Source organism: Gallinula chloropus, assembly GCF_964237585.1.
Source record: "Gallinula chloropus genome assembly, chromosome: 1".
Lineage (NCBI taxonomy): Eukaryota > Metazoa > Chordata > Aves > Gruiformes > Rallidae > Gallinula > Gallinula chloropus.
Genome location: NC_140085.1, coordinates 209963894 through 210035982, shown reverse-complemented (window position 1 = coordinate 210035982; position 72089 = coordinate 209963894). Strand labels below are relative to the sequence as shown.

Sequence of the window (72089 nt, the reverse complement as noted above, 5' to 3'; positions counted from 1 at the left end):
AGGAGCCAAATGGCTTTAAACCAGTAATTTAAATTCTTCATATTGTGCTTTTTATATGAGAACCAATTACTGGTTTAGCACATAAAGGCCTGTGGTTATTTCTTATACTAATTTAGGTTTTTTTCATTTAGCTGTGGTTGAGGTTTGAACCATAGCTTGCCAGTATATGAAGTAATTTTAAAAGGAAGTGAAACAACTTTGCCTCAGTTTCCCTTAAGATTAAAGCTTTGGATTGCAACTACAGAGCTTCTTGTTGTATACAAGATAGTCATTTAATGCACTTTATTTAAAGAAAGGCACAAATTATTTTGTTTATAAAATGTTAAATTGCACTATGCTGTAAGAATTGGTTACTAAATATAAACTGTACAGTTTTGTAGTCAACATTGTAAGTGTTTAGTCATAAATGATTGAAACAATTACATGTTTCAGTTAAATGTTAATTTTATATGTGGTATATGTCACCATAAATAAATCTTTCTTTCTAAAAAAAAAAAAAAAAAGTTGTCAGCTTCATTTCATTGAATTTCACATTCTATTTCAAATAACAAGACATTATTCTTTTTAAATATCTAAAATTAAGTATTTTCCAGTGTGAAGAGATGGCAGATAACCCTCACTGAACTTGGGGGATTAAATTCAGATGTGCAGACTTCAGCTGACCTTCTGTAGATCCCCTGCACCCATTTACACTGCAGAAGGAAACACCAGGCACTACAGCTGGTACAAAACATCTGAAAGCAGAGCTAACAGGAATTCCTGAGTGCAGAGCTGTAGGTGAGAGCCAGGCTGCCCTTCCAACTCTACCCTTCTTCCCAAACTAATCTTCCTCTCTGACATTTCTCTCCTGACCACTGCATACACTGGGGTCTGGGGGGCAAAACTCAACACGGGTGTGTAACAGTGTCTGCAGTGGGTCTCCTTAAATGGATGTTGATACTTAATCATGGAAGGGTCCAACTCCCCTGCCAAAGCAGCTCCCCAGCTCATGTTGCACAGACAGGCCTCCAGACCGGTCTTGAATGTTTGAGTTAGTGATCCTTAACTGGCTGAGGTAAGAGCTGAAAGAAACTATGTGAACCTGGAATATTTTTTTAGAAGTTTGATCCTGATCCTCCAATTAAGCACCTGCAAACCCAGAGACATGATCAGAGTTCTGTTCTTCCAGTTTGCTACAGACAGGCTAAATGAAAATGGTGGACTGGCTCACTTTCATTTATTTATTTTTTTAAAGTATATTTTAATTCTCCTGAATGGTTTTCTTGAATACCCACCTTATTTCCCAGGCATGTAAACTGATGGAATGAGCAACATCTCTGAGGGTAAAATTGGCTATTGTGTGCCACAGCCAGTGAAAATATGGCTTCTGAAAGAACTTGACCCCACTGGCTGACAGATGCCCAGGTAAGTAATGGAGAATGAGGTTCCTTCCTTTCTACTGTGCAGGAGTACAGTCCTGTAGCTCAGGTACATCCTGGAGAAGGTCTCAGTGAAGTTTATTTCTGCCAGACACAGCTGTTCTCTCCAGCTCCACATCAGACATTCAGGCACTGGCTACTTTGTCTAGAGAGGAGGACATTGGTATGGTGGTGCAGGGGCAGAGTCCCAGTGTGAAATCACATGGCCTGGGCTGCTTGGCAATCTCCTTGGGCTTAATTGCTGCAGCCTAATGTAGGACAGTAAATTAAACCAGCTGCTGCAGTCAGGAGGACCAGGAACAAGCAGGGAACAGCAGAGATGGATGGTTCCAGCAGCTTGGTGTCACTGTGTTAGTGCCCTTTCCACACCTGCTATCAGCCTTAGGGCTTACTATCAGTCTCAGGTGGATATAGGAGTAAGAGGGCAAAGCAGCTGACTATAAATAGAATAGTAAAAACCTGCCAAAACTTAATGGTACTTGGCCAGAATTGGAAAGGAATTCCTATTGAAGTGGTGGAAGTATGGGTGGTGCTACAGAACTGGTTGGTGTCCTTGTTGCATTCTTGTACAGTGCAGATAACGGTCCAGCAGTGTCACAGGCTCAGGAAGCAGCACTGTTAATGAACCAGTGGTTTGGATTAATTGGGAACTGCAGGCATTGGCAACACTTAGACCACCCAGCAGCAACTACTTGGTGCCCTCTGCCAGATGTATAGCGCTGTATACACTGTGACTGGATATCAGATACGTCAGCTAAGGCTGGAACTAAGCAGAGGGGAACAGCAGAACTCTGAATAATGGATATGCAACAGAAAACCAGGTGTTATATTCTTAGGAACAGACTTATTTATAGCAGGATATCAAAGAGTGCCTACAGCCTCAGCACTGTCCTGTGGCAGGAATCTTGGACGTGAGTGCAAAGCCTGAGGCCCGTGCAGTTAGTGGATATTTGGCCTTTGTCACTGAACACTGAATAGGAAATACCTGCTATGATGGCATGGTTTAACTGACTGACAGCTAAAGCAGCCACACAGCTCACTACACACCCACTCCCCTGAGGGGGACAGGGGAGAGAATCAAAAAGACAAAGGTAAAACTCCTGGGTTGAGATGAAGAGACTTATTGAGACAGAAGAGCAAGGGAATAATAATGATAAAATAATATGCAAAACAAGTGATGCACAGGACACTTCTCACTGCCAGGAACCAATGCTCAGATCATTCCTGTGTTGTGTGCCTTCCAGACAGCTTTCCCAATTACACACTAAGCATGATGTCATGTGGTATGGAGTATCTTGTTGGCCAGTTGGGGTCAGCTGTCCTGCCTGTGTCCCCTCCCTGCTTCTTTGGCACCCCCATCCTTCTCCTTGGCAGGTCAGTATGAGAAGCTGAGAAGTCCGTGACTGCTTGGCGAGAGCAAAACCACCACTGTATTATCAACATTATTCTCATCCTAAATCCAAACCTCAGCACTACACCAGCTGCTAGGAAGAAAATTCACTGTATTCCAGCTAAAACCAGGACATATGACAAAGTTCCATTTGCAGGTACTCAGGCCTTCTTAAAAACCCTCCATATCACAGAATCGCAGGGGTTGGAAGGGACCTCAAGAGATCATCAGTCCAACCCCCCTGCCAAAGCAGGTTTCTCAGGACAGATCACACAGGTAGACATCCAAACAGGCCTTGAATATCTCCAGAGATAGAACTTTTAACATCATTTTAAAATTCTATAGGGTCATATGGTTCTAAATACTTTTTTTCCCCTCTAGAATTGCTTTTAAAGCTAGCAGTTCAAACATTGCATTTTTTTAAGGGGAGGGGTTTTTTTGGGGGGGTAGGTCATCCTCGTAACAGAAAGGCTCCTCAAGGTTGTTACTCTGCATTCCTCTGACTTGGATGCAAGCTGAACAAGCCCAGTGCTTACAGCATGTTGCAAGCAACTACTACATGCAAATTGGCTCTTACTGGAGCATCTTCTGGTTGAGGATTTTATTGGGATTTTGTTCTTTCATACCTGCCAGCGTGTTTCATCCCCTCATCCTGTGCTAATTGTGGGGATGGTGGCCTTTCAATGCAGGCATTCTTTATCTGACAGCAAAAGGCATTTTAATGTACCAAGACACTGTGGGTCTAGCAGAGCTGATTCCGTTTTTTATCATGATATATGGGGTTTAAATGATGCTTGACAGAGAGCCTATATAAATACATTTTTAAGATGCATCGAGTTTGCCATCATCATCATTTTGAGCTGTCAAGCTGAAAAGCATCCTTTTATGAATTCCAGAACAAGGATCCCCACTCCAAATCTTTCAGCTCATAAGGGGAATGCCGAGGATGCAGGAGAGAGCCTTCACAACTCCACTCTCAGGCACTGGATGGGTCTAATTGGGAGCAAGAAGATTCCAAAATCTCTAGCCTAAGGATTCCCCTTGCTCCCCTGGATATTCTTACTTTTTCACCTTAACAAGAGGGGTGACAAGAGGGGGCTGGAGCAGGAAGCCTTCATGTTTCCCCCTCTCTTACAAGCCATCCATCGCTGCAGCCTCTGGTTCTCACTGAGTTTTTTCCAAGACTGGCCCTTTCTCAGTGGTGCCACTGGTGCTGCAGCACAAGGACATCCATGGACATACCAAACCACGGGTCTCCAATAGCACCATGCAGGAGAAAGAAGGCTATTTGCTAGTTTAGCCCACCAGAAAAGTCTTTCCTTCCTGACATCTGAGCAGATCAGACAGACCCACAGCTTTTGAGAGAATCAAAGGCAAGCTTCCACTTTACTCCCACTGACCAAGAGGCAGGGGACTATCAAAGGTCCCTGCACAGCCTGCAGACTCCTCTTGGGCTCTGTTACCGGCAGAGATGATGGAGTTCACTACCTGGCAAGGTGGCATGTGCTACACTGAGGCAGAGCCAGGCAGCAGCTCATCTCTCCTGTGGTGCTTTGGCTCCTTCTGCAGCCTAGTTTCTTGTTGAAATGGACTCCAGGATTGACTGTCAGTGCTGGACTCTCAATCCCTTCAGACAGCTTTCTGTGAGAACTAATAAAACAGATCTGGGGGTTGTTGTTGGTTTTTTTAATTAAACAGCCTGTTTTAGGGCCTCTGGAGTCCTGTGTGCTGAGGTTGGTTTTGGCTTGGGTTTCCTTCCCACCCTTTTAGGAAGAAATTACAGAAAAATGCCATGGCTTCTTAACACTTGGTGCGTTTTATGCATCATGCTGTCTCTGGACAGCGTTTGTTTCCTTCTACCCAGCCACATGTTGTACACAGCCTTCACAGAAACTCAGGCAGCCATGCCAAGAGCTTCTGTGGTGGTTTGGCCCTGGCTGGAGGCCAGATGCCCACCAAAGCTGCTCTGTCACTCCCCTTTTCAGCTGGACAGGGGAGAAAATAGATATTGAGAGGCTTAGGAGTGGAGATAAGGACAGGGAGAGATCATTCCACAATCAGCCTCACAGGCAAAACAGACTCAACCCAGAATACAGGAAAGAAAACTCTCTAATTGATGACACTGCCCTGCACCCCCAGTGACACCAGAGGTGGGTAATGAGAAGTGTGACCAGCTCTTAAGGCTCCTCCCCTCACCCCTCCCTTCTTAGCAGACTGAGCTTTAGTCAGGATTTCGCTCCCTTCTTCCCCCCAGGTGTCACAGGGGGCGACAGGGATGGGGGGGGTTGGTCAGTTCCTCATGAGTTGTTTTCCTTCTTACCTGGGTGGAGCAGCAGGGGGGTGCATTCCTCCCACCCTTCCCCTGCTCCAGCGTGTGGTCCCACCTATATGAGACAGTCCTTCATGAACTATTCCAACATGAGTCCTTTCCCATGGGGCTTCAGCTCTTCCCCAGCTGCCCCAGCGTGGGTCTCTGCTATGGGGTGCAGCCATAAAGCAGAGAATGTCTCTCAGTCTCTCAGGCCCAGACTGCTCCAGCCTGGTCCCCCACAGAGTCACAACCTCCCCCAGAAAACCTGCTCCAGTGTGGGCCTCTCTCTCTCTCTCCCCACAGGTCCATCCAGGAGCTTGCTCCAACAAAGTTCACAGCGTCTTCCATATGTGTCCACCAGCTCCAGCGTGGGGTCTCAGCTTCCCATCATCTCCCATGGGCTGTGGGGGGGACACTCACTCCACCATGGTCTCCTCCACAGGCTCCAGGGGAACCTTTCCAGTGCCTGAAGCACCTCCTCTCAGCCTCACCTTCACTGACCTCGGTGCCTGCACAGTTTCTTACATCTTCTCACTCCCTTCTCTTGGCACAAAGTGTCTGCTTGTGTTTTCTTTACTCTGAAATAGGTTATCACAGAGGTGCAATGACTGTCACTGATGGGCTCGGCCTTGGTCAGGAGCAGGTCCAGCCTTAAGCCCGGCTGGTGTTTGTTCTGTCAGGCCTAGGGGAAGCTTCTGGATGCTTCTTGCAGCAGCCACCCCTGCAGCCCCCTCCTCCACCATAACCCAGGCACGCAAAACCACAACAGTTACTCCTGATCTTACACTGGCTTCAGCAGCTGCAAGTCAGCTCTAGGACTCCTCTCACAAGGGGCCTGCTTCCCCAGGAGCAGCACCCACCCTCCTCAGATGGTGATGGCAACCATCCCTGCACCCCACAGAGCGCTTCCTAAAATGGGCCATCTCTGCTAGCAGAAGGTGAGGCCAAGGGAGTGTTGTTGGGTTGTTGGCCGCTGCTACAGTGGTCAGCAGGTCACACATTGCTGGGGCCTGGTAAGAGGGGGGCACAAGGGGCAGGCAGCAGCAGGCAGGCTGATTTTCCTTCCCTTGTGACATCAAGTTGCAGGAACAGAGATTTACCTGTCTGGGATCCATTTGCTGCTCAGACATGGTGTGTCTCCTAGTGGGAACAGTCCCCAGGCTAGATGGGTATGGGGGATAAGCCAGGCTTGTCCCGTGGGCCTGCAGATGGGCTGTGCTGCTGCTAGGGGCAGCGGCCTTTCAGCTTCCAGCTCATAATTCAATGTCAGTCTCACGTTTATGCTTATGGGGGGTTGGTTGACTGCAGGCTGAATATGAGCCAGCAGTGTGCCCGGCCAGGCAAGAAGGCCAATGGCATCTTGGCTTGTATCAAAAACAGTGTGGCCAGTAGGTCTAGGGAGGTAATTGTGCCCCTGTACTGGGCATTGGTGAGGCTACACCTCAAGTACTGTGTCCAGTTCTGGGCTCCTCACCACAAAAAGGACATTGAGGTCCTGGAGCGAGTGCAGAGAAGGGCAACCAGGCTGGGGAAGGGGCTGGAGGGCAAGTCATATGAGGAATGGCTGAGGGAGCTGGGGATGTTTAGCCTAGAGAAGAAGAGGCTGAGGGGAGACCTTCTCACCACCTAGAGAGGTGGGCGATGGTCTCTTCAGCCAGGGGACAGGAGATAGGACAAGGGGAAATGGCATGAAGCTGTGCCAGGGCAGGGACAGATTGGACATTAGAAACAAATGTTTTCCTGCAAGAGTTGTCAGGGCCTGGAACAGGCTGCCCAGGGAGGGGGTTGAGTCACCTTCCCTGGATGTGTTCAGAAAAAGGGTGGATGAGGTACTTAGGGATCTGGTTTAGCTTAGGATGGGAATGGTTGGACTTGACGATCTTCAAAGGTCTCTTCCAACCTTGTGATCCTGTGATTCTGTGGTTTTGTCTTAACAGGGAATGTTGTGTTCGCCTTCAGAGATGAGATTTGTTGGAGCCTGGTAGTTTCCCCTATTCTCTTTCTGTGGTTTTTTCCTAGTCCTGTTTGATTCTATTAGAGGCTGTTTTAATGAGCACTCATTAAGCGCACGCGTCTCTCCCCAGAGATCTGAGCCGCGGAATCTCCATCATTTCCGCTGCTTCACAAAGTGATGCGGCGCTTTTGTTTCCACCCGGTTAAAAGCCGAACAAAACGCTGCTCTGGGTCCCTGTCGCTCACCTCGCCTTCAGCCAGCATTTGCACTAAGACTGTTGCTTTTTCCTCTGCTCAGAAGTTGTATTTTCCACCTTTGAAAAGACAGCTTACTGGTATGACATGGGACTTCCCCGAGCACAGGGCTTTCCCATGTGCCGAAGCATCAGCGGATCCCATATGTAACATCACACGCAGCTGCGGTGCAGCCGTAGGTGGTTTCCCCTGTGAATAGCCTGCATGATGATATTATATCACTGTGGAGAGCACTTCCTTTTGGAAATCTGTTCTCAGACAAAAAGCCAGCAGGGCTCTGACCCTCATGGTGGAAAACAGCAAAAATCCCAAACAGCAGCTGAGCACCCGTACAGGTGCCGGTGTGTATGCAAAGGTAGGGCCTTATAGCCACTAATTCAGGCCATTTATGGTGAAGTAGCAGCATTGTTTTTGAAGACATAGAAGCCTTGGCAAATACCTGTGAAGCACTCCACAGCAGATGGCAATGTGAGCAGAAAGAGGTCAGCGATACCAAGCGTGCGGCAAATAACAAATATCTGCTGCTCTTCCTCCTTGCTTCCCTAAGCACTTGGGTGAGACTGTGGCAGGTAAGACTGGTGCTCTCTGTCACTCTGCATTTGCAGGGTTAATGCCTACAAGAAATTGCTGCAGGGAATTTAACAGCTACTTAAGCTTTGAACAATTTCCACTCCGGCAGAAAACTGAGTTCCACTAATATGTCACCCCGTGTCACCAGCTGGTATCCTCTGGAAGAGCACACCACCACCTAGCAGTTGAAATGCTTAACGTAAAAATACCACCTTGTCAAGCTTACAGTGGGACACAGGCTGGTGTCAGCCTTCTGATGAGGCAGGAGCAAACAGCAATGTAAAAGAGAGACAACAATTTGAAAGGCGGACAGCAATAGGGTCGGGAAGGGACAGACACTTGAGGGATTCTGTGGAGCTTTGGGCACTGTGCACCACCTCCCCTTCTGCACTGTAGACATGCCGCTGGTCTGAACCAAGGGGAGACACAGCAATGAGGAGCTCCTAGTCAGTGGGTCAGGTTAAAGGCTGTAAGAAGCCTGAGGTTTACATGACCCATTCCAAGGGACAGAAAGCCTCATCTCCAGTAGGGTTTTACTAGCTGCTTGCTAACACAGATGAAGACTGGCTTCTTTTTTTTTCTGGTGAACACAGAGCCCAAGAGGTATTTTGCAACCATCGTCCATTGGTTCCACTGCAGCAACTAGAACCAGAACTAAAACCAAAATCCTGCCCAGGAGAGATTATCAGTTTGTTGCTGATAGTAAAACCAAGCAAATGTCCAAGCAGGAGAGCAGGACTGGCACAGCATCATGGCTAGGAGAGGGTGTTTCAGAACTAACTGGGGCAGGGATCTGGAGCGTGTTCTACATGAGAGTTTGTCCTCTTCCCTGCTTTGAGCCAGGGATTGGACTAGGGATCTGTCAAGGTCCCTTCCAACCTGAATTATCCTATTGTCCTCATGGAGAATGACACACACCTGTGGGCGTCCAACCATCTTATCCATCAGTCCATGATCACCTTCTGGTCCATTGCATGCTTGGTAAGGCCTACAAAGGACTTGTTTCAAAAGCTTCCAGGCACTGAGCATGTAGCTCCCCATGTCAGCATGTCCAGAGAAAGGCAACGAAGCTGGTGAAGGGTCTGCAGCACAAATCTTAAGAGGAGCAACTGGGGGAACTGGGGTTATTTAGTGGAGAAGAGAAGGCTGAGAGGAGACCTTCTTGCTCTCTACAACAACCTGAAAGGAGATTGTAATCAGGTGGGTGTTGGTCTCTTCTCCCAAGTAATAAGTGATGGGACAAGAGGAAATGGCCTCAAGTTGCACCTGGGGAGATTTAGGTTGGATATTAGGAAAAGTTTCTTCACCAAAAAATGATCAGGCACTGGAACAGGCTGCCCACAGAACTGGTGGAGTCATCATCCCTGAGGGTGTTCAAGAAATGTGTAGACATGGCACTTTGGGACAAGGTTTAGTTGACATGGTGGTGTTGGGTTGATAGTTGGACTTGATGATCTTAGAAGTCTTTTCAAGCCTTAAAAATTTAAAAAAAAAGTTGTTGCCCTTTGAGAAGATGGGCATAAAAATTGGGCTTTCCTGGTTACTGGGAAACTCCCTTGGAAATAAAACTAATTAAAATTACCCCAAGGTCTCCCTTGGTCCATGATTTGCTCATGGCATAGCAGAGGCAGAAATAGCATTTAGAAGTAGTTCACCCTCGTGTGCCAGACCAGCAGAAAGAGCAGAGTTATGGCATGAAGCACCATTAGCTTCTGGATTCAGAGCAGGAAAAGTCTCCCAACACCTTAAAGGCACATCCTTTGTGAAATCACTTCACTCAGCTCCAGCCCAGGCTGTAGGCATCTCTCAAGTCCCCACGTCCAGATCATCTAAGGCAGGACTTTGTGTCTGCAGGGTACCTGACATACCCTGATCCTCACCTTAGAAGCAGAGATAACTGGGCTTAATGCAAATAAAAATGTAGACCAAACACAAGTATCGGTTCACCACGGCTGATTTCTCTGCTTTGAATAGTTTGGGGGTGTCAGTTTGGTTGGTAGTGGCTGACCCAGAATTGCTCCAGCGTTTGGATCTGTTACTCACGCTGCCTGACTGGAAAGGAACTGAGAACACACAGCTTAAAGATGTCCTGTGCTCCCTCAGGCTGAGGCACATGCAGAAGGTGGCACAATTTCTGGATGGAGTGAGCATTCTGTCTCCAGGACAACCAACATGACATACTCAGAAACACTGAAGTCACAGAGTAAAAAAGAAGGGGAGGAAGAAGCCCTGTGGCTGCCAGCATTACCTGTCAGGGGGGTAATGTCTAAACTCCTGTTTATGAAATGAACATGTTCTATGGCAGCTGGTGTTTTGCTGAATTAATACAGAATCATGGAATCACCTGGGTTGGAAGAGACCCTTTAGATCATCGAGTCAAAGCACAGCCTAACCCTGACTAGTCCACTTCTAGACCATGTCCTTAAGGACTTCATCTACATGCCTTTTAAATACCTCCAGGGATGGTGACTCCACCACCTCCCTGGGCAGCCTGTTCCAATGCCTGACAGCCCTTTCAGTAAAGAAATTCTTTCTGATGTCTCACCTAAATCTCCCCTGGTGCAATTTTAAGCCATTTCCTCATCCTCTCACTTGTCACCAACAAGTGAGAGAAGATACCAACCCCAACATCTCTGCAACCACCTTGCAGGTAGCTGTAGAGAGCGATGAGGTCTCCCCTCAGCCCCTTTTCTCAAGACCAAAAAGTCCCAGTTCCCTCTTGGTTTTCTTCTCCCTTTTTGTCCTGGTTTTCTCTTATTTGCCCATTCTGGCAGCTCTCCTTGTTTCTCCTTCCTCCTTGCCTCCTGCCAGCAGAGTTCAAGAATTGGCAGGGGATGCTTTTTGGCCTCCTTGTCATTACATTTAATTAGAAGACACCCTCGTTTTTGCTTTGCTTTGCTTTGCTTTCTCCTGGCTGGCAGGGTGATTTGCATTTCATGGGCAATTCTTGGGCCTTGTTGAACGTCACCTACCTGAAGCGAGCAGGGCCAAGGCTCACGCTCGGTGTCTTGGCAGCGGTAGCTGTGGCACGGCCAGAGCCAGCAGCTGGAGGGGTGCCTGGGAAGTCTGGGGGGTAGTTAAAAACCAACAAAAAGGGGAAAGCTGAACACGCAGCAGCCAAAGCTCAGCGCAGGCTCAGAGAGCATCACGAAGCAAAGCCCTGGGCCCCTCTCTGACACAGAGCAATGGGGAACGTGCAGCAGTCGTGCCGTCTACACCCTTTGTTCCGCGTGTGCCTGGAACACCACGCGACGGAGCAGGCGGTTCTCGAGCCCCCACCTCGTGGGTTCCCACACTCTTCGTCACTGGACTTCGCCAGCGCTGCTGCCCAGAGGGAGAACTCACACTGGATCCAGTGCTGAGGATTTGCATCACTGACATCATAACAAAGCGGCTTTCAGAGACCAGATGGCGATGCCACATCCCTTACCAGCTACCGTTAGGTGCCCAAAGGAAGGTGATTTTAAAGACTTCCATAATGTATGAAGTAAATCAGATTTTTCAGCAATATTGATATCCACACTGGATGCTGGATGCTACAAGATCTTTCCTATAAAAATACAGATGATGTCATACCATTTGAGATTGCTTCTGACTTTGCTTTTGTCCGTTGTTATTTCTAAGCCATGCTTCCACGGCTGAAACCTCCAGCCTTCAGTACTGACAAGTGAAGCATCATTTGGGGGGAGGTGACATTTTACTAAACAAACTGATGTGTCTGGGAAAAAAAAAAGAAGACTGCCCAGAAAGATGGTGGATGCTCCATCCCTGGAGGTGTTCAAGGCCAGGTTGGATGGGGCCATGGGCAACTGTGTGTAGATCCAGTCCTGGAGGTTGGTGTCCCTGCGTGTGGCAGGGGGGTTGGAGCTCTGTGATCCTTGGGGTCCCTTCCAACCCATGCCATTCTATGATTCTGTGATTCCATGATTCTGACACACAGAGGCATTTTTCAGGTCCAGTCCTAAACTGACCCTGAGTTATTAAAATCCCTAATGGGCCAGGAATGACTGGTATGCTGCTATAGATGTGTCAAATAAGTCTTTTGTGGTAGGGGACCCCCTTCCCCAAGTCCTGCATGGGGAAACTTCTCACCAGAGACCGGAGAAGAGGAGGCTGAGGGGAGACCTTCTCACCACCTACAACTACCTGAAGGGAGGTTGTAGAGAGGTGGGTGTCGGTCTCTTCAGCCAGGTGACAGGAGATGGGACAAGGGGAAATGGCATGAAGCTGTGCCAGGGCAGGGACAGATTAAATGTTAGGAAAAAATTCTTCCCTGAAAGAGTTGTCAGGGCCTGGAACAGGCTGCCCAGGGAAGTGGTTCAGTCACCATCCCTGGATGTGTTTAAAAGATGGGTAGATGAGGTGCTCAGGGATCTGGTTTAGCCTAGGATGGGAATGGTTGGACTTGATGATCTTAAAGGTCTCTTCCAACCTTGTCATTCTGTGATCCTGTGATCCTCACCAGAAGTGAATGAAAAGCACAGCAAAGCACAGACACACAAAATCCTCCAAAGCACCCATTCTTGGGAAGGGAATTTAGGAACAGGATGATGAAAAGAAGCTCGTCTGCTGTAGGGGGAGGGGTTTGCCACCTTTTCATAGAAGGATTTTTTTTCCTGGGGTTTGGTTTTGGGGGGGGGGGGGGTTGAGTCTAGTTCACTTCAAGAAACTGCAGCCATCACCTGGCAAAGCTGAAATGCAAATACAAATTAAAATGTCAGCCCTGGAATTTGTTTTGGCTAGAGATCTGCAGAGATAGGGAGATGGGATAATTGTGCAGTTTGCAGGCTCCGGGTGCTTCAACAGAATTATACGTGGATAAAATTGCCTCGAAAGAAAGAATTCCTCAAAATAACCAATTAAATGGGCTGCATCTTTAAAAAAAAACCACAATAGCAGTATCAGATTCTGCTCTCTGTTCTGTAAAGCATTGATCTGCTTAAGGGGATTTGCAATACCTAAAGCTTTCTTCTGTATTTTATTTGCCCAGATTGTGCACAACCAAGGAGAGCCAACAATTTCCCTGTGACAACGTTGAGAAATAAGGAATGCAGAGTAGATGCAGGGTGTAAATGCTGCAGTAGAGACACAGCGTTATGGAAGAAGCAGCCTGCTTCTAGGTGTATCTGCTCCTAGGAGTATCTTCTGTGTGCACAGAAACTGCATCGCAGAAGGTTATTGACCAACCTGGCCCAACACTTCAGCTTCTAGTCTCCAAGAAATTCTGAGAAAATGTTAGTCTAGAGAAGTCATAATTTTGAGTAATTCACTTGGAAACCATTACCTTTTCTCAGAAAAAGGGTAATTTTTTCAAGCTATTAAAACAGCCTGCCTGAAGAGCCTTCCAGAATTTCACCACATGCCCAGCATGACCATCCCAAGGGTGAGTGCAGCAGGACTCAACCTTCTCCGCATGAATCATAGAATCACAGAATCACAGGGGTTGGAAGGGACCTGGAGAGATCATCGGGTCCAACCCCCCTGCCAAAGCAGCTCCCCAGCTCATATTGCACAGACAGGCGTCCAGACGGGGCTGGAATATCTCCAGAGATGGAGACTCCACCACCTCCCTGGGCAGCCTGTCCCAGGGCTCTGTCATCCTCACTGGGGAAAAGTTCTTCCCCATGTTGGTGTGGAACTTCCTGTGCTCCAACTTGCAGCCATTGCCCCTTGTCCTGTGTCCACAGAGCTAAAGAACAACGCACTGAAACCTCTGGCCATCTGAAGGTTGAGTAAAACATGGAGAAACGGGCTTTGCCTCTCATTCCCAGGGGCAGAAGGGCTCGGGGGTTCCACAAGTCACAGCGACGATTTGTCTAGGAGGCACAGGCACCCCAGCCCATTCTCCTCACACACCTTTCCTTTGCCTACCTTCTCCAAACCACACTTCCCCCCACTTGCACCTTGACCTTTGGTTGGCTTTTTGTACCATGTTTCTCCATTTTTGGTACCAGAAATCCCAGCTCCATCCTTTCACGCTCCCCAGACCTCTCCATTCCCAGCTGTAGCCCCCTTCCCTAGCTGCTCCCCATCCCATCTTCTGCAGCCAACCCTACTTCTCCCATCGCATCACACACCTATCCTCCTCCCACTCCTTCCCTCCTCTCGCGGTTGCTGGTTCATAGAAGATTTAAGACAGACTTAACTTTGTTGTGCAAAGCTGATTAAAACCAGAGGAGGAAAAAGTGATGTAAAGGGTCTGAATAAAGTTAATTTTGGCCTAATGACTGCATTCATCACACAGAAAAGAGGTGGGGGTGGAAATAGCACCACAACGTGGCCTTGCAGATGCAGCAGAGACCCAGGCAGGGAGTGTCAGTGCTCTGGCACATCACGTTCCCTGTGCTCTGCTGCCATGAATCACCGCAAACCGCACAGCGTAAGATTTTACCTCCCAGCTGTGGGCGTTCAGTCAATTTGAGTCGTATTTCATGTTGTGACAAGCCTCTGGAAAGAGACATTGTTCTGATGGAAATGTTTTCTTTCATTGTCACCTTTCCCATCTAATTCAAGATCAAAGCAAACTGTAGAAAGAGGAAGCCTGAAGAACAGAACGGCTGAAGCGGGTTGGTAGGCAGCTCCTGTCAGCTCGGGAGGAAAGAACCACAGAATGGAGCAGCAGCAGTGATGCCTTCCTGAGACATGGTGCAGATGGGGCCTGCAGTTACTCCATGGGTGAAACCATTACCTGTTCTCAGAACCACGCTGGACTGGGAACCCACGGCGTGCTATGGGAACACGCTGGCAGCATGGCTGTCATAGGATCATAGATTTCATAGAATCATAGAATCATAGGGGTTGGAAGAGACCTGGAGAGATCATCGGGTCCAACCCCCCCTGCCAAAGCAGCTCCCTAGGACATATCACTCAGATAGACATCCAGACGGGTATTGAATATCTCCAGTGAAGGAGACTCCACCACCTCCCTGGGCAGCCTGGCCCAGGGCTCTGGCACCCTCACTGGGGAAAAGTTCTTCCCCATGTTGGTGTGGAACTTCCTATGTTCCAACTTGCAGCCATTGCCCCTTGTCCTGTCTCCACAGAGCACTGAAAAGGGGCTGGCTGATACCCTCTGCATCCCCTGCTTCAGATAATTATAAACTTTAATTAGGTCCCCCCTTAGTCTTTTCTTCTCAAGGCTGAACAATCCCAACTTACTCAGCCTTTCCTCATAGGGGAGATGCTCCAGGCCCTTAATCATCTCCGTGGCCCTTCTCTGGACTCTCTCCAGGAGATCCCTGTCCTTTTTATACCAAGAAGCTCAGACAGCTGGTTTTACTCTGAATCCGCTCCCTGCTCCGTGTGTAAACTGAGTACAGCTTGGTTGATGGCAAATCTCCTGGCTCGTGGGTGGGCTTTGGATTAAGAAATGGTCAATCTTCCTGTTCAGGTAGTGTAGGTGCCCACCAACCACCCCTCAAGTCCAGGTTGGACTGCAGGGATCTCCTGGTTTCCCTGTGTGCATACAGCACTGGGCATTGCAGGCTTCTGGCCATAACTTCAACCATGGCATAACACCATGACAAGGCCTGCAACACATTTCTCCTTCTGAAAGAACGAAACCCCCTTCTGGAAACTGCAGAAATACCAGATTTATTAAGGCAGGAAACCCCAAGCCCTTCTGTGCTGTTGGTACTATTGGCTTGTAATCTCTTGATGCAGTTTAGGTATTATGGAGTTTCAGATTTAATATTCTGCCCAGAGGATGATATAAAAGCCACTATTGATTTCCACTCCCTGCAAGCAGGCTTCAGCTCTATGCAAATTAAAGATTCTATAGTGTATTTCACTGTATAGATTAGCTGTCATTCAGGCGTTGATCCATTCTCCTACCAACAGGCTGACTCACTGGCAGGTTCCAGACAATAACACACCTAATGAACTCTGGTTAGGCCTTTGTGTATTAACACCTGCATCGACCAACCTGTCATCAAACCTCCTAAGGAACATCAGGGATGGATTTCTAATGAGGGGAGGAGTGGCGTGCACAGTGACCCTACAGAAACTCCTGTCATTGTCCCAGGGGAAGAATTAGCCCCTTTTGTTTTTCCTCCAGAGGTGAACAGCAGATGTTACCTGTGTCTTCCACCTACCAATTATTTAAATGCTTCAAATATTTGGAGAGGTTCCAGGAGAGAGAGAAAGCAAAGTGGCAAAGATCTTACCGCTCCCGCTGGCTTCTCCCCTGAGACCGTGCCCGGGGAGCCAGGAATGGCACTGCCATAGAATCATAGAATCATAGACTGGTCTGGGTTGGAAGGGACCCCAAGGATCATAGAGCTCCAACCCCCCTGCCACAGGCAGGGACACCAACCTCCAGGCCTGGATCTACACAAGGCTGCCCAGGGCCCCATCCAACCTGGCCTTGAACACCTCCAGGGACGGGGAAGCCATCAGCTCTCCCATGCTGCAGCGACACCGTTTCCCACCTGCTCTTCCCTCAGTGACCAGGAAACATTTGCTTTCTCCTCTGCAGAGTGATGGTGGAGGCAGCGGTGGGACCCACAGAAGCACTCACTGCATTTTGAGAGGGGAAAGCTCAGCCACATGTTGAAGATCCTTGTTAGGCACTGGTAAATAAAAATAACTACCTACCTTCCTGGAGGGACTGGGACTGGGTGAAGCCCAGAGCAGCCCGGTCTGACCTCAGAGCTGACCCTGCCTGACTTGTCCTGTGGTCCTATGAAAAAGCAGAGGAAAGGCCTTCTGGTACAACTCATTAATGGGCTGGGGGAGTCCAAGGAATAAGCATTAGCTCTTGCTGCTGAACATACTTATGTGCTTGGCTAGGTGATACATCCCCCATTACCTCCCCATCGAACCCAAGCTTGCTCCCAAAAGGGGAAAAGCTCAGGCTTGCCCAAAACTCACTCTGCCCCTACAATCCTTTCCTAAAATGCATCCATCACTCAAGTCTCCTCCTCAAAAAAACACCTCCACAGGCCAGCAAGGCCCTCAGGTTATTTCTCATTGGGCTGCTGTTAGGGATTACAAAACCTCTTGGCATGGTAAGACTCAGAGCACGTCTCCAAAGCAAGGCTGGAGAGGAAAAGCAAGGGTTTTCATCTTAGATCAGCCACAGCCATCAGAATTCCAACGATGAAACCTGCTGCACAAATGCAGTCTGTGCAGCTAGGGGTTTTTTTAAGGTAGCTATTGTTATTTCTGGGAGGCAGAACACTGCACCCCTTCCCAGACACATGCAGCCCCTCTGTAGAAAGGAGGATTTTTACCATTTTTAACTCAAGCATTGTGTTTACAACAGCACTGCTGGTGAGCAGAGATGCTCAGGTTCCCGAGGGCCCGAGCACACAACTGAAAGCAAAGGGCATTCGAGAGGCCACGGGCACAAAGTGACACACAGGATGTTCCCTCTGAACATCAGGAGATGCTTTTTCACTGTGAGGGTGACCGAGTACTGGCACAGGTTGCCCAGGGAATCTCTGTCCTTGCACATATTAGAAAATCATCTGGACATGGCCCTGGGCAGCCGGCTCTCAGTGGTCCTGTTTGAGCAGGGGATTGGACCAGTTGACCTCCAGAGGTCTTTTCCCACCTCAGCCCCTCTGCAGTTTCGTGAATGAAAAGCTCAAAACATCCAACACTAAGCTGCTGCAATTTGCCCACCTCTTCCAACTTCCCTGGAGGGCACCTCCTCATCTGTGCCAGGTCCCATCACCTCATGACTAGGGCAGGTTCAGAGGGCTTGCGAGGATGCTTAGAGGTGGGAGCTCAAGAGGTGCAGAAACTTCCTCACCTGTCGTATCTTGTTACTTCAGCACTTTTTTAGCTTCATGGCTGTTGTCCATTGCAGAGTCTCTGCCTTGTTCTAACTTCACAGAGGGCTGGTGCACTGAGGGCTTTCCACATGTCTGTTTACACCACGGTACCGCTCAGCTACTGGGAGAGGAACATCCAGCTGAGAGATCTGCAGAGGGCATTTCCCAGGGTCTTTGTCCTCCTGTGGCTATCAAATTAGTGGAGCAGAGCTCGCATTAGATTATGTCATAACAGCTGGGTCTCTGTTGTTTCAGAAAGCCTGTCTGTGCAGGGCCATGCCCCCACAGAAAACACGATTCTTGGAGGGGGAGTGTGAAGAGGAGTCACTATATTCAGCCAGTGTGCAATGTTAGACTCTGGTGTTTCTCCAAGGTGGCTGCACAGGAAAGTAAGAGCTTGGGGAATAGGAATAGTGAAGTGCATGAATGTCTGTATCTTCACCTTCTTCATCTCCTTTCTGGGTTCTTATAAAGCTCAGTTTTAATTAGCATAAGCCCTTAATGTTGCCCCATTTGTCCACTGGAGGTCAGCATTCTTCTACAGAAAGACAGCCCATCTCCCCTCGGCGCTCAGGGCACAGACCCCACAGCACACCTACCTCATCTTCCCATCACTAGATCTTAAGGCCATGGGTAGAAGATGAGAGGCTAGCACGGGTCCATCGATTCCAAAGGAAGACATCTCCTTGCGTGGCCCTTCTCCATCAGGCTGAGGTTTTAAGAAGGTTACAGGAAGAACTGAAGGAACCTCAGTTGTATCGTTTCCCCTGACACTGAGCAGGCCTGAGCAGGGCCAAAGATGCCCGAAGCCTCCTGCAACAATCCTGCCATGGCTGCAGTGCCCTGTGAGCCAAACACCCAGCTCCCCTCCGGGTAAAACACCCTCGGGTTGGGCAGGGGATCAATGCCTGGCTTCGAATAAACCTGCTCAGGCACTTTCATGCTTCCTGCATTTCTGGGCCTTGTCTTGTCTCCATGATTGCCAGCAGAGAGACTTTCACTATCGAGCTGACCCCAGCTGGCTCATGCGCTAGGCCGCGCTCCAGAGCACGGCGGCTGTTGAGGCTGCGGCACAGGCCGCGTAGGAGACACGCTGCATGGCACTGCCTCTGCCCAGCCTCCCTCATGGGCGATGCTCCTTTGGCAGCAGCTGAGGCTGTGCCAGACATCCAGCCCACCACAGACAGGGCTGCGTGTCCAGCCCAAGCAGTACATGATGCTGAAGGAGGACAACAGGGGATTCTGGTGGATGAGAAACTTCCCATGAGCCAGCAGTGGCTCTTGCAGCTCGCAAGGCCAATGGGATCCTGGGCTCCATCAGCAGAGGGGTGGCAGCAGGGACAGGGAGGGGATTGTCCCTCTCTACTCTGCCCTCGTGAGGCCCCATCTGGAGTCCTGTGTCCAGGTCTGGGGCCCCAATACAAGAAAGATGTGGAACTGTTGGAGAGGGTTCAGAGGAGCCACAAAGATGATTAGAGGGCTGGAGCAGCTGCCCTATGAAGAGAGGCTGGGGGAGCTGGGCTTGTTCAGCCTGGAGAAGAGAAGGCTGCGGGGGGACCTCATTGCAGCCTTCCAGTCCCTGAAGGGAACATACAAACAGGAGGGGAATCAACTTTTTCAAAGGGTAGACACTGGCAGGACAAGGGGGAATGGATTAAAACTAAAGGAAGGAAGGTTTAGATTAGATATTAGGGAGAAGTTTTTTACAGAGAGAGTGGTGAGGTGCTGGAACAGGCTGCCCAGAGAGGGGGTTGGGTGCCCCATCCCTGGGGGTGTTCAAGGCCAGGTTGGATGGGGCCCTGGGCAACCTTGTGTAGATCCAGGCCTGAGGTTGGTGTCCCTGCCTGTGGCAGGGGGATTGGAGGTCTATGATCCTTGGGGTCCCTTCCAACCCATGCCATAACAGCAGTGGACAGGAGATTGTGAGCGTGGTGGTCACATGTCAATCACAGCTACCACTGAGGCACAATCCATGCCAGCATTTAGTTTGGATCAGATGCTCTTCTGAAGCCAATCTGCTCTCTCCCACTTGCCATGCTTTAATTCCCACCATGGAGCAGATATGACCAAGATCCTCCCAGAGCTTCTTGCACTGCAGCAGCCAGGGCTTTATTGGCAAAGCAGAACTCCTGAGGCCTGGCTGGTGCTTAGCAGCATCCCCTGTGCTCTGGACCCCTTTGAGGTCCACTTCTGAGTAACACTGACATGGTCTGACCAGCTACCTGACATCATGGCTGCCCAGGCTGCAGTTTTCACCTGTTTCCAGGAGAGGACTTGCCTATAAATCTCAAGGCAATTCCCCTGGAAGGAAAGTAACATTATCAGGGGCTCTCCTTGCCTTCATCTCTCTGGTTTGAGCACCAAAGGGAAAAACTGAGGCATGATGAGAGGGCTGGAGCATCTCTTGTGTGAGGAAAGGCTGAGAGAGCTGGGTCTGTTCAGCCTGGAGAAGACTGAGCAGCATTGGATCAATGCTTATAAATATCTGAAGGGTGGATGTCAAGAGGATGGGGTCAGACTCATCTCAGTGGTGCCCAGTGACGGGACAAGGAGCAATGGGCACAAACTGGAACACAGGAAGGTTCATTTGAATACAAATAAGAACTTCTTCACTGTGAGGTGATGGAGCACTGGGACAGGCTGCCCAGAGAGGTTGTGGAGTCTCCTTCTCCGGACAGATTCAAAACCTGCCTGGACATGATCCTGTGCAACATGCTCGAGGTGATGCTGCTTTAGCAGGGGGTTGGACTAGATCTCCAAATTAATGGTCCATCTGGTAACTTCAGTTCTGTCCTGCCAAAATACCTGATGTTTTCAGGAGTAAACTTTGCTCTTACCATCCCACTGACTCCCCCTTCCCATTCCACATCTGCTTCTCAAGCCAACAATATTTCCTACATCCTTTCTACAGCTCTAGCAGCCCCGTTAGCATTCAGAGTGGGGAGAATAAATGATTGCTGCCCAAAACCCAGAAGCAGCACCTGCAGCAGACTGACAATTCCAGCTGTTGTGTGAAGCTCCCTCCTGGAAGCCTGAAAGTGGCCCTGCACTTCAGCAGCACGCTTTGCCCACACCATCCTGGAACACCCCATCACGCCGAACATCCGTGCTCTGCTGAGCACCAAACACTCCTGGTTCATTAGGCTCCTTCGATAATTGGTGTATCCATGAATTTTAAAAACACCTATTTACTGTTTAAATGTCACCTTCAATCTATTTATCCTCCTCAGGTATGGAGGCCAGCAGCACTGCTGGTGCTGCTTGTACTCTCATGTCTCATCTGATCAGGGAAGGAAATTAGATGAAGGCTGAAGCAGGGAGATAGCCGAATCCAAGAGAAAGGCCCTTGCATGCTGCAACAGATGAGGTGGAGAGAGTAGCATAGGTAAGGTGATCTTCATGGAGAAGGTTAAAATTCACCCTTACCATTCACAGGGTGTTCCTGTGCGGAGATAAAATAAGAATCAAACAAATAGGAGAAGTATCAGCAATTCTTCACTGAAATATCCTCTGTTGTTCAGCAAAGGAACAGTCCTGGCCTTTCTCTTCTTCCCCATCTCTGCTTTCCTAGCCAGAAGAATGCCAGAGATGGGTGGTGTTGCTCATGCCATTTACATGAGGCATCCTGTACTTAAATACTTTCTATCTGCTGCCTAAATGCTGGACAACCCCCACGTCTCTCATCTCAAACAACCCCAGTCGTGGGCAGCTGCCCCACAATTTAGTCTGTTTTAACTGGGTTTGGAGCTCCCTAAAGCAAGGATTTAGTCTCTCTGTCGGTGAAGCACGAAGTAAATCTGCCATATAAATAATTCATATCGATTCTAGAAACACAGCAAGGAATATAGGTCAGGAGGGGCACCTCAGGAGAGGGATGGAGCGTCCTTAAAGCATGTGGAAGACCTAAATTCAGTTTCCCAGACAGACTGTGTCAACTTAAAGAATGAAGATGGCTCTTAAATAATTCAAAAAGCAAAGGGTGACTTGGCAGTCACCAGGGGTTTGAAGAGAATACTGAGGATGAACAAACCCCAGATAAATGGGTTTTCCCAGAGATGGATTTGTCTGATGGAGGTCAGCTGGGTACACGGTGGGCTACCTTGCCTATTGTTATAAAAGGTTTGTGAAGCATCACAGGGGTAGTTTTCAACAGATATGGCAAATCAGCGACCAGTCACTGGGAAAAGGAAGGAGCCAGCAGGATCCAGCAGTTTCAATGGATGCTTAATGCTCCAAACACTCCCAGGAACCACTGATGCTTATAAATTAATCAAGATCCAGGTTTACATCAGTACTTGAATGTACACATTGCAGCGTAGCCCTGCACACTCGCAGAATCACAAGGTTGGAAAAGCCCTTTGAAGATCATCAAGTCCAACCATTCCCATCCTAAGCTAAACCAGATCCCTGAGTACCTCATCTACCCTTTGTTTGAACACATCCAGGGAAGGTGACTCAACTTTACGTACATTAATGTTCTCTTCTCACAGTCAGATTAATTTTGAAGGACCTGTGCAAGAATCCTCTCTGCAATCCAAGAAGTTCATTAACTGCCATAAGCAGAACACCTAAGCCTTTGTTAAAGGAAAACGTGCCATAAACAGCGACCACAGAGAAATAAATTCCTGAGGAAGCTTTTACAGATGGTCTAGAGAGTGTCAGGGAACAAAAGGAAATCCTTCTTCCTCAAATACAGACGCAGCACTGACAGCATCATGGCAGGCAGAGGTGGTTCAGCCAGAGGCTGAGAGGCACCTGAAAGAGTTTTAGAAGTGCAGCAAACAGAACAGAAATGAGCTGATCCACACAAAGCCAGACCAGAGGAAACACACACACACACACACCCCCCCCAAATCTGAAAGAATCACAGAATCATAGGGGTTGGAAGGGACCTCAGGAGATCCTCAGGTCCAACCCCCTAAATGTTCCAAGCAAAGTCAGGTCTCACATGGCTGGAATGAGCAGTAACCTTGGAAATACTCCAGTTTCATCCCTAAGCTAAACCTGTGTCAATCAATCCTGCTACTACCACCATCCTCTGCAGAGGAAGGCCCCATACCAGGAGGCAGCACCCCTTGCAGCACCCACTGTTACCCAGCAGAGTCACAGAACAAGAATCTGTTCAGAGGGCAGAAACCATGGCCAACCAAACAGACTCAAAGCCCTCCTCATGCAGTGGGAGGGAGAAGCCTTGGCTGGTAACAGGCCAAGTGCCTGATAAGCACCAGAGGGAAGAGACTCAGGAGAGCAGGATGCAGGGGGACAGGCTGCAGATGAAGTTCAGCACTGGGCTAGTGACTTTGGCAGAGCAGAGGCATTTCTGACAGCTGGGGACTGCATACAGTCTGTAAAGGCTGGGAAGCAACAGGCACAGGCCATTCAGCAAGCAGGAGACGGGGAACTGGGAAGGGACTGGAAAGTTGTATTTGCTGGAGGAGTAGAACATCCCAGCAGGAGTGCTGAGGAACTGGAGTAAGGCTGATTTTCAAGGAAAACGGAGAAAACAGTTGAGTTCTGCCACCTCCTTCAGTACAGTCGGCAGGACGCCTGTTCGGGGCTCCTCCCAAAGACACCTGGGACAGACAGCCCACTATGGACTCTGCCAGCTTCCCAGCCCTCCTTCCCTCACACCCACACTGCACTGGCAACGTGAGCCACTGCTGCAGGGGGCTGACAGTTTTCACGTGGTATGACAACATGTTAGCGGCTGAAACCCTGAGTGACGCGGACAGGCAACACCTCTAAGCCAAGCTGCTGAGGCAGTTGCCCTCAGCTCTAATCTCCAAAGCACTCTGCATGTGACCCTCAATGCAGGAGGATTCCCTGCTCCAGCTAATCAGATAAGAACATCTCTATCTGCAGCTATAAGAATTAACCCCTAAAGAGACAGCTGTATTTAGCTAAGGAGCTCTCAAGGGCTGCTTGTTTTCTTAGGATGCTGGAAAAAAAGTCCAGACCAGCCCAACCTTAGGAGGCTGCTTTCCACACACAGGAGCACACACCTCCATCAGCCACTGATCAAAATGCATTTCTCTGAGAAGCCTACAGGTATTTGACTGCACATGAGAAACCTCCTTTTCCTCCCTTATTACTGCAGAAAGTGCACCATTGAGGCTGGAAAAGACCTTCAAGATCATAAAATTCCAACTGTCAGCCCCACACCATCTCCCAAAGCACCACATTTACACATTTTATTGAATGCCTCCAGGGATGGTGACTCCACTGCCTCTCTGGGCAGCCTGGTCCAATGCCTGACCACTCTTTAGGTGAAGAAATTTTCCCTAATACCCAACCTGAACCTCCCCTGGTGCAGCTTGAGACCGTGAATATGAAATTCCTTCTCCCTGTTTTGTACTTAAAGAAGTTTTTCCAGTATTCCCACTCTTTCTATTCACCTCTGATGAAAGACAATGGTTGACTGGAAACCTACAGCCCTTACAGAGTTGCACCCTGCCCCTGACGTCCAAGGGAACTGGGAAGGTTCTTCAGTGACACGCTGGAGTCACTCCTGACTATTCTGTGGTAGATGCCAGGGCCTGAGGGAATTGACCAGGGTTCATCAGTTCCCCACACGAGCTGCCTCTAGATGCTGGAGATCCTTGGACTCATGTGTATGTGTACGTACCAGTACTGGGAACATCTCAAAATTGGAATTAAGAGCTCAGGCTGACTTCCCCCTCACAGCAGGTTGGATTTGTTTGGATTTTCAAGAGGAAAATGGGTAAACTCCCATTAACAAAAAACTAAATTAAAAAAAATCACTGCCAAAGCCACCTTTGGATAAGCTGTTCTGGCATTTGTTTTGCTGTGCTCTAGGAAACAGTACCTCAGGTTATGGAATCACAGAATGTGTAAGGTTGGAAGGGGCCTTTAGAGGCCATCTAGTCCAAACATCCCTACAACAAGCAGGGACATCTTCATTAGATCAGGTCGCTCAGAGCCCCAGCAAGCCTGACCTTGAATGTCTTCAGGGATGGAGACTGCCTCTCTGGGCAACCTGTTCCAGTGATCCACCACCCTCATATTGAAGAATTTTTTCCTAACATCCAACCTAATCTCCCCTTTTCAAGTTTAAGATCATTACCCATTGTCCTATCACTACATGTCCTCATGAGCAGTTCTTCCCAGCTTTCCTGTAGGCACCTGTCAGGTACTGGAAGGCCACTATAAGGTCAAGAGTGAATTCATGTGACTTCAGCTCCCAGCCACAAGATTCTAACACGTTTCATCATCATGAGGTTTACCCTCAGTTCAGTTTACACTGAGATTTTACACATTTTAAGAAGTTACACGTTTGCTGTATCCTTGGGTGTGTTGAATAACAACAAAGATGCACTTAAAACCATGTCTGGCACATGGGAGAACATACCTGCAGCACACATCACATGAATCCATCTCCCAAAGTCATTTCCCTTCCTCCTGAGTCCATTTGCATACCACAAACGAGCTCAGTTTTGAGCTTGTTCTCAACAACGTGCACACCTCTCACAATAATGGGGTTTGTTCTTCTTCATGCAGTTCATCTCAGGACAGAGAAATCCGAAATCCAAGAGCTGTCAGTCAATCACATGGGAACTTTTAACATTGGAAAGACAACCACAAAAGCCGTACGGGCTGTACGCCGAGCGATCACCAGCACTAACTCCAACCCCAACTGAAAACCAGCAGTTACACATACTTTACCGAGCTGGCCTTTGCACCTAAATCCCAAGCCTCTGTATTCAAAACCAGTCTCCTTGCTCTATTAACTGAATTGAGTGTAAATCAAAGATGGAAAATCCCAGTGAAATAAGAACCAAGCGCCGAAGGAACGGGAATTCTCAGTTAACAGATTACAGATTAATTCATTTTCCTGGGGAACAACCAGGCCTCATGTGCATAACCAAGTCTTTCATTTACAGTCACACAACTGTATTATGTAATTGAGTTATCATGTCACACTGGGAAGGATCATAGAATCATGGAATGGTCTGGGTTGGAAGGGACCCCAAGGATCCCAGAGCTCCAACCCCCCTGTCACAGGCAGGGACACCAACCTCCAGGCCTGGAGCTACACAAGGCTGCCCAGGGCCCCATCCAACCTGGCCTTGAACACCTCCAGGGACGGGGCATCCACCACCTCTCTGGGCAGCCTGTTCCAGCACCTCACCACTCTCTCTGTAAAAAACTTCCCCCTGAGATCTAATCTAAACCTTCCTTCCTTTAGTTTTAATCCATCCCCCTTGTCCTGCCAGTGTCTACCCTTTGAAAAAGTTGATTCCCCTCCTGTTTGTATGTTCCCTTCAGGGACTGGAAGGCTGCAATGAGGTCCCCTCACAGCCTTCTCTTCTCCAGGCTGAACAAGCCCAGCTCCCTCAGCCTCTTTTTGTAGGGGAGCTGCTCCAGCCCTCTAATCATCCTTATGGCTCCTCTGAACCCTCTCCTGAACCTGCATCAACCAACTGTGTAGTACATCAGTCTAACTGAAACAGGCAAGTTTGTAGCAGGCAGACACAGCCTTATTAACCTGCTTAGCACTATTAACATGCAAAGCCTCTTTTCTTATTTAAAATAAGAGTGAAAAGGGGGTTGTTAATGTAACTCATACATTCTGCCCCGTTCTCTTTCTGGGAGCAAAGCTGTTAAATGCATTTCACTGAAAAAAGATTTAGATATACCTGTAGGGAAATTAATAGCTGTTTACACCAGCCAAGAACTTCAATGTGGAACCTGAATCAAGGTGTTAAAGATTGAAGAAGTATGCACATCAGGAGAAGCATTAGTACTTTACAGGAGCCTGGTTTTGTAGAGAGCAGCCCCCATCCCAGGAAAATCCTGGTTCCTCGGATCACAGATAGCATTTGGAAACCTTATATTTTCATTTCCAGTATTTACTGGTAAGAGGTTAATATTAATAGCAAAACCTTACTAATCTAAGGAAAGACAGGCAGGCTCAAAAGTGAGATTTTATTCATATTTGTTACTTAGTCACAACCCAAAGTATGATAAAACTGATAAAAACAGCCTAGGAATAGTGTTAGTTTACATCACTAAATTCAATTCACATTTTATTAATAAAATACCGAAAGGAAAACGACAACATTGCAGGTTGGCTACTATGACTGAAAACTCTACTCTATTTTAACTGGTCACAACTGATTGCTTCTTTAATGTTTATTAGTTAAAATGAACATAAATTACAAAATTTCAGACACACCCCAACTTCTGTGCTCATAAAATATATCTTCTGTCATATCAAATTTCAGTAAATTGGAAATAGTTTTCTGCTGAGCTGTCTCCTTTCAGCATGTATTAGAGGAATACTGGAAGTGCCCTCCCCACCTACACAGGGATGTAACACTGTGGTCCCAGTTGCACTGTCAGCTGACCCACCCAAGGCATCGTTCAGCAAACCCCAGTGCGAGTGCACCGCCACGATCCGAGCCAACCCACCTCTCCCAGACCGATGGAAACCACAGCCAGACCTACAGCCTAAATTCTGCCCTCTGTGGTGGCCACACAGACCTCAGGGCAGGAAAATACAGCAGACTTCAGCTCGGTGTTCTAAGGTGAAGACAAACTCAGCTCCAGCCGCAGTCGCTCCCCGTCACACAGAGACTGGTCGTACCTTACGTGGAGACCCTCAGAGCAACCCTGAGGCAGCAGGTCACCACCCTACTGGAAAGACAGCCACCACAGACTGGAAAGCCACATGCAGATTAAACAGCAAGGAAGTAGCCAACAGTTTGCATGCAAACATCATGTTAGACTGTTACATCCTCAGGAATAAGACTGTTAATTGTGTAAACACAACTTAGATCATTATCTTCCGTTTATCTTTTTATATTACATACTTTTTTCTCTTTTTTTTTCCTAAAGAACAGACAGGGCCTCACAGAACAAAGGAGTTTTACCAAATATTTGACCTGGAATTACACAGACTTCAGGTACAAAGCTTAGAACTGTAATCTGGTAAGGAAAGAACACTTCCCCTGCTAAGAACATGTTTTTAAAAACCTCATTAGGCAAAGCAGCAGTCTGACTCTCAGTCCAGAAGAGAGGAAAAAACCCAAAACAAAACCCACAACAAAAAGAAGCAATGAAAAAAAAATGATGTTGTACTGCAGGAAAAAAAAAAGGAATTATTTTTAAAGAGAACAGAGACAGCGTGGCAGCAACTCTTCCTAGGGAAGGAGAAAACAAGTGTGTATATATAGGACATAGTACCTCAACAGCCATTAAAACTGTTTTAGCTGCCAATGTTTTACCCATGGGATGTGCTAAGGAAGGAATACTTTCAAAGTAATAGTAGTTTTGAGTAAACGTGCTACAGGAAATAGAAAACGATCGATGGTGACTATAGGTTTACAAACCACCAACTCCTCAACTTATTTACAAACATTTATACCTACAGGCATAAAGACCAAGTTTAATACTTGTGAAATATATCTGCTTGCTAGATCTGGACTGACAAAAGTTCCAGCCTTTAGTAGTAAGAGAGTAACACTTCTACACTGCAATACCCACATGGCTTCACTTGGCTCCACCCTGAAGTCTGCGGCTCTACATCCTAGAACTGAAAAGCTCTACAGGTATTTTAACTGTCATGTGTAACATGGACGTGCATCCGCTACCTACCTGAGACACCCCTCTACCCCAACCCCACCCCCTCGCTCTACGCAACAAGCAGCCAGCAACCAAGGGCTGGAACTGTTACAAATGAGCCAGTGTGCTCATAAGAGGTTAAATTACTTGAAACCACGTGGATTCATTCTTCAAAGTGTGTGTTTAATCATCTTTTTTTTTGTTTTTCTAGATAAAAAGAAAGATTATATAAAATCAATTCTGTATGCAAAAAAACCCCTAAGCCCAGAAGTGATTAAAAATAGACTAAGGTGGGCATAATTAGTAACTAATAAAAAAAGCTACAAGTTGTATTTATGGAACTCAACACTTCATTCTGTTGTTTAGGTAACTGCCCTCAAAGACTAACAACCAGACAATTCACAAGTACCTCAGCTGCTTACATAATTAAAAGAATAAGATGTAAAGTCAAAAAATATATTTTATCCCTTCAAGATCAAGAAAGTAAAATAAAATGCTGGTTCTGTAACAGTGCAACAACTGCAGCATATTTTGCACGCAGCACATGATTTGCTACATTTAGTGGCACTTGAGTATTATGCAGTAAATACTGAAAATAAGACGAGTTTCTGACCTGCGTAAGCATAATCACAGCGCTATCACCAGAGTTGCTAAGCTACAGCGTTCTGAGGAATATCAACCCGATTTCCTAGCCTGGACAGGTGCCAGGGTCCTGCTTCACATCTTCCTAAGAAAGACATCACTGAAGCCAAGCGTTTCCTGGGCTTGGACCAGGCTCAATCTGACCAGTCGTTCTCATCGAACTCCGAATCGTCATCGGAGTCGCTGTACTCCACGGCGATGCGTCTCGAAAGGATGGTCGCCACATCGTTCCCAACAGGCTCCCGCTTGGCTTCTTGCTCACGTTGCTCCTGCACCTTTTTCAGCTGAATTCCTGTGGAGACAGTTACTCTCAAAGTTTTCTGCACAAGGCACTTTAAATTTCATATATTTGCTGGCCAGTCTTTTGCATTCTAAGAATATATTCAGGAAGAAGAAAGAAGCCATTGAGTCAGCTTCTCTGAGCAAGGAAGACAAAAAAGACACACTGGAATCCCTTCTCCAAATGCTTCTAGACTTCTAAAACTGCCAACAATATGCTAAACCTAAACATTCACGCCTGTACACATGCTTTTGATCACAATTTTATTTGGAAACACTGCTAGACCTACAGCTTCATGTTGTAAGTCAAGTCAGGAACAGCCATTAGTCACTGGTGCAAAAGCAGTGGGCTGGTGTTTGGGTAACTGTTCTTCTGAACAGAAGCACAAGTCCATGTACATCTACCAGATGCTTTACATAATGACCATGCAAGTGCTGTTCTCATCTGATTACGTCCACACAAGCACTAGAACCTGCCTGACAAAGCTGTTTTTCTGCTGCCTAAAGATCTACAATAAAAAATCCACAGTCAGCGTTGAGAAATGTCAGAATAGGTGTGTGGTACCTGTGGTTAACAGCTTCCTAATGACATTCTGCCTGGCTGGGAACAGGAGCCATGAGCTCAGATCACTTGAAAAACACTTTCTTGGAAAGAAAAATGAACAGATTAGCTGATCTCAGCACCCACTCACCCATTCGAATGGCAGCAAGAAGGTCGCTCCGTGCATCACTTATCGGCGGCTGCGCAGGTTCGTGGCGTTTTGCCTCGGCGGCTGGAGGAGCGTGCATTGGGGAAGAGGAGAGGGATGAACCTGCAGCAGGAGGGCCTGGAGGAGGGGGAGGTGGGCCAGGGGGAGGAGGAGCAGTGACAACAAGCCCACTAGAAGGAGGAGGATGAGTAGCTGCGTATGTAGAGCCAGTCACCAGTCCAGAATGGGAAGGTGGCACAGGAAGCTGAAGGGGACTAACAAATGCAGTTTGTGCTGAAGGGATCATTGGGGGAGGAGGAGGAGGGGGAGGACCTGTAGGATTGTAATAATCCACCATCTGAGCTGGAAGCATCCTATATGAAACAGAACAAAAACATTTAATGCATTGAAAGTTAGGACTTACAGAGTCATCACCCCTTAAAACTGCTCTCATCCAACCTCAGCTAAAACGAAAATCAAAAGGAATTTAAACTGCTGAGTTAAATATTCCAGTGGTTGTAAGCATACGAGTTGTCAAATACTGGTAATGTGCTGAGATTTAAGGCAGATGATGAAGTTAAAGGCACTGTGTCCTTTCATCACTCCAAAGTGGGACTTTTATCTGAATACTCCTGCCTAGTTAAGTATAAAGCTGTATTTGATACTAAACTTCTGCTCTGTGAGATTGTTGAGTACAAAGCCCACAATGCACGGACCAAGAAAGCTGTTGACTAAGCAGTTGACTTCCACAGCAGACCAAGTGTCAGAACAAGTATTAAGAGCTAATAAAGACAGGCATGGAGGACAATGGAAGTATGAATGGAGAGATTTACCCAGAGGTATATCATGCATCTCATGTGCTTCTTTAGTCAAGTTGATCAATTTAAGTATTGTTTAATTAAATTGATGCATTTGATTGATGCTTTAAGGAGAAGGAACAGGGGAGAGCTAATTTCTTGGTTTAAAAGTCACTAAAAATTCTTAAGCAGACAAAATGGTCATTAATGTTATGAATGTGGGTAAAGAACTAGATAGAGGAGACAGGAGCTGAAGGAAAGTTATTGATGACATTCAATGATTCATGTCAATGTATGACAGCCATGATACACTGACAGTGGTCATGTACCTGGGGAGCAAGCACAAGTATTTCTATTATAAACTGGAAATTAAGGAGAAAAACTGAGATTGGAGCAGTCAATCACAGCATAACTGAGTCACCCACAGCATGATACAGCCAGGAATCGGGCAAATGCTGTCCAGGATGCATCAAGTGAGGCTGGAAAGCCCTGGCTTGCTTAGTTTAAAATGACACAGGCAAGAATGATTACAGGTTTCCAGGGGGTTACAACCTGGATGTTTAAGGTGTTCAAGCAGAACAACAAACAGGTACAGACTGGGTAGAAAACAGCTGTTTTCTTGCTATCAGAGAGCCAGTACTCTGGAGCAAGGCTTCCTTTGAATGCATTCAGGTAATAATATCTGCACTGGAGTTCGATATGTTCATATATTGAATTATGTCTGTGGCAGTAGGGAACTTGATTGTGTGTCTGAGGAGATCTTTCCAGTTCCATCCTTTAAAAAGTCATTTCAGGGATGCAACACAGGGTGCTGTGTTAACTGCATTTGGTGATGCCTTTCCTGGAGTTTAAAATGTTACTGAAATTTTGCTGTAACTATTTTCCATTTCAAAGGCAAGTGATCCCTTTTTGAATACTGTATTAGGAACCTTTAATATTTCACCACATTCACTACTACCATTATTTCTACTTTCACCATTTCTTCACTTAAATTCACTTCATACACAAAAATTAAACCTTTTGGGCTTTTTTCCTGTCCTACAACTAAGGTATTTGGGGTCTTTTTGTCTGTATGCATTATTTGTTATGATGGTTACAAAAAATCATGCATCCCTCCAGTTCTGTCAAGAATCCACTGGAATAAATCAGGAGCTTTACCCATATTCTGCTGGTACCACAGGTACTGAGCTATGTTGGCCATCTGAAGGCTGGGGTGGTGGTGGAGGTGGTTGCTGAGGTCTGTTTAAGGTAGCATGTCGTACAGTGGTGGAAGGTGGTCTGTATTCATGCTCATGGCTTTGGGATGCTGCCATGTACTGTGGACCATCTCCTGTTCCATATGAAGGCATTGCTATCTGCTGATGGAGGGAATGATTCGGAGTAGCAGGATAAGAATAATCTGTAACATCAGATGCATGGGACCTAAAATTAAAGTAAATGGATGCAGAAGAACAGATTATGTGAGTGTAACAGGATACTACAATAGCTCACAAGAAAAGCTAAAAAGAATGCAATCAGAATTATCTTTCTTGCAAGAGGACTCCCTGATTATCAAGCATCACTCCCTTGTAAATCCACAGAATGCACAGGAACAAATGCAGCAAAAAAATCATGGTTCATCTTAACAAGATTTGAAAATAAATTAGTCAAGCCAGCATAAAAGGTCTGAAATTTTATGTTTTCCATATTTCAGCACAGTAGCTGCATGCAGAATGCCCTCCTGTAACGCAGGATTTTTTAAAAGGCAAAAACCCCTTAGAGCTTTCTCTAGATTTCAGAGTTCTTTAGTAGCCATAAGGAGGCATATTATTGTTTCTATGATTTCTATGCCTTAACAGCAGCAGCAGAAAAAGGAAAGCAATACTGCAAGCACTCACAATTAATGCAGATTTTACCAAAGCAGAGAAAACCAATTTCAAAAGTTAGAAAACATTTTTTATTTTTTGTTTGCACAATTAATTTTGTGCTGGAAAGGCTCAGAGAGACCAGGAAATGCAAATATTAGTTGAGCAGAGAGTTCATAAAGATACAAAGTCGAGGATGCTCTGTCAAATAAGCCCAAGAGAGGGAGCAAAAAGATCTCTTCATCCCATCACTGCAAATAGCTGTTTTAGTAATGAACAATCGTGCAGCCTGGCTTTTAGTGAACACAGTAAACTGATGCACTTATCTGTAAGACTGGAAGCAAGGTAAGCAACAAAAAGCCAGGGCTTTGAGTAAAACAAAATGACAAACCCTTTGGGCATTTTGTCCTCTTTTATGCTTCCTGCCTGGCCCATTTTCTTTGCGTCACTCATGAACTCAATGCCCATTTTCCTTCTCTCCCACTCTTCTTTTCTTGTTCTGACTTTTCTCACATTAATTTGCTGGTTTCTGTTTGGGTTCAGCTTGTGTTTCTCTCTCTAAAGTACAATAAGTACAACAAATACATTGTAAATTGCCACAGTCTGGACACTTGGGGTGTTTAATGTTTCACAATTAGCAAGCAAGAAGAAACATGAGCTTTTCTTTTCTGCTTTAGCATTAGAAAAGAATCACAATATAGCTAAATACACTTCTTTGGGACCTTGTGTGTAAAACACTGCTCATGCAGCAGCTGTCAGCATACAAACATCTCTGAAACCAGTACCTATTTCTGTATGTATGGGGTTTTATAGCTCAGTTCCTACAACTAGGACTGTATCAAGATACAAACAGAAATCATTCACTCCACCTCCCTATCACATGCAAAATTAACCCTTGGTGCATGTCAGAGAGAGATTTCCAGATTCAATCACTGATACTTCATTCACTGAAAATGGAAGTTCTCCATACATTATAAAATCTGAAAGGTTTATATAAGTACCACAACATCTGTGTTCAACACAAACCATAGGATCCATCATTCTGCTCTAAAAAACAAAATCCCACAGATTAAAATGTTATGGATATCTGCAAACAGTTAAATACGAGTTGACACTGCTGGGAGATAAAATTAAAAATGCTTCAACATGACTTTGAAACTCAGGAATCCTGGAAGCAAGCTGTTAAGGCTAGAAAAAGACCAAAAATATGTGAAATGCAGAACTTGTGATACAAAGAATAAAATCTCCATTTTGCACTTGACAGCTGAACATCAATGTCATTTTTACATGATCAACCACTGGAAAGCTACTCTTAAGGAAACAGTACAGACTGGCAAACAGGAAACAACATTAGAAACAACATTTTTACATTAGAAACTGTAAAACCATAAATTGGTGATTAAAGGGTTTCAGATGGAGACATTGGGTCTGAATGTATTACTGAAGCAGCAGTAGCAATTCCATTACATGATGATAACTCTCACAAAGACCCAAACATGACATATACAAAGTTCTGAGCAGATTTTTTTTATTTTTCAATCAATCTCCACTGGATAGTGCACAAAAGGCATCAATCCACACTTCTGCAGTGGTGGCTGCTTCCTCAACCCAGCCATTCAGCAATTTAAATACTGAATTATCAGACACTTTTCCCAGAAGATTCTTCTTGTGCCAAACATGACTGCTCCTTGTGAGGATCTAGTAAGACCAGCTTAGCAAACAAACCCAGACTTTGGTGCACACCAGGAGAAGGTAACTCCCACTGAGCTCAAAGGGAATCTCAGCCAACAAAGATGAATTCTGCTGTGTGTACCTGCTATTTCAAGCAGTAACGTTGCATCTGGTTTCGTGGCTTGCTTTTTAGACAAGTATGACATCAGGGAAGCTAAACGATTCCCCCATTAAAGGATTCTGTTAGAGGCTCAGCTGAGTAGATCGTGGAGAAGTATTTATGAAGCTATCAGCAGCATAACACGACACTACAAAGGGAGCAGCACTGATGTTACCTAGCAGAGGCAGGCTTAAAGGCTTTTGTAACTACAGCCACTCAAGATGAAATATAAAGCATGCAGCAAAGTACAGTGTGTAACAGCACAGTGACAAAACACTCATCTGAAGCTGAGGAAGAAAAAATCATTATGCAATTTGTTATGTTATTTATGCTTTAAAATAATTCTGAGCTTTAAAACATGCATTGTATGTTTTGTCTGTTCTAACTACTCCCAACCTGTAAAAACACCTAATTCTACTCAGTATATCTGCACATACAACTGTGGTATAACAAGCAGCTTTGCTGTAAACAGACCTAGTATCTGGGGACAGTGATCCCTCGGAAGATGCTCCATGGTACACACTTTGAGACAACCTGTTGTCAGGTCTAAGCTCTTTGTCATATGCCATCATATTCCACTCCTGGCGTCTGTTCCTGGCTTTTCTAACCTTTTTCACCTCACGGGTGGTGCCATCTATACGCTTTTGCTCCTAATGTTCAAACAAAAGAAATAAAGCATGCAAAGAGAGAAAAAAAGGGAAGGAAAAAAGCTGGTTAAAATGCTGTTAGAGTGCATGGAAATAAGACCAGATTTACAGATGAAGCCAAGTCTTCATAAAACCTCTCTGCACTGAAATTGAGACCATCTCCTCACACTATGAACATCATTAGTAGTAAGACCACTGCTCTGCCCTTCTTCTGTAGGATGTACACACTAATGTGATGCAGACCTAGTGTTTTTCCCAATACAGACAGCTGGATCAAATGATCTTAAGGGTGTTTTCCAACCAAAACAACTGTATGATTCTATGAAATGTGAATTATTTTAAAAGCCAGAAAGTTTATCTCCTGACACTCTATGTCATAGAATCATAGAATGGTCTGGGTTGGAAGCAACCTGAAAGATCATCCAAGTTCAAGCCCCCCTGTCATGGGCAGGGATACCTCTCACTAGACCAGGCTGCTCAAGGCCCCATCCAACTCAGCCTTGAACACCTCCAGGGAGGGAGCACCCACCACCTCCCTGGGCAACCTGTGCCAGTGCTTAACCACCGCCGTAGTGAAGAATTACATCACTTATTTAGACCATCCTGAAGCACTTAAACTGAGATTTATGTGCTATTCCTTTTCTCAACATTTATGAGGCTGCTAGATTATTTTTTTCATCAGCTCTAGAGCCCACACCTTTACAATACTAATTCATAACCAGGTTAAACATGTTTTATCTGTTAATAAGTTGGTGTTAGGCTTTTGGCTGCTAGAAAAAAAGTTTCTCAGGAATAATTATATTGATACTCTGAGAACAGTCACATTCAACTGCATTAGAGAACAGTTCAGTAAAATGCTGATATGCATTTTTTTTTATGGAATCTCTACCTTTAAAGTAAAGGGCAATATGTGGAAAAGCAGTCTTGCAAAGAAGAAAGAACATACACTGCAGATGAACACAGGGGTTTTGCTTTAATGGTCAAACAGCATCAAACAAACTGTTCTGAAATAATGCATTTGCCATTATACAAATAAGAAAACTCATCAAATGGCTGGCTTGCCCTTGCTTTGGCTCTCTTCCCTGTTCATGCATGTCCATATGAGGGACCTGATGATGCACATCCACTAACATTATGAAAGACAGGGGAAAATATTTTTGAAGTTCACCCTCCAAATGTTCAGACAACACTTGCTCATTCCTGGCCCCTGCAGCAAGTAGATTTTTTTTGTCTCATTCACATTAAGGAATTGAAAACTGAGGAGATGATCTTTACTTCCCAGAAAAACCTTTTTCTTCCCCTAGCTTCTTAGAATCATGGCCTGGTTTTGTCCAGGTTATGCAAGGCTTTGCTTTCTCTTTTAACAACACTTCTTCACACCAAAATTTCCCAAGACAGGAACTGAAGCAGAAGGGAGACAGATCAGTTGTGCCTTATTTTAAATATATAAAGTTTTGCTAATTGCCATGGTTGAATATCTGCTTGTTAAAGGCCTTACACCTGTCTGTCATTTGATTGCTGCAAAACTGAATTTGTTTTAATTTGTGACTGCTATGCTGGCCTATTAAGATTTTGTTACTAAGTTATCCTAGATTTGAGAGGAACTTTAAGTAAATCTTTTGGTTAACTGAAAATAAGCTTTGGCTTTCTCACAGAACAACGACTTCATCCTTTACAGGCCACAGCTTTGTATTCCTGATGTTTCTAAATATAGTAAATATGCACCTTCTGACCAACGTATGATGCTGCTCAGGAGAGAATCGATTTGATTCCTGTGTGATCAGGAGCACTTACATGACTACTTACATATAATCACCTATTTAAATTTTGGTTTTAAAAAGATCAGTATGTTTTTTATGAAAAAGGTAAATACAAAAAACCCAAACAACCCAAAACCCACTAAGCTTAAGTCTGCTTTTATTGGATGAGATTTCAGTTGATAACATTGTTCCACACCAGAATCTGTATATGTGCTAATAAATAAATATGCTGGAACCCTCTTTAGTCAAACAGTACTAAACCCTACTGATATCTATTTATTTTTTATTAAATATTACATAAATACATATCTAAACCACTTAATTTCTCCCAGAACAGTGGCACTGGTCAATTACTACAGCTGACAAAACTGCACATACTTCAACTACATACCCCTCCAAGAGAGTAGTTTAAGTTGTTCCAGTAAATACTTTGATTACCTTGACAAACAACGGTGGTAGCTCTAGCTTTAGGACCTAGTTCAATGACAACAGAATTCTAGGGAAGCTGAAGCCTTTCAAAAGAACTAGAGTTAGAAGTACTTCTTAGGAAAGGTAAGCAATATTAAGAAGTTACTGCCTTTAACCAAATGCAACAGAAGCCATGGCAGGCAAGTGGATGCTGTAGGTTAAGTCAGAAAACATCATTCAGCTGTTGGCAGGAAGTGATTTCAGCAAATGCAACAAACATTAGAGCTCTCAAACAGGGTTAAGTTAATTTTAAGTTTGATACTTTCACCATGTGTTAGGAAATGATATTTCAAGCATCTTAATAAAGAATTAGAGCTAGGAACAGAATGTAACTTCTGCAAGTATTCAAAAAACTGGAAGTGTGAGCCTGAAGCATTTCCCTACTTTTATAAATCTACAAGATCCTAACAATCACAAGTCATCAAAGATGATTTTTGAAATAAAACCCCTCCAAATTTAAAGATTTCTACTTAAAGAAGTGAATGTTAACACTTGGTTAACCAGAGGAACAAGTGGTCTGCGACAGTCATTCAATTTGCAATCTTACTGATACATACCCAAAACTCAAAACTGACTTCACTGAACTCTTTGGCACTTCCCTACTGAAAGTTTGACTGTAAAATACCAACCAACCAAGAAAACCCAGAGAATACACCACAAATAACTTAAAGAACTGAAATGACAGTTTGCTCTGGAGAAAGAGTTCACCTGAAAGAGCCAAATCAGAGAACACTTGGATTAGATTTCTTCAGTTAAAATGAATAGAGAAACATCAAATACCTATGATATTTGAAGGCAGGAAAATGAAACTCCCCACAAGCCCTTTGCTGCAACAGCTCAGGCTTTTAGGGTGAATTACCAAAAATAGTACTGCAAAACTGATTCTCTGGTTGATGCAAGAAGTACTCTCAGGCTTCACTGACCACACAAAACAGAGGTTAGAAGCCAGCTGTATATGGCAAGCTGAGTAGGACTGCACTTGGGTGTCTAGTTTAGATTTTGCCAACCAACATCTATTTCACCTGCACAATTTCTCAACAACTTTCATACTTTGTGCTTCTGTGGAGTACAACTTGTGTAAGGAACTCTCACTTAGTAGATTCAAAAACACAACTTCAACCACTAAACTGTTAACAGGTGCTCTGGATTCCTTCCTGGTCACAGCTATCATAAGGACAAGAACAAAAGAAAAGGACAGTCTTAAACCTGGGAGATATCTCATCCAAACCCAACAGCTCTCTCAAATTCCAGATGGTAAAAAGCTCCTTTGCATACCAGCTTCCAGACAATACAACTGAGATTTCTTCAGTCACAAAGTGACACCTATCCACCCAAACTCAAACTGACACTTCTTTCTTAGATGGTCTTGTTATATATTTAATCAAATCAAATGGCACTTCAGGTAGAATTTATCAAGGGGTATTTCTGATGTATGGCTATAATCCTACGTGGCTGAAGTTGAGCATATTTGACAACCTGTTTGTAGACCCTTGTAAGACAATTAAACTCTACAAAAAACACCATGGCTGGAAATAAGTGAGACGTGTTGCTTAAAATAAAGTCTAAAAGAAAGTTTATTTATGAAGTGGTTTTGTAAAAATTTCCCTGAAGCTATCAAAATACTTTTGAGGATGTTCTATTAGCAATTTTAAAAAAAAAAACCCAACCTTATATTTTTTCAAGATGAAATCAGGACAAAAAAATATACCCCCTGATAGCTTCTTTTTATCCCTATCTCTAGTGAAAAGATCTAAATTTGAAGGAAAAAAGGTGGGAGGTAAAAAAACCAAAGGCTGCAATTATCCCTTTATATTTTTCACAAAGGGATGCTGAATGAAATTTTTAGAAACCAACTAAACTAGAGAATGAAACCTGCTTTAAATGATTCCAGTCTTTTAGTCAGCTCTGTGACATCATGCTGAGAATACAGCAGGATTATAACCTTGCATCTACATTTGTAGACAATTATACAAATAACCAAGTGAATATTTCCCAATACTTGGCTTTAGACAGTTAACTTCTACTGGAAATGTTTCCTCAGTTTTTTCCACTCTATTTAATACTTTGATACTGAGATACCTGCTAAAACAGAAAACGTTTTTGACTCATATTTTCACTCTAATTTATTTCTTCCAAAACATTTAAAAATCAAAATTCACAAGATATTTTAGTTAAACCAAATCTTTGGGTTTTGTTTTAAAAATGCTGTTAAGTCAGAAAGTTTTGTCTAGGAACAGGATCAAAGAACTAACAGAATTTCACAGAAACTTAACAGTAAAGCTTCCAGCCATGCCTGCACTTTGAGGTCTAAGCAGGTACCAAATGTATTAGCATATATACACACATACCCCTATCATACACATGATGTATGCATGCAAAGATACATCAGCATGTATATTCACATATTAGGTGTTATATACATCCAAATGTGTAACACGTACATATATGCTGATATATTATACCTGCTTATATATATACATGCACAGGTATGTGAATATAGATGATACATATATATGACACCTATATGTGTACATGTTTACATACATGTGTGTATATGTACTGAAAACTAAGCAGCTTCCCTCTCCTTCCTCTGGACAGTCCCTGCCCTTTGTTTGGATTCCCTTTACTTAAGTAAATCTGTAAATCTCTCCTCTCACTGACCCTATCTAAAAGGGCATCTTCTGCCAGGTAAGATGGGCAGTCATTGCTTCAAACTTTCCTTCTTCACTTTTTTTTTAATTATCTTCACAAATCTAAAAGCCCTCAGATTTGATAAAAAAACCCCAGAATTGACCTCAACAAAGAAGCTGCAGAACTAGCAACTAATTTCTTCACTCAAAACTAAAATCCATCAAGAAAATCTTGGTTGCATCAAAACAAACATCTTGGATCAAAATGCTGAAAGCCTTTTCATGCTTGTTTTAAACTTAGAGGAAACAGAAGATTATTCCTCCTAAAATTAACCCTCTCTTGTTGCTGAATCACAGAATAATTTTGCTGTGTAATACCATGGAACTTATTAACATGTGTAGTAAAATTAAGAGTTACTATCAAGGAATTTAAAAACCCAACAAAACACTCATTTCTGGGTAAGTCATGTTTTGTTACAGGAGTTGATTTTGCTGGATAAAAAAAAAGAAGGAAAATAACAGGAGCCACAGTTCAAAGTCTTCCTGCCCCTCCTCCTCCTTCCCCCACCCTGAATCATAGTGTCTTTCTGAAGCCCAACAGGGCCATTTTGCTGGTCACTAACAGGCAGATGCTGGCACAGGATTAAAGCTGGTACCTTGGGCATTAACTAACAGGACTCCTAAAATTCTATTCGCCAACTTCTTAAGATAGACAGTAAGAGCTACAAAAATTGAACCAGCTGAATCTGCAGCCACATATAAAGAGCAGCAGTCTTGCCATGCACACAAACCAAGTACAACCTAAGAAATTTTCTGCCTGGACAACTGGACACAGAACTGTAATACACACAGCTGCTATTATGTTTCTGGCTTTACCTTTTGTCTCCTCTTCTCCTTTCGTTTATCTTCAGTATCTTGTAACATTTTTTCTTTCCAAAGATCAAAAAAATAGGAAGGATCAGTATAGAACTTCAATCCATCTTTCTTATCATCCCTGGAAATACAGGAGAGGAAAAGCTAAGGAAATATGAATTAGTATTTTTATTCAAACCAACAAAACTCACCTCAGACGACCGTACAAGTCTCCTCTTTTTTACATTATGGGATGACAGCATGCAGAGTGCATTTAAATGCCACTCTTGGTGGTTACAGCTGACTTGAGTCATGCCAACAATGTCAGGGTAAAGCAGTGGAATGCAGAGCCTTTTGGGAGGCACACTCCCAGGCTGTGCCTTGCCAGAGCCCAACAGGAGCCTCAGCCAGCTCAAAGGAGGGAAATTCACTGGTGCTGCAAGATCAGTGCCAAGGCAGGATGTGTAGGGGACACAGGGGCACAAGAATGGAACTCAACTGTCTCAAAAGAACTGGAAAAGGAGTATTTGGCTCAATCCAAACGAGTCTTAAGATCTGAATTTGGGAACAAGGTGGGTCTGAGTACCTTTGCCCTTATGACAGGAAGCACAAGACTGTCACTGCTCTCAGTGGGACTCTTCTAACTGGGGCAAGGGCTAGGAAAGGGGTGCCAACCCTGCCAGACTATTCTAGGAGGATTTGAGACAGAGCTGATCTGGACTTGCCAGCTACAACTGGCAACAGGAGCCACAGACTAAGAAACCACCCACAAAAAAAAGATATGCTGTCAAACCCTAACTTGACCCTATGACCTGGAAATAGGGAATCTTTTTAAATACGGAAGCTTTTTAAACTGGTGTTCTTCACAGTCCCTTTTAGCTGTGGATCCTAATTTCTTCCTAGGTAAATTCTGATGGCAGATGAATCCTAATTTCTACCAGCAAGATCAAGAGCGAAGGAGATCCAGCACGTGGAAATCCTTACAACAGGTGGAGCAGGGATCTGGTATATGTCTGATCATACAGCCATGAAACCCTTACTTTTTGTGTGCTAGATCTCATCTCAATCATCTAACCTACTGAAGGGGTTACTAGGGCCACTCTTCCACCCCTCCAGCTTTGGTCAGGCTACAAGTTGAAGTCTGTTTAAGCTCTGCCCAAGGCAAATACAAATAATTTCAATTCAGAGGATATACAAGACTTACCAAGAAATATGTTCTACACAAATGTTACTAAACTAGCCCTAATAAAACAGGAACAACAATAAGGGTCCCTGACACTGCCATCCAGATTTGTATGAGGACATAGCTGGGCACAACAGCTGATCGATACCAACTCTCACTAACTGGATGCCTAAACACTGTTATTGTCTGTAGCAGTGGCAAAAAAAAACATCCTCCTCCTATAAATCTAACAATTTTACCTTCCAAGTAAAAGCTCTTAAAAAGAAATCACACTGCAAATGCTCTGCTAAGGCATTCCTAAAGAATTTCAAATAATTTACTGCAGACTGAGTGCCTGCTTTACATAGATACCTCACAATCTAGTGCCTCTCAAAAGTTGAAGGACACAGTGAAAACATGTCACCCACAGCCCTTCAGACAACAAATTATACTGATTTAATGAGCAACAATAAACTGAAGGGAACCAGGAAACAAAGTCCTGCTTGCTGCTCTTTTATTCACCATTAAAGAATCAGGAAAAGGTAAAGACTGTGTGTGAGCATGTGTGTATATGGTGCAGGGAAAAGGGGAAAACAGAGGCAAGACAAAAGCAACAAACCCAACTTGCTGGATAATTGAAGCAAAGAAAACAGTTTATTTTTATTTTTACTTTTTAGATAATCAGTGGCCTTTGCTCTCTGATCCTGTGCTGCCAGTAAGCCTTATGCTGAACTATGATGATTTTTGTCAGGTACAGCTTACAATTTTGATCATGATAATAGCAATTTTTGTTTCCACAAACAGTGAAGTCCCCCAAAAAACAAATCTCAATAACCAAGACAGTTTTCTCCTCCTGCTGTCATTATTCTCTGTCTACAACTAAGAGGCAAAGGACAAAGTACAAGAACATAAACAGCATTTCCATACCTATAAGGTGAAAGAATATTCAGAGGTGGTGGTTTGTCACTCTGATTATAAATATCAGCCACTGGGTTAGGAATGCTGTTCTTTGAAACTACCTGCTGATCTTGAATGGTTGAGCTCTTGAAGGCTTTTTTCATGTTGATATCCTGTAATGATACTGTTAGAAACAGAGAGACATTTATCACAGGTCTGAAATTACCACCCATGGATAATAAACAAGGGCCATTTTACATTAGCTATTTACAATATTGTCAGCAAAATCTAGGAGGAAAACTGAAAGATTTTTCTTTAGTAGATAATAATGGAATTTAAGCATGAAAGCATGTAAGAATTACCATAATAAATCGTATTTTAGTCCCATAATTTATTAGAATAATAAATCAGATTTTGGTGCAGTACTTCACTTAAAATAATAGGACCATGGACTATGTTTTAGAAGATGATGCAAGAGTCCTGTCACAAGCAGATGTCTAGTGATTTCCCCTTTTTTATGAATTTTAACCTGGACATCTAATAGCAGAAAGACTGGCTTCAAGGCTGAAACACAAAGTCTGGTATTCCTCTGACACAGCATGTTTTATAATTAACATGTGGTATCCATAAACATTCAACCCCATTCTAAGTTCAATTGAATTATGGCCTCCACAACCTCCTCTGAGAGAGTGTTACACATCTTTTACCATCTTTCTACTCCAAAAGCTTCCCATATAATTGAATATCCCTTGAACTTAAGTTTTCCTCATCTATATATATAGAGAGAAATGCTTCCTTTATACAGGCCAGCAACATACTTTTACCTTTTCATGTATAAAATTCTTGGGGAAGCAATACTAGCCTTTTCACTCTGTATTGTCAAATAAAGCTTTAAGTTCTTTTAATTGTTCCCAGCACTATTAGCTAGCTAGACTTTATGTCATTTTTAATATAAACTTTCCTGAAATTGACTGGCCACTGCTAAAAAGATCCAGAGAATGCCAATCACAACTGAGAGTGGCAGCAAGCTCTCCACACTATCTTCCATTCTCAGGCAAGCTGAAATACAGGGTTTTGTCTGCAGTTGAACAGAGCACTGAAGTGTTCATTGGTTTGTCCACAATGGCACTAATCATTTCTTGAACTGATGTACCTATTTTAGAACAGTGTATGCTGTAAGTAGTGGCTGGCTTGTTTTCTTTTTATTCCCATCAGCATTTCATCTAATATCTCTTGCCCACTCATCTAATTTACTGACTCTCAAGAATAAGCTGTGAGAATTTCACGCATCAACTGAACAGTACTGGGTAAAAATTTAATCTGCTGATGACCTGCAGAACCAGAAAGGCAGGATGTTTGATAATGAGCCTATGAGGTACACTGCTATCCTCTGTCATGATGGAAACCAAAGCCCACTCAGAGTTGTCTACTTAACAACAACAAGACCACCACCACCAAGACCACCACCACCACCACCAATATTGTTAGCTATGGTGAGGGTCTTGCTTTTCCAAGACCACTTAAAGATTCTTCACTAGCTTTTAAAACAGCAAAACATTCCAAATAGAATATTTCATTCCAAATTGTCCTTCCCCCATCTGTGTCATCTGTCATTGTTTCTGAGAAACCACTTTCTTTTTAAACCTGCCTTTAAGCAAACCAGCAAGGTGTTTCAGGCAGAGGTGTTCTTCAGATGTATATATCTGAATTGTTACATTCTTGTTGGAAGGAAAAACATTCACAAGAGCATAACTACCACTTTTAGGGGGTCTGAGTGTAAGTTAATTATATGCTTTTGAAAACTTAAGCTCAATTATTTTAAAATGTTTTTCTCAACTGTAGCATTAGACATATACATTTATATACATACACACACTATACATTAGTTGTACCCAAGAATGTACCAAATCACTGATGCAATTAAACCTGAAGTGTTTTTTTAATCACCCTAACAATTGATCTAAGCTACTCAGAAATATATTTAGTGACAGTACAATGAATTAAAGATTTCAACTTCTACAGTTAAATAGCTAATAAAATTTCTTACTGACACTACAGTGACAGCAGTTTGTACATATATCTTGTTAATGTGAGAGACTATCAGCAATGCAGGAGTAATAACCAATGCCAATTTCAAATAAAACCTGATTAAATTCTCAGTCCATACACTATTTTCCCCTTCCAATAGACTGCTTTTAATTCCTCTTTAAACTGCAAACTAACCAGGAGGTATTCCATAATACAAATGAGACATTTTAAAAAAGAAGCAAAAGCCACCTCTGATGAGAACTGGATTTCCAAAAACGCTGGACATGGAAGTCCTGAAGACTGGCATCATCCACCTCAGCATGGAACAAGTACAGTGTATGAGTAACATCTAGTTTGCTCAGGTTGCCACCACAACATGCCTCAAAAACAAAGCTGAGCAGCAACCCAGTAATAGTTTAGGTTTTGTTCCCATATAGCTCTTCAATTAACTACCAGCTAATGTGTTCCAAGACCAGAAAAAATCAGGCACGTAATAATCCTCAGACAGAAACAAATTAAAAATGGAACACTAAATATATACCCTATTAAATATCAACAGTCAAATTTAATATTGGCATTAATAGTAGTATTAAATCTATAAACTCTACCAATATAAATATTAGACTAATAAACCATATAAATAGTAGCATTTAAATTATTACAACTAACATTAACTATTACGCTACTATCCTGATGTAACAAGCTTTCACATCCTACCAAATGTCAGGAATTCTGATTTTCTGAAGACAGAAAGAAACATCTGAGCAGGGAATACACACAGTGGCTGTCTCAGACATGTAACTGCACATGCAAGTAAACATGCCCAGGGCAGATCTAAACAGAGAAACATGTTTTACTTACCCAAGTAAGAGCTTCCAAACAGTGTAATCGTGTTACTGAAATCCTTTGTGTTTACTGTGTATTTACCAAGTGAATGACCAAGCATGGAACAAGTGAGGATGTAACAGCACTTTAAAGGAAATACAGTTTCTAGTGACTACAGCCCTAATGAATTTACCCAGTTGATGCAAACAGGCAGTGCCCTGTATCAGTAAAGGTAAGACTGATGAACAGACACTACTAATATGGTTGGTGACCATTTTACCCTGAAATAAGTACATAGATCTCCTGTCTCAAGCTTCTTCCAATATTCTGATTTATTCACTTCTAATTTACTACATCCACAAACTAAAGCCTTCCCTGTGAAAAGGCAGCTTCATGGCTGCATTACTACACGAGCTTTAAGTCACACAAAGTCAAAAATGAAGAGAACTCCACGGCTGGAGAATATTTTTCTCGCTCTGTTAACATGATTTCTCCCAGTTTGCCTTACTGAGAAAACAAGATGAAATATTGGTTCAGGATTACTTTGAAAAGAGAGATTGTTGTGTAATTAAATACTGTGGTCTTGTCAACATCACTTCTGGCTCAATGCCTTCGTGCAATTACCTACCCTCTTCTACCGTCGAATCCAGCTGGGTAACTTTGACAGCAAGGCGATCAATTCTGTCTTGAAGGGAATTTGCTCTGATGTAGAAGCTGTTGGCCTCATTAAACAATTCACCAAATATGTCTTCAGCATGTTTGCCTGGGTAAGAAAATAGACAGGGAAATCCCTTTGCTAAGGGTTTACAAAAGACAGACAGCTTCGGTATCATAAAACACAGTATCTGTGGGATTAACAGCACAAGTCAGTCATGCAGCAAAATTATGGCAGCAGATTTGTACAAAAAAGATCTCAAAATATACCAAAATACACCACAAATGCTTCCTGAAAGTCTGTTCTCCTGGGCATCCTTAGTCTTCTACTTAAAAAAAAGGGGGGCATGGGGGGGTGTGGAACTTTCAAACTTGTTACCCTTACATAGCTGAACTGCTGCCAACAGATGATTGATCATTAATACTCACCTCTGCAGTGCAAAAGACCCAAACTTACTCCTGTCCACAAAAGCTTCTGAAGTTCTGAAATCTAAAACCTTGCAATCCATCATGATTAAGATTTAATTATAAGCACAAAACCAAGTCAATATCAAAATGAAGGCAAAGCAAAAGACAAAAATCAGGATCCTCATGCAAGGCAGGCCACTTATCACTGCACAGATGTTATTCTGTCACTAGTCATTGGACAGACTAAGCCAGAACTGACCACATGTACCCAAGGCCACCCACCCAACCTACAACTTTTTCAGCCTCCCTTTCAGCTGATGTATTTACTCAGTCACTGTGAGAGTGGTGGTTTGGGTTTGTGTGACAAGGTTTTGGTAGCATGAAGGGGTGGCTTCCACACTAAGCTGCTAGAAGCTTCCCCCACGTCTGACAGAGCCAATGCCCAGCTGCTCCAAGATGGACCTACATCTGTCTCAGCCAAGGCCAAGCCCACCAGCAAACAGTGGTAGCACCTCTGGGATAACAGTAAAGGAGGAAAGGAAAAATAAAGTGTTGGAGCAGAGATTCCTCTGCAGACAGTGGTAAAGACCACGGTAAAGCAGGTTGTCCCTCCAGAGTCCACAGAGGACTCCGTGCTGGAGCAGGTGGAGACAACCTGTGAGCCCACGGGAAAGCCCTGCTGCAGCAGGCTGCTGGTAGGACCTGTGGCTCCATGGAGAGAAGAGCCCACACTGGAGCAGGTTTGCTGGCAGGACTTGCAACCCTGTGGTGAACCCACGCTGGAGCAGTCTGGTCCTGAAGGTCTGCAGCCTTTAGAAGGGAACCACTCTGGGGCAGTTTGTGAAGAACTGCAGCCTGTGGAAAGGACTCATGTTGGAGAAGTTGCTGGAGGACTGTCTCCCATGGGAGGGACCCCATGCTGGAGCATGGGAAAAGTGTGAGGAGTCCTCCCCCAGAGGAGGAAGGAGCAGCAGAGACAACATGTGATGAACTGACCCCAACCCCCTGTTCAGCCTGGAGAAGAGAAGGCTGTGGGGGGACCTCATTGCAGCCTTCCAGTACCTGAAGGGAACATACAAACAGGAGGGGATTCGACTTTTTAAAAGAGCAGATAATGGCAGGACAAGGGGGAGTGGACTAAAGCTAAAGGAGGGAAGGTTTAGATTAGATATTAGGCGGAAGTTTTTTACAGAAAGAGTGGTGAGGTGCTGGAACAGGCTGCCCAGAGAGGTGGTGGATTCCCCGTCCCTGGAGGTGTTCAAGGCCAGGTTGGATGGGGCCCTGGGCAGCCTTGTGTAGCTCCAGGCCTGGAGGTTGGTGTCGCTGCCTGTGGCAGGGGGGTTGGAGCTCTATGATCCTTGGGGTCCCTTCCAACCCAGACCATTCTATGATTCTATGAAGACGGAGAGAAATTGGGAGTGAAGTTGCACCTGGGAAGAAGGGAAGGTGTGTGTGGGGGGGGTGTTAAGACTTGGTTTTATTTCTCATTATCCTACTCTGTTTTGATTAGGTAAACAAATAGGATTATTTTTTTAAATTGAGTCTGTTTTGCCCATGATTGCAATTACTGAATGATGTCTCCCTGTCCTTATCTCTGCCTGTGAGCCTTTCGTTGTATCTCCTCTCCCATGTCTAGCTGAGGAGGGGGAGTGATAGAGGCTTTGGCAGGCAGCTGGCCTACAGCCAGGGCCAACCCACCACAAGTGGACAGTCCCCACTGATCACACTTCTTCTGTTTTATGTTGTATAGAAAATACTTTTGGTATCACTTCCATGTGGGTCAAATTAACCAGGTCAGTGCAGATGGCTTTTACCCGTGTAGAAAACAGATTTCCTTCTGACAGGTAGTGTCTGAACAAACAGAGAAGCCAAAGATACAAAAATACAAGTTATTTAAAGACTTGTAGAAAGTAAAGAAGAAACAACAATGCAACTTGAAACAATGAGCATGGTAATGCAAAGACTGCCAGCTAATTAGGAAAAGCTTAATAAAGTATCACACACACTGTTTTTAGTATTTAGTCTTCAATGACAGTCAGATGTAATCTGTTATTTCTTGCCTGTATAGAAATATATGCAAACCTCAGGAACAGAACCATGGGGCAACACGTTCTGTTGCAGAGAGCAGCTTTCTTCATCAGCTGGAGTCCTGCAGCCCTAAGATCAAACTCCACAGCCAAAAGTAAGGCATCACTTTGTTGAAGCTTTCTTTTCAAAGCCTTTGCTCCACAAGTGCACTTACTAAGTAAAGAAAGCATCATAGTTCTCACAGGTTCAGGCTGCAAGTGCTCCCAGTCCTCCTGCTGGTAGATTCTCTCCTCCCAAGGGGAGGTGAATTCCCTAGTCAAGCTTCTGCCTTAGACGTGCAGAATGCTGCTCATTCTGCCTGTGCTCCAAGCCAACTGGCTGCAAATAAACTGAAATTTAAACACATAATAGAAAAAAAAAAGCTCCACTGAGAGCACATTCCCCTTTGGAGAGGAACTTGTTCGTGTCTCCCCGAAAGAGCAGGGGCAGAGACAAGTCAAATTTGTATGCAACAGCACGGAGCTGCCAGTTTTCCAAATGCACACTGAACTCACAGCTCAACATTAAAACACAGTGTGACTGCAAGACAGACCTGTGCTCGCTCCCTCTCTCTGTGTCAAGCTGTGGGAACACCAGCGAGCTCTGATGCTGTCAGCAGGATGCATTACACTAGCTCCAGCACAGAATTTTTCTATGATCATTTCCTTGCTCCCAGTTGGCTTGAAACACAGGCAAAACAAGTGCTGTCTGCAGAAAAAAACCCTCTGCAAACACGACAGGCTTTAGACTGCAGACAAGCCCAGTGGCAGACTTCACTCGTTAAACACCACGTATTCATCTGTTAAAACAAAGGACACATCATTTATTTGCACAGATCTTTAAGGTGACACTAAATAAAGTACTTGAAGGCTGCCTAAAGAGACTTCTGATGACCTGAGAAATCTGCTAAGGGAAAACTGTAGGATATAGATTAAGTAGCCAGTTCCTCAGCAGTGCTTGTAAGAGCATCTGAATACGCAACCTTCACTGGCAGCTTCTCCCCAAGACCAAGTCTGGAGAAATAAATGCTAGATGTTTCCCAGCAAGTCAGACACATGAAAAGCTTATTATCCATGCTTTGGCAATTGTTGTAAAATACCAAAATGAGGTCTTATCTGATATCCTTGAATGTAATTAGGAGACTTTAACCATCCTTCCCAATTTTCTGAAGCTTAAGGATGTCAATACTGAACAACTGCCTGAAAAATTGGTAAATGAAACTCAATGACAATGCCAACACAGATTAACTATGCATAACATAGACACTAAATCAGCAGCTACTGCTCAAGAAAAAACAGAGAATCACTTGGAAACCTCTCTGAAAATATCAACTCAATGTTTAGCAGTAAACAAAATCTTATAAATTCTTCCAGAAGTAATGATAAACCAGAAAAATTGTAGTTTGATTATGGCCTGAAGTCCTCAGCACTCCACCTTAGAAAGACCCAAGCAACATACTCTAACTTAAATACCCAAAGCAGAAATAACAATGACCAGAAATACAAAATAGTATCTATCAAATAGAGCACGAACAAATCTGGACACTCCAACCTGGAAAAGATATCAGTAGAAGAACACACAATAAAGATTTAATAAAATCACAGATTATTACAGCAATACAGGAGATTAAATCACCTTTCATTATTTTTCATAACTGAAGAACCAGAAAGTATCAAAAGGAAAAAAAGAGATCAACTTCTATTGTGGGACGTTCTGCCACAGGTCACTGGGCAAGAAAAAAGTACAATCCTTATTTGAACACATCTAAGCAACGCCACAGATGATAGGTTTACAAGTGCTTGTTACACAGGATGATTCAGATGGATCTCAAGCTCAGAAAAATCTCTAAATTGCTGACTACTTGAAAGGGGAACACACTGTGTTTCTTTTATTCTTTGCCTAAGCACAGGCTATTTCCTATCAACACAAACACCGGACTTAGTGGGACCCATAATCTGAACTCCATAAACTCCTTACAAGCTTTCTTACAATCTTAAACCATTTCCATTTCCAAGAAGGAACTGATGAAGCAGTAATTTCTTTTCTAGGACCAGAATTAAAAACACAAACAACAGCTGCTGATTGTCAAATGCTCTCTGAAGAAATCTCTTTTCTCATTCATTAAGAAATATTATTCTTCTTTGCAAGCACTGCAGGCATGCTTCTGAATTGTTAGCTGTGGCATCAACTGACAGGTGTACAGAGTAGGCTACTCTGGATGGAGCTGACACTAGTTTGCCTACAGGTTTATTCAGTGAATGCCATTCCTCTGGTGTATGTGCTTAATTTCATTCCTATGAATTGATCACACACACATCAAGAAAAGGCTTAAGAAATATTAGCACATTGAGACATGCTGAAATTTCAAGTGTGTCATTTGATGCCAAGAGGGAGAAGGGTTTTCTGGCTTCATCTTCTACAACTGAGAGCCAAGAATAACTCAAGTGCTAGCCTTGTTTCTCGCATACAAGCAATGAATTAGCATTATATTATAATATTATGTAAGTGGCAATGCCCTGTATCATAATTTTCCTGTTGAAAACAAGCCATCTCAAAGCTTTTAATTTATTCATTTTTTTCCCATCAGGAATCAAATACTTGCAGGAAGTTACAGATACTTACTTAAGCTGCTTAGCTGGCGTATGATAGCAGCAAGGGTACTATTCGTTACACATTCCAGTTCACTAGTTATTCCCTCTGGCAGAGCTCCTCGGCAGAGGTGCCGTGGTTCAATGTTCCTTTTCACCAAAGGCATGGCTCACAACCTGGAATTTACAGAAAAACGTGTCAAATATTTACAAGAATGAAAATAAGAGCTATGAGCATCTGTGTAGCACGCATTCAGGTATTGTTTGGGGCTTTTTCCTATAAAATATACTTCACCTTTATTTTTTTTTAAGCATTTGCTTCAGCGTTGCTGCTCTAAGGTGCTGTACAATTCCTACCACAGCACTGGGGTCACACACTCACAGAATCACAAGGTTGGAAGAGACCTTTGAAGATCATCAAGTCCAACCATTCCCATCCTAAGCTAAACCAGATCCCTAAGTACCTCATCTACCCTTTTTTTGAATACATCCAGGGAAGGTGACTCAACCCCCTCCCTGGGCAGCCTGTTCCAGGCCCTGACAACTCTTGCAGGAAAACATTTGTTTCTAATATCCAATCTGTCCCTGCCCTGGCACAGCTTCATGCCATTGCCCCTTGTCCCATCTCCTGTCACCTGGCTGAAGAGACCATCGCCCACCTCTCTACAACCTCCCTTCAGGTAGTTGTAGGTGGGGAGAAGGTCTCCCCTCAGCCTCCTCTTCTCCAGGCTCAACAGCCCCAGCTCCCTCAGTTGCTCCTCAGAGGATTTGCCCTCCAGCCCCTTCCCCAGCCTGGTTGCCCTTCTCTGCACTCGCTCCAGGACCTCAATGTCCTTCTCTTATGGTGAGGAGCCCAGAACTGGACACAGCACTCAAGGTGTGGCCTCAACAATGCTGAGTACAGGGGCACAATTACCTCCGTAGACCTACTGGCCACACTGTTCTTGACACAAGCCAAGGTGCGTCGCTCCCCGCCAGAGCACGAGGAGCACAAATAAGCACAAAGGACACAGTCCATGTAGACAACATGAGCTAGACTCAGGCAGAAAGTGTAATATTGACTGGCTACAGAGCCCTGTGCTCCAGCACCAGAATCACTGGACTTGAGCACACATTTGCATTTATAACAACCTGGCATTCCCCACAGGAGCAGCAGGAGAGATCAGTGTCTGCAGCAAGCTGGCTCCCTGCCTTGGCAAGCTGGCCACCAAGGGGCTGCCCATGCATTACAACAGCCCCCCTGACTGCACCAGACTCTGACCTTCCCTTCCTTCCCCAGGTTTTTGGTATCTAGCAGGTAAGGGCAAGGGCCTCTCAGAAGCAGGTTGGGTGAGAATAAGGAAGAAGCTGCAACACAGAGAAGATTATTTTCCACAGGTGGTGCTGAATGACAACCCGAATGAGGTGATGAGCACATATTGAACTGATTTTGGGAGCATGCCAGACAGGGCAAGACACTGATCTGAGAAAACAAAGGCTGTCAGAACCAGTTTTCTTGGAAAAATAGAAGATTCTAGGAGGGGGGGGAACAAAGACCAAGAAAATCTCAAAGCGTCACTAAAGGCCACAGTGGCATAGAAAACACCATCCTGCAGGGAACAGCTTGGAAAGCAAGGATGCCCAAGTGGGACAGAATTCCCCCAAAAGGGAAATAAAAGCATATAGTATAAAAAGTTCCTAAATGTTTTGCTTTAAAATGTCATTAATAAAATTATGCTTAGCTTTTTGAACACTAACAACTGGCTGTCCTTGCACTACTTGTGGATAACATTCTGTTTGAAGATGAAGTGGTATCACAGTTTCCAGGAATGAGAAATTACAGCATTACCAAGGGCATAAATTCATTTGGAAAAGATTTAACAGAAAATTCCTTTTTTATTGCACTAAAGCAATTAAAGTAACCTTTCAGTTTCTCTAATTAAAATCACATTAGTAAATTAAAAACTCATTTTTGCTGTTCCAGTGCTGCATAGTGACTTTTAAAATTACTTCCCCCCACCAAAGTTTAAAATATATTTTTTAGAAAAGTTCCTGAGAAGAAAACAACTTTTAAGTAATTAGCAAAAAGCAAATTAATTAACTATAAGGTGCTTTCAGAACAGACCAGGAAGAAATAAGATCATGGTTTCTAAGCAGTAGTCTTTAGATTATATTTTATATCTTTCTTAATAAGGGACAGTTTATTTGAATACATCAGAATTTAAGGCAGGTTGAGTTTGATAAATTTTAAACCACCCATCAGAGGATAGAGAAGAACAATTTTTATTTTATATCAGACCAAAAAGTTCTTGCTTCTGTTCTATGGTTTTATGCTCCTCTACAAACATATTTTAAAATATAATACCCAATGCACTCACAGTTTTCTGAACTTGATCAAAAATAGGTAAAACCTGGAAATTCCTTACTACTGAAGAGCATCCTAGTAACATCACACTATAAACAGGCTAGTGCATTGAAACTATGAAATAAAAGTCCTTATTAGTAATTATTTTAGTGTTTATAACCAGAATTAGTAAGAAGTACTAATAAGCATAAGGAGCATAAACCATCACTAAAGCCATGAACTCCAAATCTTACTATTACTCCAAGTCACAAGCTACAATTTTTGGTTTTCTCTAAGATTAACATCACTGTCATGCAAACTAAAGACACCCTACAACTATGGCAAGAGAATATCTCAACAATTGTCCTTCCTTGGAACCATTTGTTATGTGCAATTCATCAGTGAAACACTCTGGTGAACTAGGTGACCGTTCTACTGCCTTTGTGGTTTGTGGAGGCTGGTTGGTTTGGTTTTTTAAGAGAAATACTTGGAATATGGAATCCTAGAATCACCTGGGTTGGAAGAGAGACTTCACATCAAGTCCAGCCATAGACTACCCCTACTAGTCCACCTCTAGATCATGTCCTTAAGGACTTCATCTACACCCCTTTTAAATACCTCCAGGGATGGTGACTCCATCACCTCCCTGGGCAGCCTGTTTCAATGTTTGGTAACCCTTTTTGCTACAAATATATATTAACCCACCGTACTCAAATTCTTATACAAAAAGACCAGAAGACCAGCAGAATAAAGCCTGGATTTCTAACACAGCTCCTCTGGCTTCTTCTTCTAACATGGCTTCTCATGGCTTTCTGACTAACATTCTCAGAACTGGCTCCTGTCTTACCTTTTGCAGGTTACTTGACTTTTCCCTCCCACCCCACACAACGTGCTGGGGCCAGTCAGAAGCTGTCAGGCTAATTCCCTGCTACCTCTTGAAACACCTACCATACTGAGCATAACCAAAATGCCTTTCACCAGAAGCACAAGTTTAAGTCTCTCCTCCACATCATGTTCTTCCTCAAGTGCAATAGCCTATTTGAAGAAAACACACAACTGCAGTTTCAGTTCTTCATTTTCTCATCAGCTCTTTATGAAACGGTCCAACGTGTTCAAAAGCTGGTGGGAAGAGAGAGACTGACCCAAGTCACCTCATTTCTTTAAAGCACAGGCTAAAACACCCAGCAGTGCGCAGAGTGGGGGGACAAAACAAGGTGCATTAGTCAATGTGTGATTTAAAATATTATGCATCCACTTCATTTCAGTGTGAAGTTTAATTCCAAGAGGTAAACTGAACACTAATGAGTAAATATATTCAACAGATTAAGCAATGCATTAATTATTCCTGATCAGAGAGGGGAAAAAAAGTGCTTGCAATTGCAATTACACATTTTTCTACTTTAAAACTTTCAGGTGTTTGAATTAAACACAGACCTATTCAGCCACTAACTCATTAGTAAGTAAAATGCTCTTATAATGCCCATGTGTCCTTGCCACAAAAGCACTACTGCCCTTTCCTTCACAACACACAAGGTAGACAAACTCGGTATTTCCTAAAAAAAATTCATGAGAAGATTAGATGTTAGGAAGAAATTCTTCCCTGTGAGGGCAGTGAGGCCCTGGCACAGGCTGCCCAGAGAAGCTGTGGCTGCCCCCTCCCTGGCAGTGTTCAAGGCCAGGTTGGATGGGGCTTTGGACAGCCTGGGCTAGTGGAGGATGTCCCTGCCCATGGCAGGGGGCTGGAACTGGATGGGCTCTGAGGTCTCTTCCAACCCAGACCATTCTGATTCTGTAACACAGAGTTAAGCAACAATTTCTCTTTGTTCCTAACCCCAAATAAACAGAAAACCTAAGGCAAAGAAGTTTTTCTTTTAAAAAAAAAAATCATCATTTCAGAAGATTTGTACCAATCACAGTCAACCATTTTCTTACATATTTTGCCCTGGCTAAACACACAATACATCCATAAGCTTGCAGCTAAGAAAATAAGTCTGACTCTGCTCCCTGTATGGAGCCACCTATCCTCAACACAGCTGGCTGGAACCACCAGCTGCAGCTGGCACAAGCTCTAGGAAGATGCTATACTGCATACATGTAACTGGCTGCACTAGAAACATATGAGACACCAGACCAGAAAAATGACAGCAAGAATCAAAGGAAGGAAGAAGAAAACTAAGAGGGTGAGATGTTGCTTAGTATCTCACTAAATCCATGCATGCCTCACTGGACACAGATCAGAAACATCTGGCTGGCCTGAGCGTTGACTGGAGAGCATATGGACACTGCTCTCCAAATCCTACAGGCATCAGCAATTACACAGCTACCCTAAGTCTCTTTTCCATGCACCTTCTGAAAGGCCAGGATGAGATTACCCCATTAAAGTTTCACATTAGGTGTGCTCCCTCAGTATTCTAACCTCCTGGTTTTTTCTTCACCCCACCCTCAACTTGCATAACTGCCTTTTGCTTTAAAATTAGAAAGCACTTATCCCAGTAGTTATTGCTGTAGAAGCAAGCAGGGTACAGAAGGAGATAATAAAAGCATTTTTGCCTTTTTTCTCATGTTTTCCCTGCAGTTGTGGGAGTATTGCTCCAGGTCAGCTCAGACCACCTTCTCTTGGACAGCAGCTGCTAAAACTGCACATAAGAAGTTTGACATTGCCTTGGCAAGACAGATTTTTAAAGAAATCAAGTAGAAAGCAGATGTACAGTAACAAACATGAAAGATGACAAACACAATGTACAATCTTTCCAAACAACAGAGGAGCACAGCTATTATAAGAGACATGCTGGGTTTTCAAGTATTTGAACAACTGGCAAAAATTCAAAGCACCAGCTGTTCCCCAAACCTGCCTTTTGCCCTTTCACATCCCCAAAAAGGCACTGTAATTTACACTGGCGCTAAAAATATGTAGCTGAATTTCATGGTTCTTTAATATTGAAGTTCTTTATATATTCACTATTATCATGAAACAAATGCTAATTTATTATACAGCCCCTCTGCTCAAAGTTTCCTTATTACATTTTCTCAAGGACATTGTTCAATCCTTTTTTCAAACTCTTAATTAAAAGGTCTCTTCTTATATCCTCTAATAAAATATAGCAAAGCTGAACATTTTTACCATGAAAAAGAGTTTCCCATACATCCACCCTAAATTCTCCCTGAATATATTACATTACTTTCAAGGAGCTTTACATTAATGAACCTCACAGACATCTATTAAAAAAAGCCAACACCCCCACCCAAACCCCACATTAAACAAACAAAAAAAGAAGCCCAAAACCCCATTAAAAACCCAACCAATCTACCATAATTCTCTTTCTATGGAGAAAATAAAAAACTCTGATACATCAAATACGTGGGTTGTGAGATAGAAGTGATTCAATTCAAGTGATAGAAGTTGGGATTCAATTCAAAATTAAACACCTAAATCTGTATGACTCCACACACACAATTTCAGTGTCTGTGTCCCTCTTGAGACCTGAGCAGAAACCCAGAAAGCAACAAAATCACTCCACAGGAGAATGACACGGTGAGCTCAGATACCTCATGTACACATTGCTCTGCTCCACACACCCACCTAAATGCAGGTGTCAGTCTAGACCTGAATTCCACCTCTCAAAAACCAGAGAAATACTTTAGGTTTCCTCAACTGTAGCCCACAGTCAAATTACAAGACCTCATACTCAGGTAGGTGTCCAGATGGGTCTTGTACCTCTGCAGATATGGAGACTCCACAACCCCCTTAACATTTGCAGATGGTTCAATGTTCCCATACCTCACATCCTAACAATTCAACATGCTAAATTTCCATCTCCAAATGACTCCAATTTGGTAATATTTTCCTATTCAAATCTGTAACCCTACCCTAAAGTTTATGTATTACATAGGAAAAGGGAAAGGAGGAAGATGGAAAGACCCCAAACACTAGTTTTGGAGATGCTCTCCATCATCATTTTCTTTCCATGGAGTCACCATTACAAAAGAACTCCCTTTCCTTCAAAGGCCCCACATCTTTCACTACAATACAAAGAAAGGGCTAACAGGGTAGCAGACACTGCTATCTCTTATCTGAAGGGTAGGAAAGGAATCCACATGCCTTCATGTCTCTTTGTGGTTTTTCTTTGTCATAAATTATGATGCCTGGGAATCCGATGTTTGGGAACCACTCCTACTTATCTATGAACTTACTTCTTTAAAAGTAATGGCAACTTAAAAACAAACTGGAATTAGCAGATAAGTGGGAAATTATTACTTTATGATCCATACAATGTTATCCTTTCATACTTTTTTAAAGTTTGGGGCTTTTTTAAACATGCGTCATTCCAACCAAAGTTTGACCCGGTATTCAGACCCAGAGCTCAGTGTTGGGTCCAGTCCTGTTTAATATCTTCATTGACGACCTTGATGAGGGAACAGCATCCACCCCCAGCAAGTACCTGATGGGACAAAGCTGGGAGGAGTGGCTGACACGCAGGACACTGCGCTGCCATCCAGAGAGACCTGGCCAGGCTGGAGAGCTGGGCAGGGAGAAACCAGATGAGGTTCAACAAAAGCAAGTGGAGAGTCTGGCACCTGGGAAGGAACAACTGCTGGAATCAGTACAGGCTGGGGGATGAGCTGCTGGAGAAGAGCTCTGGAGAGAAGGACTTGGAGGTCCTGGTTGATGACAGGTTGGCCATGAGCCAGCAGTGTGCCCTGGGGGCTGAGAGAGACAATGGGATCCTGGGGGGCATCAGGAGGAGTGTGGCCAGCAGGTCAAAGGAGGTGATCCTCCCCCTCTACTCTGCCCTGGTCAGGTCCCACCTGCAGTATTGTGTCCAGTTCTGGGCTCCCTGGGATAAAAAGGACAGAGATCTCCTGGAGAGAGTCCAGAGGAGGCTACGAAGATGATGAAGGGCCTGGAGCATCTCCCCTATGAGGAAAGGCTGAGTGAGCTGGGACTGTTCAGCCTGGAGGAAAGAAGACTAAGGGGGGACCTAATTAATATTTATAAATATCTGAAGTATGGGATGCAGGGGGAATGACCAGCCCCTTTTCAGTGCTCTGTAGGGACAGGATGGGGCAATGGCTGCAAGTTGGAGCACAGGAAGTTCCACAGCAACATGGGGAAGAACTTTTCCCCAGTGAGGGTGCCAGAGCCCTGGGACAGGCTGCCCAGGGAGGTGGTGGAGTCTCCATCTCTGGAGAGATTCCAGCCCCGTCTGGACGCCTGTCTGTGCAATATGAGCTGGGGAGCTGCTTTGGCAGGGGGGTTGGACCTGATGATCTCTCCAGGTCCCTTCCTACCCCTATGATTCTATGATTGTATTTTGTACACTGCAAAAGAGCACAATCAATTACTGCCCATCACTCGCTACTCCAATGCCTCAGAATTATTTGATACCAAGAAGCACCTAAACAAGACTTGGTTTTATACCATCTTCTGGTTATTCTATTAAGTGTGCAAGTAGTCTCTACAGAACAAGTATCAAAACAAAGTAGTTGTATTAATAAAACAAGACAATTACACTAAAGTTCTAAGTGCTTTACTTCTACTGGAGATATCTCAGTTTAAAGGGTAAACAGTGCACTTATTTTATTAGTTGGTATACATGGATTGTTTTCATGTTACCCCTAATTTTTAATGCAAGTCTTGATTTTGATTTGGGGTTTGCTGAAGCAAGGGCAGATGTCTGTTAGAAGCATGCACACAGCCTAAACAGAACTATGTTCCTTAAAGATAAACCATCTCCAGCAAACCACAACTTTCAGCAAGACAATACAAATACAATGTAAAATGAAAGAAAATGCTCATCTCAAAAGAATAGCTAAAATTTATTATAGAGCCAACTCTTATCAATGTCATTTCCACAGATCTTCCTCCTGTTTGCCAGATCTATATGAAAGGCATGACAGTCAAGGCTGGGATGAAAACAAGGTTTTATTTCTTCTTAGCATCAGATCACCACTTCTGACCTTCCTCTCACATCACACCAACCTGAGTATTAGCAAAGATGAAATGGGCACAAAAATCCCTAAAGCAATTTTTTTCTTTAATAGAGCTCTTATTTTAATGTCTGATGCCATGAGCTATTTCTGAAGGTTCACCAAGTTAGAGGGTTGTTTTCCTTTTTTAATTTGGCTGAGGTTTTGTCTGTGCTCAAACTCTTCAGGGCAGATTTTATGGTCCAGTGATATTATGAAAGAAATTAAGACATTAAGCAGTGACAAGACAAAGGACAACAGAGGAGGGGATATTTGATTTTGTTTATTTACAACCTAAATATACTTTCGTGGGCCTACATTTCCCCAGCCAACCCTCCACATCTCCAAAACTCCCACAAGAAGCATAAAAACTTTTGAGTAGTTACTTCTTACACCGTGAGCCTGCAACACAAAAGTTTACAGACCCATTAAAAGGCGAACACATTCATTCAGAAATTTCTTTTAATTAAAAAGTTAGGAGGGGAAAAAAAGGAAATGGATCTCCACAGCACTTAGCATTCACATTTGCAATTATCTTAAATTTAGTTCTCATCAGAATTTCACACTAACATTAACTCCAAAGCAGCATAATGCAAGATGACATTCACTAATGTGGGGATAAAAGCCCCAAAAATGATTTAGGCTGAAATTAAGTAGCTATTCTTTCCATGAAAGTACAAATGATAAGAGTGGCTTTGAAATACTACCAGCAAAAGAGAAGACAAACCAGAAATCTGCCTTATTATCTCTGCAGCTTGCTGGTCTTTTTTTTCCCACCTTTGTTCTAAAACCCCATCTTTCAACTACCTGTTGGCTGCGGTTCAAGATATCTCTGCATCTGTCAGGCTGCAACAGTGACACAGGACTCATCAGCTTCCACTTAAGTACTTCTGTCTATAGTTCACTGCTTAATAAGTGTGGCTTGATGAACAAGTCTGAGGCATTGCTTTAAAGAAGTTAATACTTCATTTTTTTTTCCCTTCCTAATAGAAAGGAAATACTCCAAAACCACAACCCTAACACTAACCTTTCTCCACCACAATTTTCCCCAGCAGTTTCCAGGGAAACAGAAATATCATTATGAAGTACAAATTATGCTAAAGTTTCATCTTCTGCTCCAAAATAAAGGACTGTATACATCTCATTCCATGAAATGGCTTCACTGTTGTTAAAGAAGTAAAGATATTACTTGCTCTCTGCTAATAAAACACCTGTACAATCAGAAGCATAAGTGAAGTTGCTGCAGTGGTTTATCTCCATTTCTGGGTATACAATTCTTTTCAGACCCAAATACACCTATAGTATTTCATTATTTTCCAGTAGTATGTTTTCTCGTTGTCCAAAGCAATGGATTTTGCAATTTACATTCACAGCATTTTGGCACACTGCCCAATATGCAAAAAACTTTGCCAGTAAATAAGTTGGAATTTTTTTTTTTTACCCCTGTCACTTAAATCTTTATTCTTTCTAAAGGTACACAAAGTATCTTTAGATGTACACACTGTATTTTTCTTGTTGAAGCTTCTGGATTTTTTTTCAACAGTAATCTTTTACTTAATTTCATCACTGCATTTCTCCATGGGATAAATTTTCTCCAGAGCATTAATATCCCTCAGTTTTAACCTTTTATCTTTTTGTCATACTTATTTTCCTTCTGAAAGTTGAGATATTTGTTTGGTTATATCACCTTCTGATTCACCTTCGCTTACTGAAGTAGTTTCGGGCTTTAAGCATCCCAAGTTCAAGTAGCCTTCTTGAATCTAATGTCAGATTCCCATCCCTTAAAAAATATTTCCAGTAAAAGAAACACAAACAAGGGAAGGAAACACACTTGCTTTCTCCTTCAGTAACACATTTTAATCTTCTTTAGTACGCTTAATGTTACTAAGATAGGTATTTAAGAACAGATTTGCTTACCTGAAATCTAATACATGTTCACAGATTGCACAGTACAGTAGCTTGCTGTACCAAATCAAATCACTCTGCCAGCATCAGACCCACCCCCACTTCCACTCATCCTGTATCAGAATACAGATGATCCAGGACACCTTCACACAAGACTAGAGTCTCATTTCTAGACCATAAACCATTCTTTCTCTAACCAAAGTCTTATTCATTAAGCCAAAACACTAATCACACTTTCTCTTAAAAGCAGTAAGACTAGAGGGTACTAAAGAAATCAAACAGATTAGAGGACACCCACATGTGGTATACTTGTTGCTGTAAAAAATACAGGCAAATCTCACCTCCCCCCCTCCACCCCCTCCAAAAAGAAAACACAACCAACCACACAGAGCAAAGAATAATGTACATTAACAGTAGGGACTGAAAATTTTCAAAAACAACGTATGAAGAAACTGTTACTGAACCCAAACATTATATTGTTGTGACAATTTTGTGACAGTATTTGAGTGACAAATTTATATCTGGTTTAACAGAACAAGATTACCTGACACTCTGCTTAAGGCCAAAAGGTGGGGAGTTGGATCAACGTAGCATACTGGATAGGAAAATCAATTGGTTTGTGCCTGCATGGTTCCAAGTCCAGGCTGACCACTATTAAGCTTATTAATTGTACTATATAAATTACGTTTCCTCTTCTGTCTTCTTTCCACACCCACGTGGATAATATAACTACATGCCATGATGACAACTTGTGCTGCTGCTTTCTGCTGAATGAACAGTGACCAGTTTAAAGTCTCAACAAAAGATGCCGACACGTTAATCTTGTTCTTAGCGTGAAGGCTGCTCGCCCTGCTCATAGTCCCTTCCAGATGGCTCGGTGTGAAAGGGATGGCAGGATGGGGAAGGAGGAATATTCCACACTGCTCTGAACATCTGTTCAACTGCCTTTATAAGTTGAAAAAAACCCCACAATAACAAACCTTACTGACACTACCAATATTACTATTTCAACCTAATGCCACTAGCACCAAATACACTGCCAATGTTCTGAATGAGAAGGGGACACAGTCTTTTCAGCTCACAGAAGAGCATTTGTTTAGGCTTCACTATCTTAAGAATGGCCTTGTTTCAGTAAGCAAGTACTTATGCTGCACTAAAACTACATTTTTCTTTCATATGACCTTTCTTGAAATGTGTATTATACTCCAAGAATTTATTACAGTCCTTTCCCCTATCCAAGCAAACAGAACTGAGTCACCATTTGTTTCCTTCAAGTTTTATTTGTTTGTCTTTACTGAAAAGATACAAATTATGCATTTGTTAGAGCTTGTTTAAATTCTACTTGAATAGTTTTGCACAGCAATTCAATATTTTCCTGTGCATATTCAGAAATAGGGGTGGCTCATGGGGGTTTGAAGCAGAGCTGAAGGAGAAAAATACGGGACATCAGTATATGGTTTGCCTCTCAAATCACATTTACCCTTTAAAAATACCATCTCTTGAAAAGAGGCACTCAGCCAGAACTCAGGGCAGAGTTAGGAAAGGAAGCAGTGTTTTGTCCTACAGCACAAGAAAGACGACTTAAATTGATCATCCACACCCCCCCACCCCCCTTTTGTACCATCTTGACATGTGCGAGCCATACGGCTGCTGAATTATTCAGCTTTTTTCTACTTTGAATCACCAATGATTACATATATGGAAATTCAGAAGTACTGAAAGGCTGATTGGGAAAATAGCATCCTGTAAAAATCTAATTTTGTTTTAACCTTAGGACCAAAATGGTAACATTCCGTAAAGGGTATACACCCAATTAAGTCAAAAGCAGTTAAAAATGAATAGTTAAAAATAAATAAATAAAAATCACAAAGCAACAGAGGGCTAGTTATAATGCCAAGCTAATTAGATCAGGAACAGCCCTCCACTAGCAGGTCAAAATACTTCCAGATGTCATCAGGCTTGGATCTCACCAGCTTTGAGCACAGAGTTGGGTGTGCAGACAGAGCTACACAGTTCTCGCTCTCCACAGCCAAACTCAGCAGCCCAGATACCCAGGAAGATGCCTACATGCCACTCTGCCACCAACCAGCAGCAGCAATCCTATGAAATAGCTAAGATCAATCTAGCCTTAGAGCCAACCACGATATAAACATCTCATGCTGCCCTAGAGACACTAGTGATTCCCACCTATCCAGCACCTCTTGATTTTTCTAAAATAGCAGTACCACAGGCCAATAAAATTAAAAACCAACACACCCCAAGAGAGCAGCTATTTAACAAATGCTATTACTTTAACAGTCAACCATAGCAGGACATTCCCCACCTGAAGGAAGCTTCTTCCTTGTTCACCACCTGCCTATTCCAGGATCTCACCAGACTACAGTCCAAAAAGCACCAGAGATTCCCTCTTCATCAGTGTGACAATGAAAGGAAGATAGCACAGAGTGGCTTTTCATTTCCCTAACTACTGAGAGACTATTTTAAGGGTGATTCTTTCACTATGGTCTCTTGAATGATGGCCTTGTACATCTTACTTCACAGTTTGGTTTGGATATTTAACAGACATTCTTCTACCAATTTAGTTTGAGTTATGGAAACTCACATTCTATTTACATTACAGAAATGAAGTAATTCTGTAATACAAGAATCATTACCACATGATTATTTTACACTACTCAAGACAATTTAAGACTGGAACGATTTGTAACAGTATATTTAAGTCTGCAGCTATAAACAAGCCTTTTCTTATCATTTAGGCTGCAATAATGCACAAACAGCTCTTGGAGAACATTTTGAGCTCATTTGTCCCAGCCTTCCTTCTTCCCAAACGGTGTTATCACCAACAAATGCCTTGATTACTTCAAGAAACCCCAAGGTGCAGCTAGGCCTTGCTGACTTACACTGATCCTATTTACCAGAGCCTCGCTGGGTTTAAAGTGCTCAAAATAACCGTCTGGGTCACAGCCCAGACACAGGCGGCCTGGTGAGGCCTCAGGAGCCTGCCTGCAGCGAGCCTGCCAGTCAGATCCTCAAATGACCTCAAGCTAAACCAGGAGCAAATTCAGTCATTTGTTTCTCAGAACTCCAATTAACCCTAAATTGGAGGGGAAAGTACGCAAGTAATTAAGTGTCCACTTTCAATCCAAGTGTTCTTTATTCCCCTTGCCTAATTTACCACCACATTCCTTTCAGAAGAGCATTTTTCAGGCAAAGAAAGTTTCTCCTTTTGTGCACAACAGTTGTTCTAAAATCTGAAACATCACAGCAAAGCGTGACATTTCCTTCCCAGTTCCTTTCCATACCAAACCCCTCAGGTGTACACAGTCTGTGTACATATATATTTGCTATATACACACAGACACATACACATTTGTTACACATGACACTGATGATGGAAGATACCAATAACACAGGTCAAACAGCAAAAGAAAAACACTTTGTACCATGACAATTCAGCATTAATCTTTGTCTGACTCAACTCCTAAGGTGACTCCTCCACTCCCAGTTCTCACCAAGCAGCAGACGTCCACGCTGGGAAACAACTCTAATGATGCTTTATCAGGCTACCAGGGTATATCCTTACAATACCTTGCAGGTCAATCAACTTCAATGTCCACCTGAACAATCAGGTGCTTGAAGAGAGCAGAAGACATTTCCTAGCACGCCTCCCCCACATACAGACAGCCCATGAAGACTCTGATTAATACAAAATAAATCAATATCCCTAAAATTGCTGAAGGCAGAGCTACCCACACATGCCATGGAATTCTAGCAAAAGCCTCAGGATTTCTCTGATTTTCCTAATTATGACACTACCACAACATTTTGCTTTCCCTATATATCAGGAACCTGGAAATGGCAGCTAGCCTGTGCGTGTGGAAAAACAGATTTATTTTGGGTGCATTTTAAGGAAAAACTGAACAAAATATTTTGTGTTTGGATCCAACAGCTGAGTCTAAGTGAATCAATGTAAAAATTCCCAACTATTTTCATCCTGAGCCAAGCATGCCATCTGTTCCCACGAAGTCCATCTTCTGGTGGCTACCCTACTACAGCGCATCGCAAAAAGCCACAGATCTTGATTTACACACCAGTCCTTGAAAGACACAATGAGTTATAAGAGTAGAACACACAGCAGCAGCAAAAAAAAATAATTATCTCCACCACAGAAAACGAGCAGCCTCGTTAAGCCCCTCGTTAACCTGGCATTAACACAGCCAGGTATTCTGTGGCTATTTCGCTTTGGTGCCTAACGAGGGCTGAGCTCTGATTAGTCATTTTCCCAGAGCAGAGATGCTTTTCCTGTCTTTCCTATGTGTTACCTGCCAAGTGTTTGGTAGTTTGAGCACTAATTACCCGATTTCTGTCTATTAGGTAACCAGCCTCTCTCTCTTCCACATGGTTACCATATTCAAGTTAATCACAAGATGTATATCTGATGCACAAGAAATGAGCAATCCATATTTTCCCAGTTCATAAAATAAAATAGTAATAGTTACAGATGGCACAGCAGAACATCCAGTACCCCTACAACTGAATCACAAGCAAGTAACACAGGGTCCAAGAGAAATCCTTATTGACACCAATTTTTAAAATTAAGTTACATGGACAGACATCCATTTATACCTTTCACCAGGAACAAAATAACAAGTGAAATAAAGCTGCAGTAAAAAAAGTAATAATCTAAATACACTTGACATATCTAATATTTTATTAATATATAAAGCATATCAAGACTGAAAGCAGCTAAAAGGAAACATTACTTTCCCTTGATGATTCTGGCTCTCATGACAGATCCTCCCTTTTACTAACATCCCAAATTCAGATACCAAAGTTCTGCCCACCATTCACTTCCTAATAATTCAGTGTACAATTCTTTTCTCTTTTTTTTTGTTTTGGGTATTTTGGAGGGGACAATGACTGGGGGGTGGGAGGCATGAGAATAAATAAAGCCTAAAATGAGTGTCAGGCATCAGCAAAAGTAACATGATTTGATATAGTAACATTGGCTTACAAAGCCTTGTTTGCAGCATTAAAAGAGATTTCCTCATTACACATACAGTAACTACCATCATGAGACAAATAAGCTACTATAAAACCATAGTGAGCCTCAGACCAAATACAGCAGTTAGTCTTCTCTAAAAATCCCCTTTCAAGACTTGCGGGCTGAAAAGCTGTGTTCCATGAAATCTGGCACTGTACCAACAGATCTCCAAGGAGCTGGCAGGGTAAAAGTGCTCCAGAAACCAGCTTCAAGGAAAGAGAAGAGGGAAGAAAAGAAAAAAGGGGGGAAAAAAGGAAAAAAGAAAGCACTCTTCAAGTTAAGCAACTTACTTTTCCCCAGCTAAAATGATCAAGTCTTAGCTCAGATTACTGGGGATGCAGAGGTTACCAATAATAATACTACTAAATATTTTTTAAAGTCTGCTTTCTTCCAACAGTCCAAGTAAGTGCATTTAAATATCCTTTGCAGAACCTTTTGTAAACACAAATCTTTAAGACATATATATTCATACACCTTTACAAAATAAGCACAGCTTTTTAAGAGTCAGACCCTAACTTCAGAACCTAATACTGAACGTTTGGAAGTATCACACTGCTTTACAGCTACCTCTGTAATTCTCTTTTAGGCAATGCCAAGTGTCGTTGAATTGGAAGGGAAAATAGTCTAGCAGTATTACACAGTGTAATAAAAGCAGAACTGAACAAAATATCTGGGGTTCACAAGAAAGAGAGCAGCATCATCCACCTGTGGTTTTCCATTTGTGGAGCCCTGGGGATGTTCAAAAGACTTCAGAAGGAATTAGGAACAGCAGCTGAGATTAAAGTCTACATTAGGAAGTTGTGTGGTACCACAGAAGCAGGCACACCTGCAGAGCTGAAAAGCTGGTGCTGATGATCTTGGGTCCATGTTATACAGAGGGTTTTTTCAGTAGAGAAGCAGGAATATTTGTTCCAAATTTGCTCTTAAATGTCACAGTCCATTAGATGCTGAACACCATCAAGTATCTTCCTATAGGCAACTTTTTGGCTTAGACTTACCAAATACATGAAGTCTTTTCCTTTTTGCCATCCAGGGAATTTGCATCATAAACATACTCCTGGATCCAAACCAAAACAATAACGTAATGCACCCTAAAACACACGTTGTCTTGGCACCTTTTAACTCACTACCTCAAGGGTAAGGAACAACAGTTTAATTTTTTTTTTAATTGTACAGGGACATGGAGGAAGAGAGGCTAATACCACTTGCAGAAAATCATCTTAAGGCTGGAAACCCAAGACACAAGTATTTTTAAATTATGGCTCCCTCCAATATTTATGAATGGAGGCTCCATGGAAAAGAAGGGAATAAGACACTCTCTCAGCACAAGAGTTCAGAGCCTTGTCTATCCTCTCCCTATAATGCACTCAAGATGCTCAACACTTGGAGAAGGACCTCATCTTCCACTAGCTGGCACTCAACCACATACCAAATTCCTGGCAACTCAGCCAACAAAAAAACCCACAGGAGGAGGAATGGGCTGCCTAAGCAAAGCAGGGTTATAACTGCAAAACACCATCAGAAATTCTATTACAGGATGGCATTACTACAGTATCTGTATACCTAGACATTAAATTTACTCTCCAAGCTTGAAAAAAGCAAGAAGCACCATCTCAGTTACACAGCTGAGGCACAAAACTACTGAATGACACTGTCAGGCACACAAGGCCTGTAGAAGAAACTGAAGTCAGACCAAGATCACACTTAGCAACAGATGCTGCAAGCACAAGACAGTTATGCTTCCTTCTCAGAAGCAAAACCCAGTTATTGCTTTAGGATCCACCCCACTTCAAGTTGTGCTTTTCAAGACAGCTCCTTAATTTAATTAAATGGATTACTTTCCCTATCCTGCTGCTATAGCTGCTGCTTCTGGCTGAGCTGCTTCCAAGGTTGGGATCGAACAGAAAAATAATCCAGAAGAAAGTCAAAAGCAGTTTATGGAATTCTGCTGTTATAGCTGAGACCATGCAACTGGTAGTGAAGGCACTCAGTCTGCTCCTGCAGGAAGGACAGATGAACAGCAATTCAAGCTGAGCCCTCATTTCATACTGAAACAGGACAGAGGCGTTCAAAAGACCAGTTACAGCATTTAATGGCATAGGTAAATAGAAAGCTAATAATGAGTAATTAAATTGTGGTAAGTAGACCTGACAGATTAGGAACTGCTTTCTATAACATGTGGTGTCAATGTTGTCATAGAAAGAGAATTTAAGTCTAGTCATCTGAGCATATCCTGAGTTGGAAGGGACCCATGAAGCTCACCAGGTCCAACTCCAGACTTCACACAGGGCAACCTAAAAGCTAAGCTGGATACACAAGAGAACTGTCCAAACATTGTGAACTCTGACTAGCTTGAGGCCACAAACACTTCACAGCAGAGCATTTTCCAGTACTTCAGCACCCTCTCAAGGAACTTTTTCCTGATACTCAATCTGAACTTCCCCTGATGCAACTTTAAGTCATGTCCCATGACATCCAGATAGATGAGTGGACAGACAGATGGGTTGAGAATTGGCTGTCAGACCAAGCACAGAGGGTCGTGATCAATGGAGCAGAATCTGACTGGAGACCTGTGACTAGCGGTGTTCCCCAGGGCTCGGTGTTGGGTCCAGTCCTGTTTAATATCTTCATTGACAACCTTGATGAGGGAACAGCATCCACCCCCAGCAAGTACCCGATGGTACAAAGCTGGGAGGAGTGGCTGACACACAGGACACTGCGCTGCCATCCAGAGAGACCTGGACAGGCTGGAGAGCTGGGCAGGGAGAAACCAGATGAGGGTCAACAAAAGCAAGTGGAGAGTCTGGCACCTGGGAAGGAATAACTGCTGGAATCAGTACAGGCTGGGGGATGACCACAGAGAGTCCAGAGGAGGCTACAAAGATGATTAAGGGCCAGGAGCATCTCTCCTCTGAGGAAAGGCTGAGTGAGCTGAGACTGTTCAGCCTTGAGAAGACTAAGGGGGGACCTAATTAATGTTTATAAATATCTGAAGCATGGGATGCAGGGGGAATGGGCAGCCCCTTTTCAGTGGTCTGTGGAGACAGGACAAGGGGCAATGGCTGCAAGTTGGAGCACAGGAAGTTCCACACCAACATGGGGAAGAACTTTTCCCCAGTGAGGGTGCCAGAGCCCTGGGACAGGCTGCCCAGGGAGGTGGTGGAGTCTCCATCTCTGGAGAGATTCCAGCCCCGTCTGGACGCCTGTCTGTGCAATATGAGCTGGGGAGCTGCTTTGGTAGGGGGGTTGGACCCCATGATCTCTCCAGGTCCCTTCCAACCCCTACGATTCTGTGATTCCCCTTGTGCCACGTTACCAGATGCCAGTGAGACAAGATCAGCACCTCCATCCGCACTCCTCCATCATGAGGACTTTGCAGACAGCAATGAGGTCACCCCTCAGCATCCTCTTATTCAAGCTGAACCAACCTAGTATCCTCTGCTGCTCCTCCTAACTCATGCCCTCTAGTTCTAGTCCAAGTCCACCTTACCCATAGGAATACAGACCTGTGACACTGAGAAGCTCAGAGTGGACACAATTTTCTGTCATTCTCTGCTGCCACACTTCCCAAAATCGTTTAAGAATCCCACCAAACTAAGGAGGCCATCAATAATCTTCCTGAATAGAAGAAAATAGAAGGTTTGCAGAAGCATCTGTCATATCACAATGACTGTATTACATGATATCACAAATGCATTACTAATTCTGTTTATCTTGTAACCACGTTTATGCCTGCACTGTTTCCTTTTCTTTTTTCCTAGAAAATGTTGCTTTTGGTAAATACTAATGTGGTATACATTGATTACTGTATATTTATTAAAAATATAATCCTTTATGCTTTTAAAATTAATTTCATCTTAAATATTTACAGATATGTTTTTTTCTTTTTGTGAATGAGCTGTGGAAATCAAAGAGGGTGGATAGAAACACAGGAGAAAAACTGGCATCCTCTTCTGAGGAAGGAGGCCGAAGTCTGATGAAAGGTTCTCTCAAGAAAAGCAGTTGCTTTTAGCTCCTGGTAAATTGTGACGGTCCCATTTTAATTTTCCAAGAGAGTAAGATAGAATGAAGAACAAGCCATTAAAAAACAAGCAAAATTAAAGCAAAAGAATCAAAGGAACCTATTCACCACTTGTCCTGGATCTAAAGAGTGGTTGGGACCTTCTTGGATCCTACAGCTCTCTTCCTCTACCAGAGAGTTCACAGCATGGACTCTGTCACATCCTATCTCCAGACTACCTGAGAAGTATTTAGCTGGTCCAACAAGAGTCGGAGGCATTGAGAACTAAGAGGAGAGGTATAAACTAAGGCTTACAACTACCCTTTCCACCAGCACAATAGCTTTACATTCCAATGTTTACCTACAAGGTCTATTTGGTACAAAACCTTGTTCATAACTTATTAGGTCTGTTTAGAATCAGAGTAATTATGGCTGGGAAAAACTCTCAAGATTAGAGTCCAACCAGCTATCCAGCCCTACTAGGTCCAACACTAGACCATGTCAGCAAGTACATCTACTCTTCTTTTAAACACCTCCAGGGATGGTGAGTCAATCACCTCCCTAGTGGTAGGTAAATACTAGTCATAGACAGATTTTACAGACTGACTCTTACTCTCAGAAGAGTCCAGTAACTGAAAGAATGGCACAGGGTAGTTGCTTGTCCCTCTCTCCTACCCACTCCCTGCAGACTTCCCAAACTCCCCTCCCAGTGTCAGGGTAAAATCTCGTTCAAATACTGTATTTTTATTTGAATATGAAAACTCTTTAGACAGGGCCCATAATATATGTCAACTCTTTCCACAAAACTCTCAGGACAAGATGCAGCTTCTCCATAAGTCACAAGGAAAATGCACCTTGCTAAAAACTGGCAAGCTTCAGATCAAGTAGCTACCTCCAAAGATTCTCAGTGTTGCCTTTTTTCTTTTTTAACAAAAAAAAGTTTAAATATAGGTATTAATGGCTCCTTAGATTGTCTTAATGCATAGCCAAGGCAGCTACATTAAGAAGCTACATAGCTGCAACCAGAGAACAAAAGAAGAGGGCAGACTGCTTAATGCTATAAATAGACCAACTGCACATAAAAATGAGGAAGGTTTAGGAGTTCAGTGTTTTATTTGGAACACCACATATAGGACTGCAATGAGTATTGCTAAAATGTGTTTTACATGTCTACAACTACCTGCAAGGCAGTTGCAGACATGTCAGGGTTGGTCTCTCCTCTCAGGTGACAAGTGATAGGACAAGAGGAAATGGCTTAAAATTGCATCGGGGAGATTTAGGTCAGATATGAGGAAGAATTCCTTACTGAAAGGGTTGTCAGGCATTGGAACAGGCTGCCCAGGAAGGTGGTGGAGCCACCATCCCTGGAGGTATTTAAAGGACTTCATCTACACGCCTTTAAGGACATGATCTAAAGGTGAACTAGTCAGGGTTGGGCTATGGCTGGACCCAGTAATCTAAAGTCTTTCTTCCAACCCATGTGATTCTATGATTCTACTTTATTCCTGAAGTTAAAGAGGAA

At 43.5% G+C, this 72089-nt stretch overlaps 1 protein-coding gene across 2 annotated transcripts; it reads right to left on the bottom strand.

Annotated features, from left to right (window-relative positions):
* Positions 1–29036: 29036 nt before the first annotated feature.
* On the bottom strand, positions 29037–51495 carry WASF3 (WASP family member 3; the record flags this gene model as incomplete). 2 transcript variants are annotated; one of them, XM_084278840.1, is made up of 8 exons in its annotated part: positions 29037–29194; positions 29874–30244; positions 31826–32089; positions 34817–34992; positions 40724–40841; positions 42789–42942; positions 46240–46374; positions 51363–51495. In XM_084278840.1, the coding sequence occupies 8 exons, from the start codon at positions 51493–51495 to the stop codon at positions 29037–29039; spliced, it is 1509 nt and encodes a 502-aa protein (XP_084134966.1). The 2 variants fall into 2 exon arrangements, with proteins under 2 accessions (XP_084134966.1, XP_084134965.1); XM_084278839.1 differs by lacking the exon at positions 34817–34992 and adding an exon at positions 32903–33069.
* Positions 51496–72089: the final 20594 nt, after the last annotated feature.